This window comes from Lethenteron reissneri, unplaced genomic scaffold (assembly GCF_015708825.2).
Source record: "Lethenteron reissneri isolate LAM-NWPU_2019-01 unplaced genomic scaffold, ASM1570882v1 scaffold_1278, whole genome shotgun sequence".
NCBI classification, from domain to species: domain Eukaryota; kingdom Metazoa; phylum Chordata; class Hyperoartia; order Petromyzontiformes; family Petromyzontidae; genus Lethenteron; species Lethenteron reissneri.
Genome location: NW_026890979.1, coordinates 1 through 71,616, shown reverse-complemented (window position 1 = coordinate 71,616; position 71,616 = coordinate 1). Strand labels below are relative to the sequence as shown.

At 51.2% G+C, this 71,616-nt stretch overlaps 3 protein-coding genes and 1 long non-coding RNA gene across 4 annotated transcripts; 2 read left to right on the top strand and 2 right to left on the bottom strand.

Annotated features, from left to right (window-relative positions):
* Positions 1-24,801: 24,801 nt before the first annotated feature.
* Positions 24,802-28,815, top strand: LOC133361889 (bromodomain-containing protein DDB_G0280777-like). The gene is made up of 2 exons (XM_061580870.1): positions 24,802-25,966; positions 27,517-28,815. The coding sequence occupies exons 1-2, from the start codon at positions 24,995-24,997 to the stop codon at positions 27,556-27,558; spliced, it is 1,014 nt and encodes a 337-aa protein (XP_061436854.1). The 5' UTR covers positions 24,802-24,994; the 3' UTR covers positions 27,559-28,815.
* An 11,514-nt stretch (positions 28,816-40,329) lies between these two features.
* LOC133361891 (uncharacterized) lies at positions 40,330-50,017 on the bottom strand. The gene is made up of 3 exons (XR_009757434.1): positions 49,909-50,017; positions 42,821-42,996; positions 40,330-40,499 (listed from the first exon to the last, which is right to left on the bottom strand). It is a non-coding gene; the product is annotated as an uncharacterized LOC133361891 (long non-coding RNA).
* Positions 50,018-53,501: 3,484 nt separating this feature from the next.
* On the bottom strand, positions 53,502-55,575 carry LOC133361897 (TOX high mobility group box family member 3-like). Its single transcript, XM_061580875.1, has 3 exons — positions 55,537-55,575; positions 55,040-55,267; positions 53,502-53,663 (listed from the first exon to the last, which is right to left on the bottom strand). The coding sequence occupies exons 1-3, from the start codon at positions 55,573-55,575 to the stop codon at positions 53,502-53,504; spliced, it is 429 nt and encodes a 142-aa protein (XP_061436859.1).
* A 5,244-nt stretch (positions 55,576-60,819) lies between these two features.
* On the top strand, positions 60,820-71,238 carry LOC133361890 (uncharacterized). Its single transcript, XM_061580871.1, has 3 exons — positions 60,820-61,624; positions 66,077-66,146; positions 70,950-71,238. Exons 1-3 carry the CDS (start codon positions 60,840-60,842, stop codon positions 71,025-71,027), a joined length of 933 nt encoding a protein of 310 aa, XP_061436855.1. The 5' UTR covers positions 60,820-60,839; the 3' UTR covers positions 71,028-71,238.
* The last annotated feature ends 378 nt before the right edge of the window (positions 71,239-71,616 follow it).

Genomic DNA, 71,616 nt, shown 5'->3' with positions numbered 1-71,616 from the left:
GGTTCTTTCGGTAAAGTCACGTAGAAGGGAAGTAATAAAATAATAAAAATAAAACATAATAAAACAATTCTCACGACGTTTCGGCCACAACGCAAGCAGCCGTCCTCAGGTGAAAACCAGGTCCGTCGAGGCGACAGAGTCTGAATGAAACAGCACACGAGCTTGGAGCATATATATAAGCTGGGCGCATTGACAAAGGAATTTGCATATCAAAAGGAATTTAGCATATTTATGGGAAATGCAGGAATGTGATTAGTACTGCATATGCATGTGCATTATGCAGGATTAACAGCATCAAAGGGAGCTGCAGTTACTGCTGCTGCAGCAGTTGCTGCTGCTGCTGCAGTTTCTGCTGCTGCTGCTGCAGTTGCTGCTGCTACTGCAGTTGCTGCTGCTGCTGCTGCACTTGCTGCTGCTGCTGCACTTGCTGCTGCTGCTGCACTTGCTGCTGCTGCTGCAGTAGCTGCCTTATCCATTTTAATATAACACTATGTATTATTCTACCCACCCTAATGTGTATCATACTGCTATATGTTTACTGTACAATTACGACACCATACATTACTCTGCACACTGCACCATGCCAGTGAGTGGAACACGGTCTGAAAGTCACCGTAAACGTGAACACAATCAGTTAAGATCCGAAATGGTTTATTACGTCCTTCCAATGATTGCTAAGACAGAATCCATCTTCTCGGTTGAAATTGTCTCTGTGTTTGTATATGTGGATCGCCTCATGAACGAATCTCTCATGATAGCCAGATGGCTTGCAGAGAACCTCTGTCTTGGAGAAGTCAATGTCATGTGAGCCCACTGAATTGTAACAGTGATCTGCCACGGCTGAGGTGTTTGTCCTACCGTGTTTCAGGTCTGCCTTATGTTCACGGATGCGGTCCGAGACATGTCGTTTGGTTTCTCCAATGTAACTGCTACCACAGAGGCAACTTAGTTTGTAGACGCCAGGGTACTGTATGTCTGGAACCACATCTTTTACAGACGGGACCAGATCACGGATTTTATGTACTGTGTTGAATCGGACCTGGATCTTGTGTTTAATCAGGATTTTGGAGATCGTTTTTGTGACCCCAGCAATGTAGGGTAAGGTGATGGTCTTGAAAGGCTCCTCAACAGGATCCTTCTTGATGGTTGGAGTGATGGCTTTGCGGATTGTGTAGTCGGAGTAACCATTAGCCTTAAGAGCTTGGCGTACGTGTTTGAGTTCACTGGAAATGTGTTCATGGTCGGAGATGCATTGGGCTCTATGATATAGAGTCTTGATGAGGGAATTCTTCTGGGATGGATGGTGGTGGGAATCCGGTTTTAGATAAGCATCCGTGTGGGTGGCTTTCGTGTAGACAGAGTGGCTCATTGAACCATCAGGTCTCCTTTTGATTAGGACATCCAAAAAGGGTAGCTTGCCATCATTTTCGACTTCCATGGTGAATCTGATGGCTGGGTGTATGGAATTGATGTGGTCGAGAAATTGGTCTAGAGCAGGCCGGCCATGTGGCCAGATGACAAAAGTGTCGTCTACGTACCTCTTCCATAAGGTCGGGCGTAGAGTGGCAGTCTGGATGGCGTCCGTCTCAAATTTCTCCATGAAGATGTTGGCTACAACCGGAGATAGGGGGGAGCCCATTGGGGTGCCCTCAATTTGCTTGTAGAAGGTTCCATTCCAGGTGAAGTATGTATTGGTTAAGCAGTGTCTCACCAGGGGGGGTACCCCAGCATTCAGTCTTGGAGAGAGATTGGGTCTCAGATCGGTCGGTACAGCTATATGCTGCGATGCGAGTCTTGGAGAGGGATTGGGTCTCAGCTCGGTCATTACAGCTATATGCTGCGATGCGAGTCTTGGAGAGAGGTTGGGTCTCAGATTGGTCGGTACAGCTATATGCTGCGATGCGAGTCTTGGAGAGAGATTGGGTCTCAGATCGGTCGGTACAGCTATATGCTGCGATGCGAGTCTTGGAGAGAGACTGGGTTTAAGCCCCCCGATATGGCCGACGTGCGCGGTTTTAGGATGGAGACGCCACGTTGGAAAGGCGGGGGTGCTAACGGTTGACATGTAATGTCGGTTGTGGTCCTCATTGAGGGCTGCTGGGACGCAAGCACGGGATGCCTTTTGGAGATGCGGTTCGTGCGTGCGGCCACCATTTATGGACAGGAGCAGGCAGATTTATTTTGGTTGTGTCATGTAAATTGTATATATATGTTTAAAAATGTAGATACTGGAGCAGCCCTGAAGTGCGACTTCTTTGCCCAGTACATGGGTCGGCCCTGAAGTACGACTTCTCGACCCGGGACGTAGACAGACGTCCGGATAAGTGTGTGTAGAGGGATGCTCGACATGTTGGTCTTCGCCTTCTCTCCACCTGACGGATGGGAGGTTGGCAGGGTGGTGTGGAACCCTGCCATCCATGCGGTGGTTGTGCATCCAACGCGTCGGAATCTGTATATTTGTTGTTGTTAATTCCCCGTTTTTTATGCGGATCCCGAGGAGGGCTAGGTGTGCCGCGGGTCGTTTGTTCACGTGTCATTGCTTCACCTTTTTGTTGATTGATGCTTGTATATAGTGTAGAGTTGTACAGGTGATTGCCAATTTACTCGCCATTGCATTTTGTCTGCGTTTCAGTTGCAAATGCATCCGTCGGAGTCTGGAGGAGAACAATAGCTGCCCAAAGTGCAGTTCCGCCATTAAGAATTCAAAGCAGATATATCCAAACTTCCTCTGTGAGTTGTTTTTTACTTATTTTCCATCCACCTGCATTTTTCGCAAATTTTGTTTCACGGCAATGCAACACAGGCCTTCAACGATTGATGCTCTGCAAACCTCCTGGCTACCATCAAAGGTTTGTTCAAGTTCAAGTTTCATGTATTAGGTGTAGCCCTGTGAGCCATTCGGCTCTTGAATCGGGTGCAACTGCAACAAACAAAAAACAAAAACATGAACAAGAAAACATCTTAAAGTGAATATGTGACTGAGTACAAACAGAAAATCCAAGAAAAGACAGCAAAATATTGCAGAAAAAACACCGTACACCAACGCTGTGTGCAAAAATCCCAGTGGGATGCAAGTCAAACAACAACAACAACAACCACAAGACAGCTTAGATTAAGGCCATCAGTCTAACTCTGTACTACAACAACACAAACATGGCTAAACCAATACACTTTTCGAAATCACCAAAATAAAGCCATGAAAGCAATGAAAAAGCAATCATAGGAACTGTGACGGAATTTTACACGAAGCCATCCATATATACAAACACAGACGTAACTTCAACTAATAAAAGTAAAATAAAAATAAAATAAAAATCTTTTATTTTTATTTAACTTTTATTAATTTTATTTTTTTACCTACGTGACTTTACCGAAAAAAACCTAAGAATATGAATCCTTGCAGTCACGAAAGCTTCAAATCTAGAATAACTTCAACTGTGATGATGGGTACAAACTGAGTAATAATGGGAAAGATGTTATTAACCATGCAAAAAAGATTTAACGACACATATTTGGACCATCTTATTTAACAGGTACTATTCTACTTTACCGAGCGTTGACATCCCCAGCGTTTAACAGTACTCTCCTTTTTAAATCCTTTATATTAAGTTCGCTTGCTTGCTTGCTTGCGCGCTTACGACCGTGCAAATCTTTCGGTCGTTTTTTATTTAAATCCTTTATATTAAGTTTGCTTGCTTGCGCGCTTACGACCGTGCAAATCTTTCGGTCGTTTTTTAACCCACTTCCCGTGATCGAATCGAGCTGACATTTTGCACACAGACTCGTTGTGCGTGACAATTTTTTTTAGTGAAAATTTTTTTCCATAACTTTACACTTTTTAGGAAAAAATTAATTATATTTAATTACCAATTGCTTAATGGTGGCAGGCAATCATCTGACCCATAGGTGGCAGCCATCTCAAGCCAGAGGACGAGAGGACTCTAGCCGCCACGCATATAAAGGATTTATAGTGAAAAACTTTGTTTTTACGGGTTAATTTTTTACCTACCTGACTTTACCTAAATAACCTAAGAGTATGATGCTCGCGTTGTTTAATATTTAACAGCTTTTTCCCCCACACGCGTCTTTTCGCAGTGAACGAGCTGGTCCTGAAGCAGCGTCAGCGGCTAGAGAATCGAATCGAGATGGAACAACCGGTGATTGGAGATGTGCAGGGAAAAACATCACTGGCACATTTTATAGTAATAGGTTTTTACCCTTTCAACTGGTACAAAAACTGTCACCTTTGTACCAGTTGAAAGGGTAAAAACCTATTACTAGATTTTGCCACTGGTAAAGGAGATGTCTCATAGTGTAAATGCTTACCCCGAGCTCTCAATACTCTGATAGTGCATTGTCTTTGAGTTGTACGCCTTTTGGCGTCATCTGGTCCAACACCAATGGAGACTGGGCTCTAAGAAAAGCTGTCTCGGGTGTGGACCAATCAACTTCAAGGACAGTGCATATCATCATCAGAGTTGTGTCTTTCTGTTTGCATTTTGACTGCTTGTGTTGTGGTTATTGCACACATGATGCCTTGTATAAAGGTGTCAGTTTTTGTACCAGTTGAAAGGGTAAAAACCTATCACTATATTTTGCCACTGCTAAAGGAGATGTGGCCAGATCGCTACTGAGAAAGAGGTATGTAGCTCAGTGGACCTTAGCTGGCCAAACTAAAATGTAACATTTTTGTTAAATAGTCCTCTACATGGCCCACGGTTGGAGGTTACTGGCCGAAGACGCGCCGTGCGCTACGGTCTGTCGGTGTCACGTGGACAACGCAATGAACTTTGCTGAAAGTTCAAGTTCATTGATTAGGTGTAGCCCTGTGAGCCATTCGGCTCTTGAATCGGGTGCAACCGCAACAAACAACAAAAACATGAACAAGAAAACATCTTAAAGTGACTTTGTGACTAAGTGCAAACAGAAAATCCAAGAAAAGACGGCAAAATATTGTAGAAAAAACACCGTACACCGATCCCAGTGGGATGCAAGTCAAACAACAACAATAACCACCACCAGACAACTTAGATTAAGGCCATCAGTCTTTCTCTGTACTACAACAACACAAACATGGCCAAACCAGTAAACTTTTCGAAATCACCAAAATAAAGCAATGAAACAGTGATCACATAGGAACTGTGATGGAATTTTCACAATAAACGACAAACAACATGTACCACCAGAACCCTGCTGAGACGACTCCCGGCAAGTGCTTTTCGCACTTCACGGAGGTGACCGGCCACGTCTCTTGATCACCGTGTCACGTGACCCTTCCACCCTGCCGCCCCCCCCCCCTCTTCCTCACAGAGCGTCCATCACCGGCAGACTATCCAGGAGTTGCTGGCGCTGGACCGAGATGGCTTGGAGCTGGCCGACGTGAACCGCATTCTGGAGCTGCTCGCTCAGAAGAAGATGCAGCTGGAAGCGGTGAGTTGGCGTTGTTTGTGACGGCGGCTTCAGGAGCAGTGCGGTGACGCAGAGCTCGCTTGTCGAGAGGGCTTTCCCCCTTTTCTCTGGCAACAAAACTGATGAACACCATATGAGACTGGGCTCTAAAGAAAGCTGTCTCTGGTGTGTACCAATCAGTTTCAAGGACAACACATAAATGATCAGAGTATTGTTTTTTTTGCATTTGACTGCAAGTATTGTGGTTAATGTAAACATGATTCAATCTTAATTTTGGAGCTTTCGTGACTGCAGGAATTATTCTTTGGTTCTTTCGGTTAAGTCACGTCTAAAGATAAAATAGCCAATTAAATAATAGCATATTACGACGTTTCGATTGCAACACAAGCAATCGTCATCAGGCATAAAAGAAATAGCAACAAAAATCTAACTAGAAAACTATAGACAGACACACAAGCAGACAGACATCTCTCTCTGTGTGTCTTTGTGGTATTTCTTGTGATCTCTCATTTACTTGATACAGCTGTTGTGGCTGTGACGGTTCCACCTGAAGACGGAGGCTTGTGTTGCTTCCGAAACGTCGTGATTTTTATTTTATTTTGCTTTATTTTACTTTTATTAATTTAAATTTTTTACCTACGTGACTTTACCGAAAAAACCTAAAAATATAGTATTCATCCAAGCTACCAAGATCTGGACCAGTTTTTACCTCCCGGGTCTTAGTCATCAGTCAGGCTCGTTCAATGAACCCCGCTGGGCTAAGCGCTGACGTTAGGTGTTTGCGATCAGCACGGCACTCCCGCAAGCCTGCAGGCCTAACTGGGGGATCTCTGTTTGTGTGTCCGTGCGATCTGCAAGACTCCACCTTTGCTCGCACCGGTGACAGTGGCCAAGTCGCCTTCCAAGGGCGGCATCCCCAAGCCCCTTGCCACGGGGGAGGTCGTGAAGAAAAAGCGAAAAGTTTTGCATCTGTCGGACTCCGAGGGCTCGGACAGCATGGATTTCATGGTGAGTAATGCGACTGCTTTGATTGAAATTCTTTGGACGATGCAATGGGACTCGATCCACTCTCGTAGGGACAAAGTGGCTCGCTTGAGCGCTAGGGATGATTGGGTCATGTGTGGATGTTCACGCTGGATAGAAGCATTCTCCTAATGTGCGGTGCGCTGTCAAACTCAGAGCTCGACCAACTGGAGGGAGAGTTTTTCCCAGATAATTAAATAATTGCTGTAATCTAACAAACTATGTCATTGTAATCTAAGCAATTCATTTGACAATAACATTAAACAAAAAATTTACAATTTAAAAACTAAAATCACTTCTGCAGTTCAATGCGAGTCTCCATCACCATCAATCAGATTCAAAGGGTCACTGGATGTGGGAAGGTAGAATAAACGTCTTGACGAGCTTGGAGCATTTGTTCAATGAACGTAGGATGGATGTGCCAGAGACGGAGAGTGCTCACAAAGCATGCCCGTGACCAAGGGACGGGTTTCTGAATTCCCAAAATAAAAAAAATGCAAATGTCGATTTGCTCGTACAATGCACTCGTATTCCGGCAAGGCCGAATAAATGTTTTAAATTGCAGGATCTTTGCGTGATTTTGTGTTCATTGATATTCACGTTTATACGCTAGGTCGACGAAGAGCTGCTCGCAAGTGTGTCGGGCGTGATGCCGTCCAAGCGAACTGAGCAGGCCAGGGCAGCAGGCAAGATGAGATCTGCCGTCGTTGTCACGCGTGTCAAGACGGTGAGTGCACCAGACTCGCAGTGCCGTTTGATCTCCCGGCGCGGCAGGTTAAACAATGCTGATGATGATGATGATCTTCTTGGTTCTTTCGGTAAAGTCACGTAGAAGGGAAGTAATAAAATAATAAAAATAAAACATAATAAAATAAAATAATTCTCACGACGTTTCGGCTACAACGCAAGCAGCCGTCTTCAGGTGAAGAATGAGACACTGCCAAGCTAGGAGCTTATATATAAGCTGCGTTGGAGGTGGAAGAAGAGCGCCTTAACAAAAGAATGTGCATATGAAGAGGAATTTAGCATATTCATGGAAAATACGTAGGAGGTGGGCGGGGGGGTTTCAAAGTCATATTATGCCCATGCATTATGCAGGATCAACAGCACCAAGGGGGGGGTGCAGGGATTAGCAGTAACAAAGGAAAGGAATGTTAATGATATGTAGCTGCAGTTACTCAACTAGAAGAAGTTACAGCAGCAGATGTTAGTGTAAAAGCGTTTGGTATTACCTTAGAGTCGCGGCATCTCTTCAGAAAGGTGAGAGACTCAATTAGCTGAGCCTTCTTATCACGGAGCTTGTTGAAGGATCTCAAAGTTATGTGGAAACCCTCCCCGTAGAGGCGGTTAAATTTCGATTTAAAGCTTTCGTGACTGCAGATGATGATGATGTCACGCACTTTTTTCTCTTACTCCAAAATATCATTGTTGCTCTTCAACAATCTTTCACGTGGTGAGCCGCTTCGTAGAGCTGCTCGCGCTTGTGGCCGGGACGCTTCTGTAAGAGAAGCTGATGGTTTAGTGGGCCTTGCCTGGTAAGATGAACATCAACTTCAAGGACGGTGCATACATTATCAGAGTTGTGTTTTTTGTTTGCATTATGACTGCAGGTATTGTGGTCAATGCAAACATGGCTCCTCGTAAAAAAGGTGTCAGTTTTGTTGCCAGATAAAAGGGTAAAAAAAAACAGTTTTTACCTCCTGGGTCTTAGTCATCAGTCAGGCTCGTTCAATAAACCCCGCTGGGCTAAGCGCTGACGTTAGGTGTTTGCAATCAGCACGGCACTCCCGCAAGCCTGCAGGCCTAACTGGGGGATCTCTGTTTGTGTGTCCGTGCGATCTGCAAGACTCCACCTTTGCTCGCACCGGTGACAGTGGCCAAGTCGCCTTACAAGGGCGGCATCCCCAAGCCCCTTGCCACGGGGGAGGTCGTGAAGAAAAAGCTAAAAGTTTTGCATCTGTCGGACTCCAAGGGCTCGGACAGCATGGATTTCTTGGTGAGTAATGCGACTGCTTTGATTGAAATTCTTTGGACGATGCAATGGGACTCGATCCACTCTCGTAGGGACAAAGCGGCTCGCTTGAGCGCTAGGGATGATTGGGTCATGTGTGGATGTTCACGCTGGATAGAAGCATTCTCCTAATGTGTGGTGCGCTGTGAAACTCAGAGCTCGACCAACTGGCGGGAGAGTTTTTCCCAGATAATTAAATAATTGCTGTAATCTAATAAACTATGTCATTGTAATCTAAGCCATTCATTTGACAATAACATTAAACAAAAAATTTACAATTTAAAAACTAAAATCACTTCTGCAGTTTAATGCGAGTCTCCATCACCATCAATCAGATTCAAAGGGTCACTGGATGTGGGAAGGTAGAATAAACATCTTGACGAGCTTGGAGCATTTGTTCAATGAACGTAGGATGAATGTGCCAGAGACGGAGAGTGCTCACAAAGCATGCCCGTGACCAAGGGACGGGTTTCTGAATTCCCAAAATAAAAAAAAATGCTAATTTCGATTTGCTCGTACAATGCACTCGTATTCCGGCAAGGCCGAATAAATGTTTTAAATTGCAGGATCTTTGCGTGATTTTGTTCCATTGATATTCACGTTTATACGTTAGGTCGACGAAGAGCTGCTAGCAAGTGTGTCGGGCGTGATGCCGTCCAAGCGAACTGAGCAGGCCAGGGCAGCAGGCAAGATGAGATCTGCCGTCGTTGTCACGCGTGTCAAGACGGTGAGTGCACCAGACTCGCAGTGCCGTTTGATCTCCCGGCGCGGCAGGTTAAACAATGCTGATGATGATGATGATGTCACGCACTTTTTTCTCTTACTCCAAAATATCATTGTTGCTCTTCAACAATCTTTCACGTGGTGAGCCGCTTCGTAGAGCTGCTCGCGCTTGTGGCCGGGACGCTTCTGTAAGAGAAGCTGATGGTTTAGTGGGCCTTGCCTGGTAAGATAAACATCTACTTCAAGGACAGTGCATACATTATCAGAGTTGTGTTTTTTGTTTGCATTATGACTGCAGGTATTGTGGTCAATGCAAACATGACTCCTTATAAATGAGGTTCCAATGGTGTAAATGCTTTACCCCGAGCTCTCATACTCTGATGGTGCATTGTCTTTGAGTTGTGCGCCTTTTGGCGTCATCTGGTCCAACACCATGTGAGACTAGGCTCTAAGGAAAGCTGTCTCAGGTGTGGACCAATCAACTTCAAGGACAGTGCATGCATTATCAGAGTTGTGTTTTTTGTTTGCATTCCGACTGCAGGTATTGTGGTCTATGCAAACATGGCTCCTCGTCAAAAAGGTGTCACTTTTGTTGCCAGATAGAAGGGTAAAAAAAACAATTAAGAAAAAAATGGTTTAGGTTTTTTTTTATTTAAAAAAAAAACGTTTTACCTTCCCTACACTTTGCGCTCCTATTGTGTTTTTGTATTGTTTGTTGTTGTGAAATGTGAACGACCTCACCTGGCATACAGGAGGTTTCCCCGTGGTCGCGTGGATTTTTCTCCAGGTTCTCCGATTTTCCCGTCCACGTTTGGCTGCTATACATGTCCTCGTGATAGGCCACTTAGTTGAGCTGTCATTTGTGGCCAGTACACTTCTGAACAAGAGCTATACAGCTCAGTGGGCCTCACCTGGTCATATAAAAATACAAAGTTAATAGTACTGGACATCTGTGAAAAACAGCTTCATATCTCATCGCATTCCTCCAGTATCAATACATCTTCTCATTCTCTATAAATGGGCGCACCGTTTCATTGCTCGCCTGCTTGTGTGTGCTGGGGTCAAGTTGCGGGTGTATTCCCACCATCCTCCAAGACGCCGTGTACAGCGGTCACCCTCTGTAGAACTCCCACCAGAGCTCCTTCTGCCTGCAGTGACGTGACTTCTTCTCTTTCCCACGTGTCTCGCTGCATTTCTTCTGGCGGTTGCTCTCATTCCCAGTCCACGTGTAGCGGCATCAATGCCAATCACCTGATTGGTCACCCCACCCGTTCAAGCCAACTGTTTTGACCAATCTGCAATGAGCCCACTGATGAGCGTAGATCTCAGACACGACGCAGGGTTGAGTTGGTGAGAGACTGCCGGGGACTGCCAGGCTTGGCCTACGAGGTGGTCAGGAGATGGCAGTGTAGCCATGGATTCTTGACTCTATCAGTGTGGAGCTTTTGAGTGCTCCCCCCCCCCCCCCTCTTATGTAAATGCTGTTTAATGTTTACAATAATATTGTGTTCGTGTCAGATGTTTTGAGCCCTCGTTTTCACGTTCACATTCTTGTTTTTGTGGCATTGAGACTTCATCGGCCACAATCATTCCACTTCCGGACGAAGACCTCCCCGCGCAATCGCCATCTCTCACGATCCACCGCAGGAGCCGTGCACCTCGTCACGAGAGACGAACACCAAGCCATGCTCACTTGAGCAGGAGGACCACTTTAGACTCTTGACGATGCCCAATTGTCTTCGATGTGTTCATTTGTTACAGGCGATTGAGTTCTCAAGAAAAACCACGTTGACAGCAAAGATCAAACAAGGGAAGATGGCCTCTGCATCACCTTCCATCAAGCTTCCTGCAAAACGGCGACACTCACCCTTTGACTGGTTTGAGGGTCCAGATGTCGACACCACTTCTGAATCGGAGGATTAAAAGAGAATCGGAGTTTGTTTTGAGCGACGTTGTTCTACGTTCCATTGTTCTTGGCGAAATGGTAGCCAGGGTGGAGACTTTTAGCCAAAACAGTTAAAATGTTTTGGGTGTTCAGTTTTAAGTCGCTGCTTTTCATAAATTTTCAGAGAGGAGGTGGGGGGGTGGACACTTTCGCCGTTAACACTGGTTGGTCAACAACAACAACACAACATGTTTTTCTGGCCTGGACTTTTGCAGCTGTTCTAGACTAATTTCAGGGTGCCGATTCCAAATCTGATCTCAGATTTGCTCAATCACATCTCATTTTTAAATCCTTTATATTAAGTTCGCTTGCTTGCTTAGGACCGTGCAAATCTTTCGGTCGTTTTTTAACCCACTTCCCGTGATCCAATCGAGCTGACATTTTGCACACAGACTCGTTGTGCGTGACAATGCATTTTCCTGAAAAAAAAATTCCTAAATTTTACACTGTTTAGGGAAATTTTTAAATATTTAATTACCAATTGTTTAATGGTGGCAGACAATCATCTGACCCATAGGTGGCAGCCATCTCAAGCCAGAGGACGAGAGGACTCTAGCCGCCCCGATGCCACGCATATAAAGGATTTATAGTGAAAAACTTTGTTTTTACGGGTTAATTTTTTATGCTATCGGCATACCCCATTTTCATTGATTTTACCCGAAATTAACTCTGTCACTTATGATTGCAAGTTGTTGAGAGTCAGTGACTGCTTTAGTGTTAAACTATGGTGCTGTATTTTTAGGATAGTGTGTTTATAATATCATTTTATGTAGATATCCACATTTATTTAATATTTTTCTTCTGCAGTTTTTATTGAAAATGCAATATTTGATATCTCAAAAACATTTTGATTGCATTTTGATTGTAAAGTGAACGTTCATTGTTTCTGTTCGTTGCGTGTACACTCAAAATTAAAGCGCTTAAAATCGCAAGCAACTCCGTGCTTTTTTTGTATTCAACGTAAGGAAATACACTCGGAAAGGTTGTGAGTTTGCGAAATCCGTCGCGGGTACCAACTCAGCCCCTTCACCCATTGTGAACATCATCGCCACTGTCGGAGGTCAATCGTGGTTCCGTCCTAATAGCTTCAATAAGTATAACCCGTAAAAACAAAGTTTTTCACTATAAATCCTTTATATGCGTGGCGGCTAGAGTCCTCTCGTCCTCTGGCTTGAGATGGCTGCCACCTATGGGTCAGATGATTGTCTGCCAGTATTAAACAATTGGTAATTAAATATTTAATTTGTTTTCCCTAAACAGTGTAAAATTTAGGAAAATTTTTTTCACGAACATAAATTGTCACGCACAACGAATCTGTGTGCAAAATGTCAGCTCGATTGGATCACGGGAAGTGGGTTAAAAAACGACCGAAAGGTTTGCACGGTCGTAAGCGCGCAAGCAAGCGAACTTAATATAAAGGATTTAAAAAGCCGAAGAGTCTTCGCCAACATTGTCAACGCGCGTCCGGAATCTTCTACAGGTACAGGTCTCCAGAGGCCGGAGGCAGCACGTTCTCCTGTGCTGTTGTTGCAAAGTCTCAGAAGTGTTCACTTGTTTTTGAAGCACTCCCCCCCCCCCCCCCCCCCCTGTATTCACAACAGCATAAGAGAGACGGGGGAGGATGACTGTGCGTGTACATGCACGCTATTGAGTGGCAAACTTTCACGCGACTGGCAAAAAACCAGGACTTGCCAAGTCACGTTTCTGCGAAGACTTGGAGATATCCCACGGGAGCTGACCTCCATAAGAGGATGATCTTGGGGGCAAACTCGCGTCGTAAAGAATTACAAATGATAACCGTGGCAATCTAGTGATATCAATTTAATGAAATGAAATGCATCAATGCAGGGATATTACATCAAAGCAAGGACAGGTGGCAACCTCGCGTCTTAAAACAAACATACTGTAAAAATCACACTCGTTTTGAAAATATAGTGGCGTCACTTAAATGAAATTCGATATGACGTCAGCGCGGGGGAGTCGTGACATCGGTTCACGGTGACCTTGGCGTCTTTGTTCACTTTGCTCACTAGACGGGATTCGAAGCCGTGTCCTTCACGTGTCAAGGGTGACCCACCCTTCCTGTCCTGTCCCCTCGGCAATGCCGCCTCCACAGGGACAACCAACCTCTACTCTATCCCTAATGAACATCTGTTGCATCACCCAATTCCTTGACCCCCCACCCCTGCCCCCAGCTTGTGCCCGATGTAGTACAGGGACTACCTCTACTTACAAACATTCGACTTGGGAACTTTCAGAGATACGTGCAAACCTGTCCGTATGTCCCGTTACCGCAGTTCAACGATGCGATTGCCCATCACAAGTTGATTTGTGCAGAGATGAAGAGAACAACTGTGCAGACATCTCTTAGTAGGTATTTCAAGAGAATAGAGAGGAAACACGTGCCAAAGGGAATTAGCATCTACATCTGCAGAACGTGAAGAACCAGTGGCATCTACATCTGCAGAACGTGAAGAACCAGTGACATTGCATAGCGTGAAGAATCAGTGGCATCTACATCTGTCGAACGTGAAGAAACAGTGGCTTCTACATCTGCAGAACATGAAGAAATAGTGGCTTCTACATCTGCAGAACGTGAAGAATCGGTGGCATCTACATCTGCAGAGCGTGAACAATCAGTGGCATCTGCAGAACGTGAAGAACCAGTGGCATCTACATCTGCAGAACGTGAAGAACCAGTGGCATTTACATCTGCAGAACGTGAAGAATCAGTGGCATCTACATCTGCAGAACGTGAAGAATCAGTGGCATCTACATCTGCAGAACGTGAAGAATCAGTGGCATCTACATCTACAAAACGTGAAAAACCAGTGGCATCTACATCTGTAGAACGTGAAGAACCAGTGTCATCTACATCTGCAGAACGTGAAGAACCAGTGGCATCTACATCTGCAGAGCGTGAAGAACCAGTGGCATCTACATCTACAGAACGTGAAGAACCAGTGGCTTCTACATCTACAGAACGTGAAGTATCAGTGGCACCTGCAGAATGTGAAGAACCAGTGGCATATACATCTGTAGAACATGAAGAATCAGAGGCAAATACATCTGCAGAACGTGAAGAACCAGTGGCATCTACAGAACGTGAAGAACCAGTGGCATCTACATCTGTAGAACGTGAAGAATCAGAGGCATCTACATCTGTAGAACGTAAAGAAACAGTAGCATCTACATCTGCAGAACGTGAAGAACCAGTGGCTTCTACATCTGCAGAACATGAAGAACCAGTGGCATCTGCAGATCATGAAAAACCAGTGGCATCTACATCTGCAGAACGTGAAGTATCAGTGGCATCCACAGAACGTGAAGAACCAGTGGCATCTACATATGCAGAACGTGAAGAACCAGAGGCTTCTACATCTGCAGAACATGAAGAACCAGTGGCATATGCAGAACGTGAAGAACCAGTGGCATCTACATCTGTACAACGTGAAGAACCAGTGGCATCTACAGAACGTGAAGAACCATTGGCATCTACATCTGTAGAACGTGAAGAATCAGAGGCATCTACATCTGTAGAACGTGAAGAACCAGTGGCATCTACAGAACGTGAAGAACCATTGGCATCTACATCTGTAGAACGTGAAGAATCAGAGACATATACATCTGCAGAACGTGAAGAACCAGTGGCATCTACAGCAGCAGAACGTGAAGAACAAGTGGCATCTACATCTGCAGAACGTGAAGAACCAGTGGCATCTACATCTGTAGAACGTGAAGAACCAGAGGCATATACATCTGCGGAGCGTGAAGAATCAGTGGCATCTACATCTGCAGAACGTGAAGAACCAGTGGCATCTACACCTGTAGAACGTGAAGAACCAGTGGCATCTGCAGAACGTGAAAAACCAGTGGCATCTACATCTGCAAAACGTGAAGTATCAGTGGCATCTACAGAACGTGAAGAACCAGTGGCATCTACATATGCAGAACGTGAAGAATCAGAGACACATACATCTGCAGAACGTGAAGAACCAGTGGCATCTACATCTGCAGAACGTGAAGAACCAGTGGCATCTACATCTGCAGAACGTGAAGAACCAGTGGCATCTACATCTGTAGAACGTGAAGAACCAGTGGCATCTACAGAACGTGAAGAACCAGTGGCATCTACATCTGCAGAACGTGAAGAACCAGTGGCATCTACACCTGTAGAACGTGAAGAACCAATGGCGTCCACATCTGTAGAACGTGAAGAACCAGTGGCATCTACATCTGCAGAACGTGAAGAACCAGTGGGATCTACATCTGTAGAACGTGAAGAACCAGTGGCATCTACATCTGTAGAACGTGAAGAACCAGTGGCATCTACATCTTTAGAATGTGAAGAACCAGTGGCATCTACAGAATGTGAAGAACCAGTGGCATCTACATCTGCAGAACGTGAAGAACCAGTGGCATCTACATCTGTAGAACGTGAAGAACCAATGGCGTCTACATCTGTAGAACGTGAAGAACCAGTGGCATCTACATCTGTAGAACGTGAAGAACCAGTGTCATCTACATCTGCAGAACGTGAAGAACCAGTGGCATCTACATCTGCAGAACGTGAAGAACCAGTGGCATCTACATCTGCAGAACGTGAAGAACCATTGGCATCTACATCTGTAGAACGTGAAGAACCAGTGGCATCTACAGAACGTGAAGAACCAGTGGCATCTACATCTGCAGAACGTGAAGAACCAGTGGCATCTACACCTGTAGAACGTGAAGAACCAATGGCGTCTACATCTGTAGAACGTGAAGAACCAGTGGCATCTACATCTGTAGAACGTGAAGAACCAGTGTCATCTACATCTGCAGAACGTGAAGAACCAGTGGCATCTACATCTGTAGAACGTGAAGAACCAGTGGCATCTACATCTGGAGAACGTGAAGAAGCAGTGGCATCTACATCTGCAGAACGTGAAGAACCAGTGGCATCTACATCTGTAGAACGTGAAGAACCAGTGGCATCTACATATGCAGAACGTGAAGAATCAGAGACACATACATCTGCAGAACGTGAAGAACCAGTGGCATCTACATCTGCAGAACGTGAAGAACCAGTGGCATCTACATCTGCAGAATGTGAAGAACCAGTGGCATCTACATCTGTAGAACGTGAAGAACCAGTGGCATCTACAGAACGTGAAGAACCAGTGGCATCTACATCTGCAGAACGTGAAGAACCAGTGGCATCTACACCTGTAGAACGTGAAGAACCAATGGCGTCTACATCTGTAGAACGTGAAGAACCAGTGGCATCTACATCTGCAGAACGTGAAGAACCAGTGGGATCTACATCTGTAGAACGTGAAGAACCAGTGGCATCTACATCTGTAGAACGTGAAGAACCAGTGGCATCTACATCTGTAGAATGTGAAGAACCAGTGGCATCTACAGAATGTGAAGAACCAGTGGCATCTACATCTGCAGAACGTGAAGAACCAGTGGCATCTACATCTGTAGAACGTGAAGAACCAATGGCGTCTACATCTGTAGAACGTGAAGAACCAGTGGCATCTACATCTGTAGAACGTGAAGAACCAGTGTCATCTACATCTGCAGAACGTGAAGAACCAGTGGCATCTACATCTGCAGAACGTGAAGAACCAGTGGCATCTACATCTGCAGAACGTGAAGAACCATTGGCATCTACATCTGTAGAACGTGAAGAACCAGTGGCATCTGCAGAACGTGAAGAACCAGTGGCATCTACATCTGCAGAACGTGAAGAACCAGTGGCATCTACATCTGCAGAATGTGAAGAACCAGTGGCATCTACATCTGTAGAACGTGAAGAACCAGTGGCATCTACAGAACGTGAAGAACCAATGGCGTCTACATCTGTAGAACGTGAAGAACCAGTGGCATCTACATCTGTAGAACGTGAAGAACCAGTGTCATCTACATCTGCAGAACGTGAAGAACCAGTGGCATCTACATCTGTAGAACGTCAAGAACCAGTGGCATCTACATCTGGAGAACGTGAAGAAGCAGTGGCATCTACATCTGCAGAACGTGAAGAACCAGTGGCATCTACATCTGTAGAACGTGAAGAACCAGTGTCATCTACATCTGCAGAACGTGAAGAACTAGTGGCATCTACATCTGCAGAACGTGAAGAACCAGTGGCATCTACAGCTCTCTCCCTCCCTGCCCTTTTGTCTCTCCCCCTTTCTGCCCCCCCGTCTCTCTCCCTCCCTGCCCCCCTCTCCCTCCCTGCCCCCCTCTCTCTCCCCCTCTCTGCCCCCCTCTCTGCCCCCCCGTCTCTCCCCCTCTCTGCCCCCCCGTCTCTCTCCCTCCCTGCCCCCCTCTCCCTCTCTGCCCCCCCATCTCTCCCCCTCTCTGCCCCCCCGTCTCTCTCCCTCCCTGTCCCCCTCTCTCTCCCCCTCTCTGCCCCCCCGTCTCTCTCCCTCCCTGCCCCCCTCTCCCTCTCTGCCCCCCCATCTCTCCCCCTCTCTGTCCCCCCATCTCTCTCTCTCTCTGCCCCCCCATCTCCCTCCCTCCCTGGGCCCCCGTCTCTCTCCCTCCCTGCCTCCCCGTCTCTCTCCCTCCTTCCCAACTGAATCGCCCTAACCTCTCGCTTATAAGTCGACGAAGGTTCGGCGCCCTCTGATGTCTCTCTCTCTCTTCCTGTCGTCCCCTTGCCTCCCCTTCTCTTTGCCGATCTCTCGCGATGTCTCTGCCCCTCCCCTCTTCTCGCCCCGTCTCTCTCGCTCCGTCCGAACCGGACCCCCCTAGCCTCTGCCTCAAGAACCGTTGAATGAAATTCCTCTGATGGCTGTCTCTCTCTCTCTCTTGCCGCGCTCCCCACGCCGCCTCGTCTCTGCGTCTCTCGCTCGCCGCGTCTCTGGCCCTCGACTCTTGCTGCGCCGTCTCTCTCTCCCCTCTTCCCCTCCCGCTCCCCGACTCCGCCCCGGTTCCGTGCCCCTCAGGCCGAGCTCCTGCCCCTCGCTGACCTTCATCTGCCCCCCCCCCCCCTTCGCTGCCCTCCCTCACGAGACCTCCCACGCACAATTCCTTGGTCCCATCCCTCTCTCGCCTCGCTCCCGCACTTCTTCATGGAAGCTCTTCGTGGGACGCGTCTCCTCCGGGCGCCGTTCGGCCTCCTGCACGCACCTCCTGCACGCACCTCCTGCACGCACCTCCTGCACGCACCTCCTGCACGCACCTCCTGCACGCACCTCCTGCACGCACCTTGTGCACCGCCACTGCCAAAGACAAAGATCCCCTGTATAGCCTCTAACAGACTGTCGGGGGCAGGTGCTGTTAGCGAGTAGCAGCACTTATCAAGGCCGGCACTGTGGCACACGGGGGGGTGGGTCACCACGATGCTTGTGCACACACCACACACACAGTCACACACAGTCACACACAGTCACACACACAGTCACACCACACACACCCCACACACAGTCACACACCACACACAGTCACACAAACACAGTCACACACCACACACAGTCACACACCACACACAGTCACACACCACACACAGTCACACACCACACACAGTCACACACAACAGTCACACACACACACACCACACACAGTCACACAAACACAGTCACACACACCACACACAGTCACACACCACACACACCCCACAAACAGTAACACACCACACACAGTCACACACAGTCACACACACCACACACAGTCACACACCCCACACACACACCACACAGTCACACACACCACACACAGTCACACACCACACACACCACATACAGTCACACACCACACACACCACAGACACACCACACACAGTCACACACCACACACACCACATACAGTCACACACCACACACACCACAGACACACCACACACAGTCACACACCACACACACCACATACAGTCACACACCACACACACCACACCTTGGAATGAATTGTGCACGTGTACTGCAGCTGCTGATGATGCTGCTACTGCAGCTGCTGCTGGAGAGACGTCGCTGCACCTTCGAAAGAGGCTGCTGCAACTTGCTGAATCCGCTCCCTGTTGAGCTGCACTACTGCAAGTTCAAGTTCATGTATTAGGTACAGAGCCCTGTGAGACATTCGGCTCTTGAATCGGGTGCAACCGCAACAAACAAAAAACAAAAACATGAACAAGAAAACATCTTAAAGTGAATATGTGACTAAGTGCGAACAGAAAATGTGGCAAATGGCGGTTGTTGTTGTTGTGTGTGTCTGTGTGTGTGACTGTGTGTGTGTCTGTGGTGTGTGACTGTGTGTGTGGTGTGTGTCTGTGTGTGTGTGACTGTGTGTGTGTGTGACTGTGTGTGTGGTGTGTGACTGTGTGTGTGACTGTGTGTGTCTGTGTGTGTGGTGTGTGTCTGTGTGTGTGACTGTGTGTGTGTGTGACTGTGTGTGTGGTGTGTGACTGTGTGTGTGACTGTGTGTGTGTCTGTGTGTGTGGTGTGTGTCTGTGTGTGTGTGTGTGTGGTGTGTATCTGTGTGTGTGGTGTGTGTCTGTGTGTGACTGTGTGTGTGTGACTGTGTGTGACTGTGTGTGTGGTGTGTGCACAAGCGTCGTGGTGACGTCACCGCTACTTCAAGTTCAAGTATTAGGTATAGCCCTGTGAGCCATTCGGCTCTTGAATCGGGTACAACCGCAACAAACAAAAACATCTTAAAGTGAATATGTGACTGAGTGCAAACAGAAAATCCAAGAAAAGACAGCAAAATATTGCAGGAAAAAAATCACAGTTACACCAACTCTGTGTGCAAAAATCCCAGCAGACAACAAATCGATTAACGAATGAAATCGGCTAACCCTCGATATATTATTGGTTCTTTCTGTTATAAAGTCACGTAAATAGAAAAAAAATATAATAAAATATTGAAAAAATGGCGGGTTTTGCTTTTATTATTTTCCATTTTTTTTCTTATTTTTTATTTTCCATCGACGCGATTTTACCAAAAGAACCAAGAATATGAATTCCTGCAGTCACGAAAGTTTTAAGTCAAAATTGATCCGCTAACCCGTCAAGGCAAGTGACCTCTTAATCAATTGCTGTTATAACCGTACCGGCTTCAAGTAGCAGCAGCAGCAGCACAGAGACACGTGGCACCACTGCAGCTCCCACGTGACAGCGTCTGGCCACGCCCAGCGCGGGTCACGTGTCAGGAAGGGGCGGGGCTTAAGCACCACGTGGGCAGAGCCCCCAGGTGTCATTGGCTGTCTGCGTGGTGTCGTCTGTGGGTCTCTGTGTGGTGAGTCAAGTTCAAGTTCATGTATTAGGTAGAGCCCTGTGAGCCATTCGGTTCTTGAATCGGGTGCAAACTGAAAAAACAAAAAAACATGAACAAAAAAACATCTTAAAGTGACTACGTGCAAAATGAAAAAACAAACAAAAAACTAAAACATGAACAAAAAACATCTTAAAGTGACTACGTGCAAAATGAAAAAACAAACAAAAAACTAAAACATGAACAAAAAACATCTTAAAGTGACTATGTGACTGAGTGCAAACAGAAAATCCAAGAAAACACAGCAAAATATTGCAGACAAAAGTTACCGTGTACACCAACACTGTGTGCAAACATCCCAGTGGGATGCAAGTCAAACAACCAACAACAACAACCACAAGACAACTTAGATAGTCGATGGGTCTCTATCAGTAATTCTACATTTGAAGCTTTCGTGACTGCCAGGAGTAGGTTTTTTCGGTAAAGTCACGTAGGTAAAAATACAAATAATATAAAAACTAGCAGTCGCCGCCCGCTTCGCGGGCGGTGTGTATATGCTTGGTTGGTGGGGAGTTGAAAGTGGCTGGACACAATAGACATGTTTTGGTGATTGTTTTATGTTTATTTTTGTGAGGTTATATGCATTTTTATGAGACGCTCAATCGACAATATTAAAGAATGCAACTTATTCAAATATAGAATGCAACTTATTCAAATATCTGCCGATACACGATATTCTTCGTGTACACTCCGTCTTCCTCCTCGTCGTGAGGTCCCTCAATAAGCACCTTGATGTTGGATCTTGCCGTGACTCGCGATAGTGTCACGTACAGTTGGCCGTGCGAGAAGCATGGCGTTGGTAGATATAATCCCAGGTTGTGAACAGTTTGCCCTTGCGCCTTGTTGATGGTCATCGCGAATGCTGGGACAATGGGGAACTGCATGCGCCGAAGTCGAAATGGGAAGTCCTTCGTGTCCAATTCTCGGCGGATATGGTTGTTCTCAAGCAGCGAGTCCAAGACCAAGTGTGGGTACTCGGAAAGCTGGGGGAGGTCGTCAAAGTCCGACAGAGCCATCCCACCTGCCGTGAGTAACTCGTGGAGGCTGTTAATGGTCTTGAACTTTACCATTTCTTTATTTTCTTTGATGCTGCTAATCCTGCATAATGTACGGGTATAAGTAGTACTAATCACATACCTGCATTTCCCATATCCCCTCCCTTTGATGCTGCTAATCGTGCATAATGCACGGGCATAAGTAGTACTAATCACATACCTGCATTTCCCATATCCCCTCCCATTGATGCTGCTAATCGTGCATAATGCACGGGCATAAGTAGTACTAATCACATACCTGCATTTCCCATATCCCCTCCCATTGATGCTGCTAATCCTACATAATGCACTTACACAAGTAGTACTAATCACATACCTGCATTTCCCATATCCCCTCCCTTTGATGCTGCTAATCCTGCATAATGCACGGGCATAAGTAGTACTAATCACATACCTGCATTTCCCATATCCCCTCCCTTTGATGCTGTTAATCCTGCATAATGCACGGGCATAAGTAGTACTAATCACATACCTGCATTTCCCATAAATATGCTAAATTCCTCTTGATATGTAAATTATTTTGTCAAGGCGCCCTTTCCCCCCCTTCGAACCCAGCTTATATATATGCTCCAAGCACGTGTGCTGTTTCATTCAGACGCTGTCGCCTCGACAGACCTGGTTTTCACCTGAGGACGGCTGCTTGCGTTGTGGCCAAAACGTCGTGAGAATGATTTTATTATATTTTATTTTTATTATTTTATTATTTCCCTTCTACGTGACTTTACCGAAAGAACCAAGAAGATTTACCATTTCTTCTTTGTTGGTCAGCTGGCGGTACTGGTACTCGTAATCGCGAGCCAATTCGTCGTAGAATTTATCCCAGAGAGCCTTGGTATCTGCTGGCATGGAATACAGCAGAATGGTAGCGAAGAGTAGACGAAGCTGGTACGGCATCTGAAAGAGCGAGGATTCTTCCAGACACGCAACCCATTCGCGATCGCTCTCAAGGTAGCCTGCTCGCATGGCTGCTTCCAGCGGTTTGTTTTGTTTTATTTTATTCGTAACGCACCATCCATATGCGCTCCACCATCCACCATGCCCTTGCATCGCAAAGACACAGCTCCGGTGTGCGTCAGCGTGTGCGCCATCCACAATGACATTGGTCAGCAATTGCACCGTTCCGATCGCACACAGGTTGGCCCCTGCATCCTCCGTCTGTATGTACACACACAGACAGATGCGCTATGGGGCCACCTATTTTTTTCTTATATTAAAATGTATTTTGTTGGTGTTTTTACGTTTACGTATTCCCATTGTGTGTGTTTTACGCATGCATCAGATTTTTGGGTTCCTCACATATGGTATCAGAGGTGTGGGTCACTCCATTTCTCAATCGAACAATAACGGGGATCGTTTCAGTTATGACAGCTTGCAGATAGAAACCTTGCATGATCGTATACTAATAATGACAGAATTTGTACCCCAGTGGAGGGCATCCCCCACCCGGCGCTTCTTACCGGTACTGTGAGACTTAGAAAACCAGACCTCTCCTCCTCCTGAACCGTTCACAATACCCTGTGGTAGTACCATAATCATCTCAATCAAGCGATCACTTTCCAATGCCCATTTTCATCCCGGGAGTTACCCGGGTGGTGTCACACTGTACTCATTGTTTTAGCATGTCGCAAATTCCGATATGGCTTGTGCAACGGCCAGAGAGTAACAGCGGCGGGGGCCGGGCTGCAACCTTTTTAGACAGCTTATTACATTTCAAAGTGCATAGGATTGGCACTCCAAAACATCATAAATGTACAGTAACGCCAACTGCATCCGTGGCAAACATGATACGCGGACACATGCTGCATATTATGCAACACATGCCCTTACCAGCAGCAGCATGCACAACATCTGAATTACACAACCGAAGTAGACAGCAAGCCGTCCATGGAGACGTGATCAACGTCAATACATAATAATGGTAATAAGCCGGATAAACCGAAAAGTACCCATTGTACCCATCAAACAGTCAGCTGGGTTGCCCCATGGGGGTATTGACCCATGGGCGAAACTGTAGGGGGCGCTACGCAACTGGCCGTGGTCCCGGCAGGTGAAGCTGCCAGCTCAGTCCGCTAAGACTCACTGTATAGCGACCCCTGCCTACTCGTAAGGTAAAGTTGTTTGGGGACTCCACTAATCGCAGCACGCAGCACCCATTTTTCCAGAAAAATACGTATATACATAAATATACGTATATAACCGTAACAACCATTCGCACACTTGCATACACACCACACTCACACAGCGCAGGATGTGCGCCCACAGTGCACTGCACCACTGCGGCGCAGACCTTGGCATACCTATGCTATCACACAGCACTTACCTTCTGTGTGATTCTGCTTGTTTGGAAATGGACGACTGACTGACTGACGCGTGCTGCTGCCACAAAGCACGCAGGCCACTTTGAGGCAATTAAATGTAAGGGATAATTAATTAGTCCAATGAGATTGAAGGCAACACCGACAGAATTTCTCGAGCGCTGGTTTGATATGTAGGGCGGGGAACTGTGCAGGGCCACTTTGCACACACTTGTTTCGGCCCAATGAAAGATTAAGCACAGTGGTTTCAAGGGAATGGGCGCAATATTGATGGAGCTGCGTACGAAAGAGTGGTCAGTTTTGTCCACTGGGCCGTCGAACCGAACCCCACCAATAATGAACAGATTTTATTGAAAGTTCTGGAATTGAAAATGTATGTGGCTATCTGATTAGTGGAGGGTTCTTGGTTGCAGCCGCGGACGTTCTTCGTTGGGGAGATATCGCCACCAGAACGCAGTGTTCGGCGGGTGCAACAGCAACACTGTACCTACAGTAGATTTTGCGTTGCGACCATCACTGTGAAAATGGTGTTGCGTGAAAGTAGGTGCAATTGTTGACCGAAGAGACGCTGTTGTGTGGCAGGTTTATTTATTCATATTTGTCGAATGAAAGTGAGCTGTGGCTTTTTGCCGGCTGTTTTATTATTTTTTATCGACGAATCAGAGCTAGCTGTTTGGGCGGGTCCGTGAATAAATTAACGTCCAGATACGCACGCAGACGACCAAACCAGCGTAGTTGTTTAAGAAGATAATAAAAAAAATCACGTTTCGCAGGCAACACAAACTTCCTTCATCAGGTGTAAAAAGGCACAGAAAAAAAAACTGTACGTCGTGATTTATTATTTATTTCTATTATTATTTACATTATTTTTTATTATTTATCTCTTCTGTAGTCTATGGGTCTCTGTGACCCCCCCCTCTCGTGCGGATCGTGAATCGAGGTCAGAATCGACCGTCGGCTTGCAATCTAAGTCGATTCTAACGTAATCGCATGGAGGAATCGATCCACGGATCGATCCGACGACATCACCGTTAACCAAATCGCAATGGAGGTAGAAGCCAACAGCTTCCATCGAGTCGCGAAGTTGCCACCTCCTCTACCTCCTCCTCTACCTCCTCCTCTACCTCCTCTACCCCCTCTACCTCCTCTACCTCCTCAATTGCCTCGCGACATCAACGACCCTCCCACAGCAACAGCGGCAGCGGAATCAGCAACAACGAAGTCAACACCCGCCACTGAGGCCTACACCGCCATGCAGCCTGCGGTCTCTGCCCAGGCCGCGTCGCATTCTGCGGGGGAGATTCAGGCGAGGGGCGGTGGCTGCGAGGAGGAGGAGGAGGATGAAGCGATGCAGTTGCTGACCATCGTAACCGGCGATCTCATCTCCGGCTACGTGGCTCACCTGACGCAGCAGACGGAGCAGCAGCAGCAGCAGCAGCAGCCTGTGCAGCAGCAGGGGCTGCAGCAGCAGCTTCAGCAGTTGCAGGAGCAGCTCCCGGCGGTGCAGCAACATCTCCTGCTGTCACAGCAGCAGCAGTGGATGGAGAAGCTCTGGCAGCAGCAATTCCAGCACATGCAGCAGGTGCAGGAGCAGCTCCGGCAGGTGCAGCGGCAACAGGAGCTTGTGCAGCAGCAGCAGGAGCAGCAGCAGCTCCTGGATGTGCACGAGCAGCAGCAGCTGCAGGAGCTGCAGAAGCAGTATCAGCTCCAGGAGGTGCAGCTGATGCGTCGGTTCAAGCAGCTGCACCAAATGCAGCAGGAGCATTTCCAGCAGTTGCAGCAGTTCAAGGAGTGGCAGGAGCTGCAGCGGCAGGCGCGGCAAATACAGCGGCAGCTCCGGAAGGTGCGCTCGCTGCTCCAGACCTCCCGGCGGCTGGTGCGGATGCGTGTGGAGCTTCTGCAGGAGGCGCTCGACACCCGAGGAGACGCGTTGCTGGCGGAGTTCGAAGCCTCCATCCCAGACTTTGTGAGGCGCGCGGAGGAGCTGGCGAAGCAAGTGGACCCGCGCCGGCTGGTCATGACCCTGGCCTGGCAGGTTCTGACTGCGGGGCCCATGAGCTGGGGCTGCGTGCTGTCCATGGTGGTGTTTTGCGCGCTGCTCGTCAAGAACCTGAGGGCCTCCGGTCGTCTGGGCGACTCGGAGGAGACTTGGCCCTTGACGGACGCGGTGGCCGCTGTGCTGTTGACCACACGCAAGACCTGGCTCATGGAACAGGGAGGCTGGGTGAGGGGTTACACACCGCTACCATCAACACCACTGCGCCGGAACAGCGTGTTGGTAATTGAAAGCCCATGGGCTGCACAAAATCGAGCAGCCTCCTACCGTTGTTATTGAGTTGATCTGACCCATGTCCTCCAATCACTCCAGACCAGGTGCTAGCATCATGACCAACTCGGGCGTTGAAGTCACCCAACAAGATGACTCTATCCCGAGGGGCCACTTTCGCCAGCACCTGTGACATGAGGTCATAGAAGGCATCTGACTCATCGGCCTTGCCTGCATCCCTCCACGGATGTTCGTCTTCGGTGGGGGCATAAGTAACCACGACCACCGCTCCTCGCCTCCGGTTGATGGGAAGGCGAGCCCAAAGTAGACTGGGGCTTACAGATTCCCACACCTCACCGCCACACTCCCTCGCCCCCTTCATTCTTTTATTCAGAAGAGCCACTCCTTGTTGTTTGGCAGTCTCCTGCCCCAAGTAGAGGACTGTCCACCCCTCATGATGTCAGGAGCCAGAGCCGGTCCACCGGACCTCCTAAACACCACAGAGATCCAGTCGGTACCTGTCCAGCTCCCGACAGAGGAGTGGCAGCCTCTCCTCAGCAGTGAGAGTTCGAACATTCCACGCATTCAGTGTCTCACTACACAGTGTCTCACCACCCAGTGTCTCACAAGCATTGTCTCACTACCCAGTGTCTCTATACCAGTGTGTCACTACCCAGTGTCTCTCTACCCAGTGTCTCTGTACCAGTGTCTCACTACCCAGTGTCTCACTACCCAGTGTCTCTCTACCCATTGTCTCACTACCCAGTGTCTCTCTACCCATTGTCTCACTGCCCAGTGTCTCTGTACCAGTGTCTCACTACCCAGTGTCTCACTACCCAGTGTCCCACTAGCAGTGTCTCACTACCCAGTGTCTCACTACCCAGTGTCTCTGTACCAGTGACTCACCACCAGTGTCTCACTACCCGGTGTCTCACTACCCAGTGTCTCACTACCCAGTGTCTCTGTACCAGTGACTCACCACCAGTGTCTCACTACCCGGTGTCTCACTACCCAGTGTCTCACTACCCAGTGTCTCTCTACCCAGTGTCTCACTACCCAGTGTCTCACTACCCAGTGACTCACCACCCAGTGTCTCACCACCAGTGTCTCACCACCAGTGTCTCACTAGCAGTGTCTCACTACCCAGTGTCTCACTAGCAGTGTCTCACTACCCAGTGTCTCACCACCAGTGTCTCACTAGCAGTGGCTCACTAGCAGTGTCTCATTACCCAGTGTTTCACTGCCCAGTGTCTCTCTACCCAGTGTCTCTGTACCAGTGACTCACCACCAGTGTCTCACTACCCAGTGTCTCTCTACCCAGTGACTCACCACCAGTATCAGATCAGAGAACAATGCCAAAAGGCGACCAGCACAAGAACAATGCCACGCGTATCAGCAGAGCATTTACAGCTCGGGGCTCTGAGCAGCAGCAGCAGCAGAAGCTGTGTGATGATGATGATGGTGGTGGTGGGGCTCTCTTTCCGTTCTGTTTCTCTGCTGCCACACAGGAGGGCTTCCTGCGAGCGTTCGGGCCGGGGACGCCCACCTAGGAGAGGAGCCGTAGACGCCGAGCTCCGACGGGCAGCGACAGTGAAGACGAGAAGAGAGACAGAGAGAGACAGAGACTTTGGACTTGTACACAACTTTTATTGCCTCCAGCAGCAACAGCACTGGAGGCGATTCCGATATGAAATACACAAAGTCACCAGCAAACAAACGAATGAACGCTGTAAATCCGCACGCTGTGGCGCTAAATGCAGCGCAACACGAAATAAAAGTCACGTGGTGGTGGTGGTTGTGGTGGTGGTGGTCATCTCGCACGCCACGGTGACGAGAGAGCGCCTCAGAAGAGAGAACGGCCATCACCAAGCCATGTCAATTTTTTTACTTTTCTCTTTACAAAAATGAGGCTTCCATTAACGTGTGGTCCGACCTCTGTCAGGCGTTGAACAGTAAAATAGTACACGTCTTTAGAAAGTGCATCGTAATATCTGCATCGTTAATATTTTTAAACTTGAGGGAATGAATTTTTTGGCAGTGGCAATGAGAGATGCAAACATTGAAATGGCTCGGGGTTTGAATCAGATGAAAATTCAGAGGCGTTAAAAGGTGCTAACTACCAACCTAAATGTTCAAACAATTGTCGTGGGATACGTGTTGATTGTGTGCGTTTACACAATTTGACTTGAAGTATTGAAAACTGGTTACACAGAAACAAAACTTACAGCCAAGAAATTGTGGTGACGTGTTGTTTTAAATTGCCTGAATTTCTGTAAAACACTTTTTGAGTGGCAATGTCAGACAGTTGTTGTCTTTGATCGTTCATAATGAATTTTGTGTGTTCAGCGTTACCGACGTAAGTCGTGATTTTTAAACGGAATCTTAACTTTTAATGGAACATAAATCTTAAGTAGTAGAGCTGTGTGAAAATATATAGCTGGAAAATGTTGCGGTACAACACTCACGACAAACATCGTTTAGTTCCTGTCCGGCCTAAGCACAGCTTACGAGTATCCTGCTAGAAGTGTAACAGTTGCTCACAGGTTCATGACGTATTTATGTCGCGTACAAAGTCCTCTTCAAAGATGTCTGGCCAACGTGAAAGAGTCAAAATTACCCCCCCCTCCCCCCGCCTCAAGTGGTGCCCCATCTGCCAGCGGTGGCACGAGCAGGAATTGCAGGGCTGCGCCTCTGCCTTTGACACAATGTCTGCCAATAATGGGGGGATCAATAAAAACACGGTGAATGTTGACTGAGATGAAATTATTGATGTGAAACTATCTGCAATAAATGACATGTTGCGTCTCTTTAAACATTTGTGCCTTTTCTCTCACCGCGCTTAAAGAAGAATTTTCCTGGAGGCTTGTTGCATTTGTTTAATTCCATGTTTTATATGACACCCGTAGTGAATCCAACTGAGTCGGAAGACGTCTTGGGAGCAACGCTGTTTCACCGACTCAACGTAACACAATACGAGCTACACTTGGTGTTGAGTTGTGCGCCTTTTGGCGTCATCTGGTCCAACACCAATGGAGACTAGGCTCTAAGAAAAGTTGTCTCGGGTGTGGACCAATCAACTTCAAGGACAGTGCATATCATTATCATCATCATCAGAGTTGTTTCTTTTTGTTTGCATTTTGGCTGCTTGTGTTGTGGTTATTGCAAACATGACCCCTTGTATAAAGGTGTCAGTTTTGTACCAGTTTAAAGGGTAAAAACCTACTACTATGTTGAGTGCCCATCTATCCCACGCTACGGCACAACTAGACACGGCTCGCTATCCCGGCCCGGACCATGAGCTGCTGGCTCCCGGAGCGCGTGGCTCGAGGCTTCTTCTCCCCGACGTGAATCTTCTTCACCGGCCACACGAAGAACCCACGACCGCCTCACGGGCCCCCCCGTTATATCGGCCTGGGCTGGGCTGGCTCCGGCCCTCGCCCCGCCCACCTCTTTCCCGAAGGATCCCGAGGGCTTCTCTATACCACGTGACCGCCCAGCGGCCCCCGTCCACCGGTGGCCCCCCTGCAATATCATCCGGTGACGTGTCGGCAGGTCAATCAGCGTATCGTGCCCCAACGCAACCCTGGCTGGCTGACGCTCCCTCACCGGGAGCCCGCACCGCACACTGCACGCGGTGCCTCCGCACTGACCAGCGCTCACCGAAGCCCCGCTAGGGCTGGTACTACGCCCAGTGAGCGGGCTGCACGTAATGCCAACACATCATCCGCCGTAGCTTCGTAAGCCCGGCAGCACACGGTGACATTCACAGTCACTACATCACCCCCCTCTCTGTAGCTTCCAGCCGTCCCGGCTGCCAACTCCCCCGCAAGTAAGCAACCGACGTACAATTATACAGAACAACAAGCAGGTGCGCTCCAACAATAACAAGACAGCACGATAAATTACCCAAACCCAACTGTACAATATGTACACCGAGAGAGAGGAAAAATAAACCACTGCAGCGAGAGAAATGAACAACACAACAATCGCGTCGTACAAAATCCCCACAATAAACATCTCCCACCCACAACGTGTAAACAACGCCCGTCAGCTCGATGGCGGAAAGGATCAGCCAAACGCTTGCCACGACTCACGCGAGCGCGACAAGCCACGGCGGTGTGGGAGCGTGCAACGCGCGGGGATCGTGAGAGTCGAGTCTTCGAACGAGTCCGTGACGCCGGCCCTCCAGGCGGGTCGGGCTCATCTGCCCTGGAAGCAGAGGTCGCAAACGGGTTTTGATTCCTTACCCGTACCCGGCCGGGTACGGGTTCCCGTACGCCACCCGTACCCTGCCCGAAATGAGTGACAAACGGTGACTCACCAGTGACTCACGGCCTACCCGTACCCTACCCGAAATGAGTGACAAACGGTGACTCACCAGTGACTCACGGCCTACCCGTACCCGTACCCTACCCGAAATGAGTGACAAACGGTGACTCACCGGTGACTCACGGCCTACCCGTACCCTACGGGAATTGAGTGACAAACGGTTACTCACCAGTGACTCACGGCCTACCCGTACCCTACCCGAAATGAGTGACAAACGGTTACTCACCAGTGACTCACGGCCTACCTGTACCCTACCCGAAATGAGTGACAAACGGTTACTCACCGGTGACTCACGGCCTACCCGTACCCTACCCGAAATGAGTGACAAACGGTTACTCACCAGTGACTCACGGCCTACCCGTACCCGTACCCTACCCGAAATGAGTGACAAACGGTGACTCACCGGTGACTCATGGCCTACCCGTACCCTACGCGAAATGAGTGACAAACGGTTACTCACCAGTGACTCACGGCCTACCCGTACCCGTACCCTACCCGAAATGAGTGACAAACGGTGACTCACGGCCTACCCGTACCCTACCCGAAATGAGTGACAAACGGTTACTCACCAGTGACTCACGGCCTACCCGTACCCTACCCGAAATGAGTGACAAACGGTTACTCACCGGTGACTCACGGCCTACCCGTACCCTACCCGAAATGAGTGATAAACGGTTACTCACCGGTGACTCACGGCCTACCCGTACCCGTACCCTACCCGAAATGAGTGACAAACGGTTACTCACCAGTGACTCACGGCCTACCCGTACCCTACCCGAAATGAGTGATAAACGGTTACTCACCGGTGACTCACGGCCTACCCGTACCCGTACCCTACCCGAAATGAGTGACAAACGGTTACTCACCAGTGACTCACGGCCTACCCGTACCTGGCCGCACCAGGGTCGCAAACGGGTACCCGTACCAGTACCCGGCCGGGTACGGGTAGCCGGCTATCGGGTAGGGTACGGGTATCGGGTACCTGATTGTGACCTCTGGGATGAAGCCATGTTGCAGGCGCGGGTGGGTTGATTCTATGAACTTGAATTGTGAGAAGAGACAAGACGTTGGGAAATGAGTGACAAATGGTGACTCACCAGTGACTCACGGCCTACCAGTACCCGGCCGCACCAGGGTCGCAAACGGCTACCCGTACCCGGCTGGGTACGTGTAGCCGGCTATCGGGTAGGGTACGGGTATCGGGTACCCGGTTGCGACCTCTGCCTGGAAGCTGACTCCCCACGAAGAGCAGTCGACCGGGTCGTCGTGTCCTTCACGTCCAGAGCACGCGAGGCCGACACGAGCGGACGCACGGCCCGGCTCGCCAGGCACAGCCCACACTCGGCCCCTGCGATACGGAGAGGAGACAAACTCACACGGCGAGAGGGGTGTACAAACCAGCTCCGCTTACCAAACCGAATCCACGGTTGCGGCAGCAATGTGGGAGGTGTGCCCACCGGCACCTGCGGACAATGCAACCAGGTCCTGTCCCCCCCGGCGACCAGTCGCACAGGGAAACACGGGCAACTGGTTTCAGGTAATTTTTTACGAAACGTTTGAAAATTCCCGCCAATTCGGTGGGGGTCAGGAAGCCTTGGGGTGACTCCGCGCGTGAAAGTATAAGTAAATGTTGTGAAAGTAACCCTTGTTAATCGTTGCCACGTCGTTTATCCCGATAAAGTTGAGGTAAATGTCCCTCACGACAACCTAACGCGCCTAATTTTAACAAAAAAAAATATGTAAAAATATGTCAGCTTATACTTTACTAGCTCAGTTTGCCCATCCTAGGACGGAAGCTGTAATATTTACGAAAATATATTTTAGGTATAGTATCTATTTACAATGTAAAAAAATATATCTTTTTATATATAAATGTTACATTTGATTTATTTTAAATTTTGTTCACAAATATTATACATTAAATACAAATATTTATTTATTCTCAATAGATGCCATGGGTTGACTGCTGTGCCAGGCTAGGTGCATGAGGTCATGGGACAGACCCAGCAGGTGCCATGGGTTGACTGCTGTGCCAGGCTAGGTGCAGGAAGAGGTCACGGGACAGACCCTGCAGGTGCCATGGGTTGACTGCTGTGCCAGGCTAGGTGCAGGAGGAGGAGGTCACGGGACAGACCCAGCAGGTGCCATAGGTTGACTGCGGTGCCAGGCTAGGTGCAGGAGGTCACGGGACAGACCCAGCAGGTGCCATGGGTTGACTGCTGTGCCAGGCTAGGTGCAGGAGGAGGTCACGGGACAGACCCAGCAGGTGCCATGGGTTGACTGCTGTGCCAGGCTAGGTGCAGGAGGACGTCACGGGACAGACCCAGCAGGTGCCATGGGTTGACTGCTGTGCCAGGCTAGGTGCAGGAGGAGGAGGTCACGGGACAGACCCTGCAGGTGCCATGGGTTGACTGCTGTGCCAGGCTAGGTACAGGAAGAGGTCACGGGACAGACCCTGCAGGTGTCATGGGTTGACTGCTGTGCCAGGCTAGGTGCATGAGGAAGTCACGGGACAGACCCAGCAGGTGACATGGGTTGACTCCTGTGCCAGGCTGATGATGATTATACTCAGTGACACTCACTGCACACAAAGATCCCCCGTGTAGCCTTAACAGACTGTAGGGGCAAGTGCTGTTAGCGAGCACCTATGAAGGCCGGCACGGCACACGAGGGGGTGGGTGGCCAACATCACGCCCGGCCGCCTTTGTCTCCCTAGTGACGCTGTTTACACATCACACCAGGTACTCATTTGAGGCTGAGTCGACCTAGGGGAGGCCCGGGACCGGTTCAGATAATCCTCACTGGCGGTGTTGGCCGTGAGTGGGAATCGAACCCGGTACACAACAACAACAACAACAACCGCCATTCGCCACTAAGTGGCGGTGACGTCACCACGATGCTTGTGCCAGGCCAAGTGCACCTTGAGGCCACGTGAAGTGTCGAAAGCCCGCTGGCAGGAGGTCACGGGGCAGACCCAGGTGCCACTGGTCGACTGACCGAGATGACCGAGATGACCGAGATGACTGGCTGATGCACCACCTGTGCCCCCTACTGTGCCAACTTGCTGTGCTTTAGCCACCCGGCGCTCCGCTCGTTGTTTTGAGCGTCGCTCCTCCGCCCTCCGTTGTTGTTGGAGGGCGACTGCCTCCAACTGCCCAGTAGCGTCCTTCACGAGCCTCCTCCACTGAGGCCGATCTTGACACCGCTGGTACCAGTCATCGGCAAGTCCACTCAGCTCCACGTCCTCCTGTACCACATCACTCCATCTCTTCTCCAGCCCGTGCCGCGCCCGTCTAGCCCCCTCGATCCGGCCGAACAAAAGCTGTTTAGGCATGCGGTGGCTGGGCATGCGGGCTACATGACCCAGCCAACGCAGCCTTGCCTGCCGGAGCTCACTGATGGGACTTTGCCCAGATCTTTCAAGGATTTGTGAGCTCCTCACACAATCCAGCCTGGTTAAACCCAGGATGGATCGTAGGCAGGCCAGCCTAAATGTTTCTAACCAGGCTAGGGGGTCCACGTTTCGCAAGCGTAGAGAAGGGAGGGAATGACCGTGGCCGAGAAGACTTGAAGCTTCACGCACACACACACCATCACACACTCTCACCCACACACCATCACACACACACAAATGCAGGCGGAGAGCGAACGCCACTCAACACAGTCGGGAATCTAACCCAGAGAGGTTTCCGTGTAGGGCGTGAGCTTTACTTCTTACTTTATATTGTACCACAGCGTGTGTGAGACACCGCTGAGCTGCTGTGCAGTAGTAGTAGCACACAGAGACACACACAGACACACAAAGACACACAGAGACCCACAGAGACACACAGAGACACACACAGAGACACAGAAACACACAGACACACAGAGACCCACAGAGACACACACATACACACAGAAACACACAGACACACAGACACACAGAGACACACATAGAGACACACAGACACACAGAGACACACAGAGACACACAGAGACCCACAGAGAGACACAGAGACACACAGAGACACACAGAGACACACAAAGACCCACAGAGACACACAGAGACTCAGAGACACACATAGACACACAGAGAGACACAGAGACACACAGAGACCCACAGAGACACACAGAGACCCAGAGAGACCCACAGAGACACACAGAGACCCACAGAGACACACAGAGACACAGAGACACGCAGAGACACACAGAGCCCCACAGAGACACACAGAGACCCACAGAGACCTAAAGAGACACACAGAGACACACAGAAACACACAGACACACAGAGACACACATAGAGACACACAGACACACAGAGACACACATAGAGACACACTCTACTGTGTGAGTAGTCTATGGGTCTCTACTGTGTGAGTAGTCTGTGGGTCTCTACTGTGTGAGTAGTCTATGGGTCTCTACTGTGTGAGTAGTCTATGGGTCTCTACTGTGTGAGTAGTCTGTGGGTCTCTACTGTGTGAGTAGTCTGTGGGTCTCTACTGTGTGAGTAGTCTGTGGGTCTCTACTGTGTGAGTAGTCTGTGGGTCTCTACTGTGTGAGTAGTCTGTGGGTCTCTACTGTGTGAGTAGTCTATGGGTCTCTACTGTGTGAGTAGTCTGTGGGTCTCTACTGTGTGAGTAGTCTGTGGGTCTCTACTGTGTGAGTAGTATGTGGGTCTCTACTGTGTGAGTAGTCTGTGGGTCTCTACTGTGTGAGTAGTCTGTGGGTCTCTACTGTGTGAGTAGTATGTGGGTCTCTACTGTGTGAGTAGTCTGTGGGTCTCTACTGTGTGAGTAGTCTGTGGGTCTCTACTGTGTGAGTAGTCTGTGGGTCTCTATTGTGTGAGTAGTCCTGTGGGTCTCTACTGTGTGAGTAGTCTGTGGGTCTCTACTGTGTGAGTAGTCTGTGGGTCTCTACTGTGTGAGTAGTCTGTGGGTCTCTACTGTGTGAGTAGTCTGTGGGTCTCTACTGTGTGAGTAGTCTGTGGGTCTCTACTGTGTGAGTAGTCTGTGGGTCTCTACTGTGTGAGTAGTCTGTGGGTCTCTACTGTGTGAGTAGTCTTGGGTCTCTACGTGTGAGTAGTCTGTGGGTCTCTACTGTGTGAGTAGTCTGTGGGTCTCTACTGTGTGAGTAGTCTTGGGTCTCTACTGTGTGAGTAGTCTGTGGGTCTCTACTGTGTGAGTAGTCTGTGGGTCTCTACTGTGTGAGTAGTCTGTGGGTCTCTACTGTGTGAGTAGTCTGTGGGTCTCTACTGTGTGAGTAGTCTGTGGGTCTCTACTGTGTGCGTAGTCTGGGTCTCTACTGTGTGAGTAGTCTGTGGGTCTCTACTGTGTGCGTAGTCTGTGGGTCTCTACTGTGTGAGTAGTCTATGGGTCTCTACTGTGTGAGTAGTCTATGGGTCTCTACTGTGTGAGTAGTCTATGGGTCTCTACTGTGTGAGTAGTCTGTGGGTCTCTACTGTGTGAGTAGTCTATGGGTCTCTACTGTGTGAGTAGTCTATGGGTCTCTACTGTGTGAGTAGTCTATGGGTCTCTACTGTGTGAGTAGTCTATGGGTTCATCTTCTTGGTTCTTTCGGTAAAGTCACGTAGAAGGGAAGTAATAAAATAATAAAAATAAAACATAATAAAACAATTCTCACGACGTTTCGGCCACAACGCAAGCAGCCGTCCTCAGGTGAAAACCAGGTCCGTCGAGGCGACAGAGTCTGAATGAAACAGCACACGAGCTTGGAGCATATATATAAGCTGGGCGCATTGACAAAGGAATTTGCATATCAAAAGGAATTTAGCATATTTATGGGAAATGCAGGAATGTGATTAGTCCTGCATATGCATGTGCATTATGCAGGATTAACAGCATCAAAGGGAGCTGCAGTTACTGCTGCTGCTGCAATTGCTGCTGCTGCAGTTGCTGCTGCTGCTATGCTCCAAGCTCGTGTGCTGTTTCATTCAGACTCTGTCGCCTCGACGGACCTGGTTTTCACCTGAGGACGGCTGCTTGGGTTGTGGCCGAAACGTCGTGAGAATTGTTTTATTATGTTTTATTTTTATTATTTTATTACTTCCCTTCTACGTGACTTTACCGAAAGAACCAAGAAGATGAATCCCTGCAGTCACGAAAGCTTTAAATCGAAATTTAGTCTATGGGTCTCTACTGTGTGAGTAGTCTGTGGGTCTCTACTGTGTGAGTAGTCTGTGGGTCTCTACTGTGTGAGTAGTCTGTGGGTCTCTATTGTGTGAGTAGTCTGTGGGTCTCTACTGTGTGAGTAGTCTGTGGGTCTCTACTGTGTGAGTAGTCTGTGGGTCTCTACTGTGTGAGTAGTCTGTGGGTCTCTACTGTGTGAGTAGTCTGTGGGTCTCTACTGTGTGAGTAGTCTGTGGGTCTCTACTGTGTGAGTAGTCTGTGGGTCTCTACTGTGTGAGTAGTCTGTGGGTCTCTACTGTGTGAGTAGTCTGTGGGTCTCTACTGTGTGAGTAGTCTATGGGTCTCTACTGTGTGAGTAGTCTATGGGTCTCTACTGTGTGAGTAGTCTGTGGGTCTCTACTGTGTGAGTAGTCTGTGGGTCTCTACTGTGTGAGTAGTCTGTGGGTCTCTACTGTGTGAGTAGTCTATGGGTCTCTACTGTGTGAGTAGTCTGTGGGTCTCTACTGTGTGAGTAGTCTGTGGGTCTCTACTGTGTGAGTAGTCTGTGGGTCTCTACTGTGTGAGTAGTCTATGGGTCTCTACTGTGTGAGTAGTCTGTGGGTCTCTACTGTGTGAGTAGTCTGTGGGTCTCTACTGTGTGAGTAGTCTGTGGGTCTCTACTGTGTGAGTAGTCTGTGGGTCTCTACTGTGTGAGTAGTCTATGGGTCTCTACTGTGTGAGTAGTCTGTGGGTCTCTACTGTGTGAGTAGTCTGTGGGTCTCTACTGTGTGAGTAGTCTGTGGGTCTCTTACTGTGTGAGTAGTCTATGGGTCTCTACTGTGTGAGTAGTCTGTGGGTCTCTACTGTGTGCGTAGTCTGTGGGTCTCTACTGTGTGAGTAGTCTATGGGTCTCTACTGTGTGAGTAGTCTATGGGTCTCTACTGTGTGAGTAGTCTATGGGTCTCTACTGTGTGAGTAGTCTGTGGGTCTCTACTGTGTGAGTAGTCTATGGGTCTCTACTGTGTGAGTAGTCTATGGGTCTCTACTGTGTGAGTAGTCTATGGGTCTCTACTGTGTGAGTAGTCTATGGGTCTCTACTGTGTGAGTAGTCTATGGGTCTCTACTGTGTGAGTAGTCTATGGGTTCATCTTCTTGGTTCTTTCGGTAAAGTCACGTAGAAGGGAAGTAATAAAATAATAAAAATAAAACATAATAAAACAATTCTCACGACGTTTCGGCCACAACGCAAGCAGCCGTCCTCAGGTGAAAACCAGGTCCGTCGAGGCGACAGAGTCTGAATGAAACAGCACACGAGCTTGGAGCATATATATAAGCTGGGCGCATTGACAAAGGAATTTGCATATCAAAAGGAATTTAGCATATTTATGGGAAATGCAGGAATGTGATTAGTCCTGCATATGCATGTGCATTATGCAGGATTAACAGCATCAAAGGGAGCTGCAGTTGCTGCTGCTGCTGCAGTTGCTGCTGCTGCTATGCTCCAAGCTCGTGTGCTGTTTCATTCAGACTCTGTCGCCTCGACGGACCTGGTTTTCACCTGAGGACGGCTGCTTGGGTTGTGGCCGAAACGTCGTGAGAATTGTTTTATTATGTTTTATTTTTATTATTTTATTACTTCCCTTCTACGTGACTTTACCGAAAGAACCAAGAAGATGAATCCCTGCAGTCACGAAAGCTTTAAATCGAAATTTAGTCTATGGGTCTCTACTGTGTGAGTAGTCTGTGGGTCTCTACTGTGTGAGTAGTCTGTGGGTCTCTACTGTGTGAGTAGTCTGTGGGTCTCTACTGTGTGAGTAGTATGTGGGTCTCTACTGTGTGAGTAGTCTGTGGGTCTCTACTGTGTGAGTAGTCTATGGGTCTCTACTGTGTGAGTAGTCTGTGGGTCTCTACTTTGTGAGTAGTCTGTGGGTCTCTACTGTGTGAGTAGTCTGTGGGTCTCTACTGTGTGAGTAGTCTGTGGGTCTCTACTGTGTGAGTAGTCTATGGGTCTCTACTGTGTGAGTAGTCTGTGGGTCTCTACTGTGTGAGTAGTCTATGGGTCTCTACTGTGTGAGTAGTCTGTGGGTCTCTACTGTGTGCGTAGTCTGTGGGTCTCTACTGTGTGAGTAGTCTGTGGGTCTCTACTGTGTGAGTAGTCTGTGGGTCTCTACTGTGTGAGTAGTCTGTGGGTCTCTACTGTGTGAGTAGTCTGTGGGTCTCTACTGTGTGAGTAGTCTGTGGGTCTCTACTGTGTGAGTAGTCTGTGGGTCTCTACTGTGTGAGTAGTCTATGGGTCTCTACTGTGTGAGTAGTCTGTGGGTCTCTACTGTGTGAGTAGTCTGTGGGTCTCTACTGTGTGAGTAGTCTGTGGGTCTCTACTGTGTGAGTAGTCTATGGGTCTCTACTGTGTGAGTAGTCTGTGGGTCTCTACTGTCTGAGTAGTCTGTGGGTCTCTACTGTGTGAGTAGTCTGTGGGTCTCTACTGTGTGAGTAGTCTATGGGTCTCTACTGTGTGAGTAGTCTGTGGGTCTCTACTGTGTGAGTAGTCTGTGGGTCTCTACTGTGTGAGTAGTCTATGGGTCTCTACTGTGTGAGTAGTCTGTGGGTCTCTACTGTGTGAGTAGTCTGTGGGTCTCTACTGTGTGAGTAGTCTATGGGTCTCTATTAGTAGTCTATGGGTCTCTGTGTGAGTAGTCTATGGGTCTCTGTGTGAGTAGTCTATGGGTCTCTACTGTGTGAGTAGTCTATGGGTCTCTGTGTGAGTAGTCTATGGGTCTCTGTGTGAGTAGTCTATGGGTCTCTATGAGTGGTCTATGGGTCTCTACTGTGTGAGTAGTCTATGGGTCTCTATGAGTGGTCTATGGGTCTCTATGAGTAGTCTGTGGGTCTCTATGAGTGGTCTATGGGTCTCTATGAGTGGTCTATGGGTCTCTATGAGTGGTCTATGGGTCTCTGTGTGAGTAGTCTATGGGTCTCTATGAGTGGTCTATGGGTCTCTACTGTGTGAGTAGTCTATGGGTCTCTATGAGTGGTCTATGGGTCTCTATGAGTAGTATGTGGGTCTCTATGAGTGGTCTATGGGTCTCTATGAGTGGTCTATGGGTCTCTATGAGTAGTCTATGGGTCTCTATGAGTAGTCTATGGGTCTCTATGAGTGGTCTATGGGTCTCTATGAGTGGTCTATGGGTCTCTGTGTGAGGAGTCTATGGGTCTCTATGAGTGGTCTATGGGTCTCTGTGTGAGGAGTCGATGGGTCTGTATGAGTGGTCTATGGGTCTCTGTGTGAGGAATCAATGGGTCTCTATGAGTGGTCTATGGGTCTCTGTGTGAGGAGTCTATGGGTCTCTATGAGTGGTCTATGGGTCTCTGTGTGAGGAGTCGATGGGTCTCTATGAGTGGTCTATGGGTCTCTGTGTGAGGAGTCGATGGGTCTCTATGAGTGGTCTATGGGTCTCTGTGTGAGGAGTCGATGGGTCTCTATGAGTGGTCTATGGGTCTCTGTGTGAGGAATCAATGGATCTCTATGAGTGGTCTATGGGTCTCTGTGTGAGGAGTCGATGGGTCTCTATGAGTGGTCTATGGGTCTCTGTGTGAGGAGTCGATGGGTCTCTATGAGTGGTCTATGGGTCTCTGTGTGAGGAGTCGATGGGTCTCTATGAGTGGTCTATGGGTCTCTGTGTGAGGAGTCGATGGGTCTCTATGAGTGGTCTATGGGTCTCTGTGTGAGGAGTCGATGGGTCTCTATGAGTGGTCTATGGGTCTCTGTGTGAGGAATCAATGGATCTCTATGAGTGGTCTATGGGTCTCTGTGTGAGGAGTCGATGGGTCTCTATGAGTGGTCTATGGGTCTCTGTGTGAGGAGTCGATGGGTCTCTATGAGTGGTCTATGGGTCTCTGTGTGAGGAGTCGATGGGTCTCTATGAGTGGTCTATGGGTCTCTGTGTGAGGAGTCGATGGGTCTCTATGAGTGGTCTATGGGTCTCTGTGTGAAGAGTCGATGGGATCACGGTGCGCCACGTTGGAGTCGGTCCGACAGCCACGAGAGGAACACCGTCCTGCGGACAGAGCACATCGCCATGGCGACACAAACACACACACACACAGATACACACACAGACACACACACAGACACACACACAGAGACACACACACACACAGACACACACACAGACACACACACAGACACACACACACAGACACACACACAGACACACACACAGACACACACACAGACACACAACAACAACAACAACAACCGCCATTCGCGACTAAGTGGCGGTGACGTCACCACGACGCTTGTGCCAGGCCATGTGCACCTTGAGGCCACGTGAAGTGTCGAACGCCCGCTGGCAGGAGGTCACAGGGCAGACGCACCCGGCGCTCCGCTCGTTGTTGTGAGCGTCGCTCCTCCGCCCTCCGTTGTTGTTGGAGGGCGACTGCCTCCAACTGCCCAGTAACGTCCTTCACGAGCCTCCTCCACTGAGCCCGTTCTTGACACGGCTGGTACCAGTCATCGGCAAGTCCACTCACCTCCACGTCCTCCTGTACCACATCACTCCATCTCTTCTCTAGCCCGTGCCGCGCCCGTTTAGCCCCCTCGATCCGACCGAACAAAAGCTGTTTAAGGATGCGGTAGCTGGGCATGCGGGCTACATGACCCAGCCAATGCAGCCTTGCCTGCCGGAGGAGCTCACCGATGGGACTTTTCCCAGATCTTTCAAGGATTTGTGAGCTCCTCACACAATCCAGCCTGGTTAAACCCAGGATGGATCGTAGGCAGGCCAGCCTAAATGTTTCCAACCGGTGAAGATGCTCCACTAGGGGGGTCCACGTTTCGCAAGCGTAGAGAAGGGAGGGAATGAACGTGGCCGAGAAGACCTGAAGCTTCGTGCGGAGCGACAGACCAGGTAGCTTCCACACAGCGTTACGCAACCGATGAAAAGATATTGCCGCTCGACTGATTCGGAGTGAGACCTCTGCCCAGGTATGGGAAACTCTCCACTCTCTCCACAACTTCCCCATCACCGACTGGGAGTTGTGGGGGTGGACTGCCCGATGGTACAAACTACCCAGGCAGGTGCTTAGTTTTGGTGGGGCTGATGGTAAGGCCCCACCTCTTAGTGGCACGCTCCAGTCTCAGCAGCAGCGTCTCCAACTCCTCTTCTGAATGAGCAGCTATTACCAAATCATCGGCATACATAACGTGGTTGACCAATAGGGAGCCATCCCTTGATCGCACCCGGGCGTCGATCAGCCTCCCATTATATCTGTACCAAATGAAAATTCCCCCGGTACAACTGTAGTGACATAGAACGGTCACTACTGTGTCGGCACGTACGAGGGCTGGGGGCCCCAAGGGGGTGCCTGGGGGGTCACGTGGTGGAGGGATCCGGACCTTCCCAGAGGTGGGGGAAGGGAGGCGTGGCCTGGACGGAGCCGGCCACGCCAAAGCAGATATAAGCGTGGTGTGAACGCTGAGCGAGGCTGTTGTACTGTATTCCAAAGTGAAGACATCATCGGTCGTCAAGTCCCGAGTCGTCGTCCTGGACCAGGCAGGCCGTTGCCTGCCTGGTCCAGTCTGTGTCGCGTTCCAGAGTGTTAGTGAGTTGAGGAAGGTGGTCACCACCTCATGTACAGTGTTATATTACTTACCGTTTAATAAATAGTGTTGCCTCCAAGCTGCATGTGTGTGCACCTAATTCGAACCCACTACACAGCTATTGAAGGCTTCACGAACTACGCGGTCAAAATAGATGTTAAATAATGTGGGAGCCAGAGGACATCCCTGTCGCACCCCAAGGTATACAGGGAAAGGCTCCGACTCCCGGCCACGTAGTTTTACCCGGGCCCGCTCACCATCATGAAGGTCCTTAATGATCGTGAGCAGAGGGTCAGGGACTCCGAAAGCACGAAGAACAACCCAGAGTCCAGGCCTATTGATGGTATCATAGGCCTTGACCAGGTCAATACACACACACACACAGACACACAGACACACACACACAGACACACACACACAGACACACACACACAGACACACACAGACACACACAGACACACACAGACACACACACATACACACACACACAGACACACACACACAGACACACACACACAGACACACACACACAGACACACACACACAGACACACACACAGACACACACACACAGACACACACACACAGACACACACACACAGACACACACACACACAGACACACACACACAGACACACACACACAGACACACACACAGACACACACACAGACACACACACACACGGACACACACACACACAGACACACACACAGACACACACACACACAGACACACAGACACACACACACAGACACACAGACACACACGTACACACACCTGCAGTGCTGTACCACACACTCACTGCTGCAATACTCCAGATCCCAGTCGCTGTTCTCCACAGGCAAGTTCCGGCATCCGGATCGGGAGCACAGAGCCAGAGTCAGCCCGGCTCCTGCAGTCCGATCCGCGGGATCCGCACCGGGTCTTACTCCTCTTCTTCCTCTCCTACAAGACTGGAGGAACAACATAGAGACCCACAGACTACTCACACAGAGACCCACAGACTACTCACACAGAGACCCATAGACTACTCACACAGACCCATAGACTACTCACACAGACCCATAGACTACTCACACAGAGACCCACAGACTACTCACACAGAGACCCATAGACTACTCACACAGAGACCCATAGACTACTCACACAGACCCATAGACTACTCACACAGAGACCCACAGACTACTCACACAGATACCCACAGACTACTCACACAGAGACCCACAGACTACTCACACAGAGACCCACAGACTACTCACACAGAGACCCATAGACTACTCACACAGAGACCCATAGACTACTCACACAGACCCATAGACTACTCACACAGAGACCCACAGACTACTCACACAGACCCATAGACTACTCACACAGAGACCCACAGACTACTCACACAGAGACCCATAGACTACTCACACAGAGACCCATAGACTACTCACACAGACCCATAGACTACTCACACAGAGACCCACAGACTACTCACACAGACCCATAGACTACTCACATAGAGACCCACAGACTACTCACACAGAGACCCACAGACTACTCACACAGAGACCCATAGACTACTCACACAGAGACCCATAGACTACTCACACAGACCCATAGACTACTCACACAGAGACCCACAGACTACTCACACAGACCCATAGACTACTCACATAGAGACCCACAGACTGCTCACACAGAGACCCACAGACTACTCACACAGACCCACAGACTACTCACACAGAGACCCACAGACTACTCACACAGACCCATAGACTACTCACACAGAGACCCACAGACTACTCACACAGAGACCCACAGACTACTCACACAGAGACCCACAGACTACTCACACAGAGACCCACAGACTACTCACACAGAGACCCACAGACTACTCACACAGAGACCCACAGACTACTCACACAGTAGAGACCCATAGACTACTCACACAGAGACCCACAGACTACTCACACAGAGACGCACAGACTACTCACACAGAGACCCACAGACTACTCACACAGAGACCCAGAGACTACTCACACCAGAGACCCACAGACTACTCACACAGACCCATAGACTACTCACACAGAGACCCACAGACTACTCACACAGAGACGCACAGACTACTCACACAGACCCATAGACTACTCACACAGAGACCCACAGACTACTCACACAGACCCATAGACTACTCACATAGAGACCCACAGACTACTCACACAGAGACCCACAGACTACTCACACAGACCCATAGACTACTCACACAGAGACCCACAGACTACTCACACAGAGACGCACAGACTACTCACACAGAAGACCCACAGACTACTCACACAGAGACGCACAGACTACTCACACAGAGACCCACAGACTACTCACACAGAGACCCACAGACTACTCACACAGAGACCCATAGACTACTCACACAGAGACCCCATAAACTACTCACACAGAGACCCATAGACTACTCACACAGAGACCCACAGACTACTCACACAGAGACCCATAGACTACTCACACAGAGACCCATAGACTACTCACACAGAGACTCATAGACTACTCACACAGAGACCCACAGACTACTCACACAGAGACTCATACACTACTCACACAGAGACCCACAGACTACTCACACAGAGACCCATAGACTACTCACACAAGACCCACAGACTACTCACACAGAGACCCATAGACTACTCACACAGAGACCCACAGACTACTCACACAGAGACTCATAGACTACTCACACAGAGACCCACAGACTACTCACACATAGAGACCCATAGACTACTCACACAGAGACCCACAGACTACTCACACAGAGACCCATAGACTACTCACACAGAGACCCACAGACTACTCACACAGAGACCCATAGACTCACCACACAGAGACCCACAGACTCACCACACAGAGACCCACAGACTCACCACACAGAGACCCACAGACTCACCACACAGAGACACACAGACTCATCACACAGAGACCCATAGACTACTCATACAGAGACCCACAGACTACTCACACAGAGACCCATAGACTACTCACACAGAGACCCATAGACTACTCACACAGAGACCCATAGACTACTCACACAGAGACCCACAGACTACTCACACAGAGACCCATAGACTACTCACACAGAAACCCATAGACTACTCACACAGAGACCCACAGACTACTCACACAGAGACCCATAGACTACTCACACAGAGACCCATAGACTCACACAGAGACCCATATACTACTCACATAGAGACCCATAGACTACTCACACAGAGACCCATAGACTACTCACACGAGACCCATAGACTACTCACACAGAGACCCATAGACTACTCATAGAGACTCATAGACTACTCACACAGAGACCCACAGACTACTCACACAGAGACCCACAGACTACTCACACAGAGACCCATAGACTACTCATAGAGACTCATAGACTACTCACATAGAGACCCACAGACTCACCGCACAGAGACCCATAGACTACTCACACAGAGACCCACAGACTACTCACACAGAGACCCATAGACTACTCACACAGAGACCCATAGACTACTCACACAGAGACCCATAGACTACTCACACAGAGACCCACAGACTACTCACACAGAGACCCATAGACTACTCACACAGAGACCCATAGACTACTCATAGAGACTCATAGACTACTCACACAGAGACCCACAGACTACTCACACAGTAGAGACCCACAGACTACTCACACAGTAGAGACCCACAGACTACTCACACAGTAGAGACCCACAGACTACTCACACACAGAGACCCACAGACTACTCACACAGTAGAGACCCACAGACTACTCACACAGTAGAGACCCACAGACTACTCACACAGTAGAGAACCACAGACTACTCACACAGTAGAGACCCACAGACTACTCACACAGTAGAGACCCACAGACTACTCACACAGCAGAGACCCACAGACTACTCACACATAGAGACCCACAGACTACTCACACAGTAGAGACCCACAGACTACTCACACAGTAGAGACCCACAGACTACTCACACAGTAGAGACCCACAGACTACTCACACAGTAGAGACCCACATACTACTCACACAGTAGAGACCCACAGACTACTCACACAGTAGAGACCCACAGACTACTCACACAGTAGAGACCCACAGACTACTCACACAGCAGGAGACCCACAGACTACTCACACAGTAGAGACCCCACAGACTACTCACACAGTAGAGACCCACAGACTACTCACACAGTAGAGACCCACATACTACTCACACAGTAGATACCCACAGACTACTCACACAGTAGAGACCCACAGACTACTCACACAGTAGAGACCCACAGACTACTCACACAGTAGAGACCCACAGACTACTCACACAGCAGAGACCCACAGACTACTCACACAGTAGAGACCCACAGACTACTCACACAGTAGAGACCCACAGACTACTCACACAGTAGAGACCCACAGACTACTCACACAGTAGAGACCCACAGACTACTCACACAGTAGAGACCCACAGACTACTCCACACAGTAGAGACCCACAGACTACTCACACAGTAGAGACCCACAGACTACTCACACAGTAGAGACCCACAGACTACTCACACAGTAGAGACCCACAGACTACTCACACAGTAGAGACCCACAGACTACTCACACAGTAGAGACCCACAGACTACTCACACAGTAGAGACCCACAGACTACTCACACAGTAGAGACCCACAGACTACTCACACAGTAGAGACCCACAGACTACTCACACAGCAGAGACCCACAGACTACTCACACAGTAGAGACCCACAGACTACTCACACAGTAGAGACCCACATACTACTCACACAGTAGAGACCCACCGACTACACACAGCTCACAGTAGGACCCCCAGACTACTCACACAGTAGAGACCACAGACTACTCCACACAGTAGAGACCCACCAGACTACTCACACAGTAGAGACCCACAGACTACTCACACAGTAGAGACCCACAGACTTACTCACACATTAGAGACCCACAGACTACTCACACAGTAGAGACCCACAGACTACTCACACAGTAGAGACCCACAGACTACTCACACAGAGAGACCCACAGACTACTACACAGTAGAGACCCACAGACTACTCACACAGTAGAGACCCACAGACCTACTCACACCAGTAGAGACCCACAGACTACTCACACAGTAGAGACCAACAGACTACTCACACAGCAGAGACCCACAGACTACTCACACAGTAGAGACCCACGACTACTCACACAGTAGCGACCCACATACTACTACTCACACAGCAGAGACCCACAGACTACACCACACAGAAGACCCACAGACTACTCACACATAGAGACCCATAGACTACTCACCACAGTAGAGCCCCCAGACTACTCACACAGTAGAGACCACAGACTACTCACACAGTAGAGACCCACAGACTACTCACACAGTAGAGACCCACAGACTACTCACACAGTAGAGACCCACAGACTACTCACAGTAGAGACCCACAGACTACTCACACAGTAGAGACCCACAGACTACTCACACAGTAGAGACCCACAGACTACTCACACAGTAGAGACCCACAGACTACTCACACAGTAGAGACCCACAGACTACTCACACAGTAGAGACCCACAGACTACACACAGTAGAGACCCACAGACTACTCACACAGTAGAGACCCACAGACTACTCACACAGTAGAGACCCACAGACTACTCACACAGTAGAGACCCACATACTACTCACACAGTAGAGACCCACAGACTACTCACACAGTAGAGACCACAGACTACTCACACAGTAGAGACCCACAGACTACTCACACAGAGACCCACAGACTACTCACACAGTAGAGACCCACAGACTACTCACACAGTAGAGACCCACAGACTACTCACACAGTAGAGACCCACAGACTACTCACACAGTAGAGACCCACAGACTACTCACACAGTAGAGACCCACAGACTACTCACAGTAGAGACCCACAGACTACTCACACAGTAGAGACCCACAGACTACTCACACAGTAGAGACCCACAGACTACTCACACAGTAGAGACCCACAGACTACTCACACAGTAGAGACCCACAGACTACTCACACAGTAGAGACCCACAGACTACTCACACAGTAGAGACCCACAGACTACTCACACAGTAGAGACCCACAGACTACTCACACAGTAGAGACCCACAGACTACTCACACAGTAGAGACCCACAGACTACTCACACAGTAGAGACCCACAGACTACTCACACAGTAGAGACCCACAGACTACTCACACAGTAGAGACCCACAGACTACTCACACAGTAGAGACCCAGACTACTCACACAGTAGAGACCCACAGACTACACACACACAGTAGAGACCCACAGACTACACACAGTAGAGACCCATAGACTACTCACACAGTAGAGACCCACAGACTACTCACACAGTAGAGACCCACAGACTACTCACACAGTAGAGACCCACAGACTACTCACACACAGTAGAGACCCACAGACTACTCACACAGTAGAGACCCACAGACTACTCACACAGTAGAGACCCACAGACTACACACACAGTAGAGACCCACAGACTACTCACACAGTAGAGACCCACAGAGTACTCACACAGTAGAGACCCACAGACTACACACACAGTAGAGACCCACAGACTACTCACACAGTAGAGACCCACAGACTACACACACAGTAGAGACCCACAGACTACTCACACAGTAGAGACCCACATACTACTCACACAGTAGAGACCCACAGACTACTCACACAGTAGAGACCCACATACTACTCACACAGTAGAGACCCACAGACTACTCACACAGTAGAGACCCACAGACTACTCACACAGTAGAGACCCACAGACTACTCACACAGTAGAGACCCACATACTACTCACACAGTAGAGACCCACAGACTACTCACACAGTAGAGACCCACAGACTACTCACACAGTAGAGACCCACAGACTACTCACACAGTAGAGACCCACAGGACTACTCACACAGTAGAGACCCACAGACTGACAAATTGAGTGAGTGAGTTTGTGAGCGATTGCTTGACAAGCCAAGGGCGGTGGTGGTTGTGGTTGGTGGTTGTGATTAGTGCTAGTGGTTGGTGGTTGTGATTAGTGCTAGTGGTTGGTGGTTGTGATTAGTGGTTGTGGTTGGTGGTTGTGGTTGGTGGTTGTGATTAGTGCTAGTGGTTGGTGGTTGTGGTTGGTGGTTGTGATTAGTGCTTGTGGTTGGTGGTTGTGGTTGGTGGTTGTGATTAGTGGTTGTGGTTGGTGGTTGTGATTAGTGCTAGTGGTTGGTGGTTGTGGTTGGTGGTTGTGGTTGGTGGTTGTGATTGGTGGTTGTGGTTGGTGGTTGTGATTAGTGCTAGTGGTTGGTGGTTGTGGTTGGTGGTTGTGGTTGGTGGTTGTGGTTGTGGTTGGTGGTTGTGGTTGGTGGTTGTGGTTGGTGGTTGTGATTAGTGCTAGTGGTTGGTGGTTGTGGTTGGTGGTTGTGGTTGGTGGTTGTGGTTGGTGGTTGTGATTAGTGCTTGTGGTTGGTGGTTGTGATTAGTGGTTGTGGTTGGTGGTTGTGGTTGGTGGTTGTGGTTGGTGGTTGTGGTTGGTGGTTGTGGTTGGTGGTTGTGATTAGTGCTAGTGGTTGGTGGATGTGGTTGGTGGTTGTGGTTGGTGGTTGTGGTTGGTGGTTGTGGTTGGTGGTTGTGATTAGTGGTTGTGGTTGGTGGTTGTGGTTGGTGGTTGTGGTTGGTGGTTGTGGTTGGTGGTTGTGGTTGGTGGTTGTGATTAGTGCTTGTGGTTGGTGGTTGTGATTAGTGCTTGTGGTTGGTGGTTGTGGTACCTGGCGGCTGCCGACGGCTGAGGTGGTGCTTGTGGTGGCGAAGACGTGAGAGGAGGATGTGGTGGTGGTGGTTGTTGTTTTTGCCGACAGGAATCGTGTCAAGATGACGTCAGAGGAGGTGGAGGAGGAGGAGGTGGTGGAGGAGCAGGAGGTGGAGGAGGTGGAGGAGGTGGAGGAGGTGGAGGAGGTGGAGGAGCAGGAGGAGGAGGAGGTGGTGGAGGAGCAGGAGGAGGAGGAGGTGGAGGAGGTGGTGATGGTGGTGGCGGTAGACAGGAGGAGAACCCCCGTCCCGCCCGGCGTTCCGTAGAACGGGACAAGCCGCGGCGTTCCTGAGTGCGGCAAGCGTGCGGCCGGTGGTGGTGGCGGTGGCGTCACCGTGGCAGCAGTAGCAGCACGGTCCTGGGGGAGCGGCCGGGATGACGTCACACCCCAGTCTCCACTCTGAGACCCTGAGACTCTGAGACCTTGAGACCCTGAGCCCCTGAGACCCGGTCTCTACTCTAGACCCTGAGACCCTGAGACCATGAGACGCTGAGACCCTGAGACCCTGAGACCCTGAGACCCGGTCTCCACTCTAGACCCTGAGACCCTGAGACCCGGTCCCCACTCTAGACCCTGAGACCCTGAGACCCTGAGACCCGGTCTCCACTCTAGACCCTGAGACCCTGAGACCCGGTCCCCACTCTAGACCCTGAGACTCTGAGACCCTGAGACCCTGAGACCCTGAGACTCGGTCCCCACTCTAGACCTTGAGACCCTGAGACCCTGAGACCCGGTCCCCCACTTTAGACCCTGAGACCCTGAGACCCTGAGACCCTGAGACCCGGTCCCCACTCTAGACCCTGAGACCCTGAGACCCGGTCCCCACTCTAGACCCTGAGACCCTGAGACCCTGAGACCCGGTCCCCACTCTAGACCCTGAGACCCTGAGACCCTGAGACCCGGTCTCCACTCTAGACCCTGAGACCCTGAGACCCTGAGACCCGGTCCCCACTCTAGACCCTGAGACTCTGAGACCCTGAGACCCTGAGACCCTGAGACTCGGTCCCCACTCTAGACCTTGAGACCCTGAGACCCTGAGACCCGGTCCCCACTCTAGACCCTAAGACCCTGAGACCCCTGAGACCCTGAGACCCTGAGACCCGGTCCCCACTCTAGACCCTGAGACCCTGAGACCCGGTCCCCACTCTAGACCCTGAGACCCTGAGACCCTGAGACCCGGTCTCCACTCTAGACCCTGAGACCCTGAGACCCTGAGACCCGGTCTAGACCCTGAGACCCTGAGACCCTGAGACCCGGTCCCCACTCTAGACCCTGAGACCCTGAGACCCTGAGACCCGGTCCCCACTCTAGACCCTGAGACCCTGAGACCCTGAGACCCGGTCTCTACTCTAGACCCTGAGACCCTGAGACCCTGAGACCCTGAGACTCTGAGACCCTGAGACGCGGGTCCCCATTCTAGACCCTGAGACCCTGAGACCCTGAGACCTGGTCTCCACTCTAGACACTGAGACTCTGAGACCCTGAGACCCGGTCTCCACTCTAGACCCTGAGACCCTGAGACCCTGAGACTCTGAGACCCTGAGACCCTGAGACCCGGTCTCTACTCTAGACGCTGAGACCCTGAGACCCGGTCTCTACTCTAGACCCTGAGACCCTGAGACCCTGAGACTCTGAGACCCGGTCTCTACTCTAGACGCTGAGACCCTGAGACCCGGTCTCTACTCTAGACCCTGAGACCCTGAGACTCTGAGACCCTGAGACCCGGTCTCTACTCTAGACCCTGAGACTCTGAGACCCTGAGACCCGGTCTCTACTCTAGACTCTGACCCTGAGACCCGGTCTCTACTCTAGACCCTGAGACCCTGAGACCCTCAGACCCGGTCCCCACTCTAGACCCTGAGACCCTGAGACCCGGTCCCCACTCTAGACCCTGAGACCCTGAGACCCTGAGACCCGGTCTCTACTCTAGACCCTGAGACCCTGAGACCCTGAGACCCTGAAACCCGGTCCCCACTCTAGACCCTGAGACCCTGAGACCCGGTCCCCACTCTAGACCCTGAGACCCTGAGACCCGGTCTCTACTCTAGACCCTGAGACCCTGAGACCCTGAGACCCTGAGACTCTGAGACCCTGAGACGCGGTCCCCATTCTAGACCCTGAGACCCTGAGACCTGGTCTCCACTCTAGACCCTGAGACCCTGAAACCCTGAGACCCTGAGACCCGGTCTCTACTCTAGACACTGAGACTCTGAGACCCTGAGACCCGGTCTCTACTCTAGACCCTGAGACCCTGAGACCCTGAGACCCTGAGACTCTGAGACCCTGAGACGCGGTCCCCATTCTAGACCCTGAGACCCTGAGACCCTGAGACCTGGTCTCCACTCTAGACACTGAGACTCTGAGACCCTGAGACCCGGTCTCCACTCTAGACCCTGAGACCCTGAGACCCTGAGACTCTGAGACCCTGAGACCCTGAGACCCGGTCTCTACTCTAGACGCTGAGACCCTGAGACCCGGTCTCTACTCTAGACCCTGAGACCCTGAGACCCTGAGACTCTGAGACCCTGAGACCCGGTCTCTACTCTAGACCCTGAGACTCTGAGACCCTGAGACCCGGTCTCTACTCTAGACTCTGACCCTGAGACCCGGTCCCCACTCTAGACCCTGAGACCCTGAGACCCGGTCCCCACTCTAGACCCTGAGACCCTGAGACCCTGAGACCCGGTCTCTACTCTAGACCCTGAGACCCTGAGACCCTGAGACCCTGAGACCCGGTCCCCACTCTAGACCCTGAGACCCTGAGACCCGGTCTCTACTCTAGACCCTGAGACCCTGAGACCCTGAGACCCTGAGACTCTGAGACCCTGAGACGCGGTCCCCATTCTAGACCCTGAGACCTGGTCTCCACTCTAGACCCTGAGACCCTGAAACCCTGAGACCCTGAGACCCGGTCTCTACTCTAGACACTGAGACTCTGAGACCCTGAGACCCGGTCTCTACTCTAGACACTGAGACCCTGAGACCCGGTCTCTACTCTAGACGCTGAGACCCTGAGACCCGGTCTCTACTCTAGACCCTGAGACCCGGTCTCTACTCTAGACCCTGAGACCCGGTCTCTACTCTAGACCCTGAGACCCGGTCTCTACTCTAGACCCTGAGACCCGGTCTCTACTCTAGACCCTGAGACCCGGTCTCTACTCTAGACCCTGAGACCCGTCTCTACTCTAGACGCTGAGACCCTGAGACCCGGTCCTCTACTCTAGACCCTGAGACCCGGTCTCTACTCTAGACCCTGAGACCCGGTCTCTACTCTAGACCCTGAGACCCGGTCTCTACTCTAGACGCTGAGACCCTGAGACCCGGTCTCTACTCTAGACCCTGAGACCCGGTCTCTACTCTAGACCCTGACCCCCGGTCTCTACTCTAGACCCTGACCCCCAGTCTCTACTCTAGACCCTGACCCCCGGTCTCTACTCTAGACGCTGAGACCCTGAGACCCGGTCTCTACTCTAGACCCTGAGACCCGGTCTCTACTCTAGACCCTGAGACCCGGTCTCTACTCTAGACCCTGAGACCCTGAGACCCGGTCTCTACTCTAGACCCTGGGGGTGAGACTCCGTACGAACGAACCGACGACGCTTCTGCTGCTGCTCGTGCTTCCGACTCCTCACCTTGGCGGCTAACTTGGCCTTGTAGGCCACCGACGCCTTCAGATATTCCTTCTTGGCATCGTCAGCCTTCTTCTTGTAAACCTGCGAGACGCAAAACAAAACGGAAAGCGAACCAGGTCAGTCGAGACTGGGTCTCAGGGTCTCAGGGTCTAGAGTAGAGACCGGGTCTCAGGGTCTCTGTGTCTAGAGTAGAGACCGGGTCTCAGGGTCTAGAGTAGAGACCGGGTCTCAGGGTCTCAGGGTCTCGGCGTCTAGAGTGGAGACCGGGTCTCAGGGTCTCAGGGTCTCAGGGTCTCAGGGTCTCGGCGTCTAGAGTGGAGACCGGGTCTCAGGGTCTCAGGGTCTCAGGGTCTCAGGGTCTAGAGTAGAGACCGGGTCTCAGGGTCTCAGGGTCTCGGCGTCTAGAGTGGAGACCGGGTCTCAGGGTCTCAGGGTCTCAGGGTCTCAGGGTCTAGAGTAGAGACCGGGTCTCAGGGTCTCAGGGTCTCGGCGTCTAGAGTGGAGACCGGGTCTCAGGGTCTCAGGGTCTCAGGGTCTCGGCGTCTAGAGTAGAGACCGGGTCTCAGGGTCTCAGGGTCTAAGGGTCTCAGGGTCTAGAGTAGAGACCGGGTCTCAGGGTCTCAGCGTCTAGTATAGAGATCGGGTCTCAGGGTCTCAGGGTCTCAGCGTCTAGTATAGAGATCGGGTCTCAGGGTTACTGTCTCTGTGTAAGTTCGTCTGCTTGTGAAACCAAATACACCGACACCACTCGGAGGATCATCATCGTCACCACCTCCACCATTTCCACATCCACCACCACCACCACCACGTCCACCACCACCACGTCGACAACCACCACCATCACCACGTCCACCACCACCACCACATCCACCACCACCACCACCACCCCCACCACCCCCACGTCCACCACCACCACCCCCACCACCCCCACCACCCCCACCACCCCCACCACCACCACCACCACCCCCACCACCACCACATCCACCACCACCACCACCACCCCCACCACCACCCCCACCACCACCACCACCACCACCCCCACCACCACCACCACCCCCACCACCACCCCCACCACCCCCACCACCACCACCACCCCCACCACCACCCCACCACCCCCACCACCACCACCACCACCACATCCACCACCACCACCACCACCCCCACCACCACCACATCCACCACCACCACCACCCCCACCACCACCACATCCACCACCACCACCACCCCCACCACCACCACCACCACCACCACATCCACCACCACCACCACCCCCACCACCACCCCCACCACCACCACCACCCCCACGTCCACCACCACCACCCCCACCACCCCCACCACCCCACCACCACCACCACCACCCCCACCACCACCACATCCACCACCACCACCACCCCCACCACCACCCCCACCACCACCACCACCACCACCCCCACCACCACCACCACCACGAGGAGCACCTGCTTGTGCTGGTGGGCGAGGCTGCCCCACGTGTTGGCGGCGATGCGCGAGGCCTCCCCGAAGGAGACGTCAGGGTGCTGGCCCCTGACGGCCGCCAGAGTGTCGTGGAAGAAGAGCGCGTAGGCCGAGTGGGGCCGCACCGGGGTCACCGGGGTCGTGGGGGTCACCGGGGTCGCGGGGGTCACCGGGGTCGCGGAGGTCGCCGGGGTCACCGTCAGTATGTACTGCTGTAATCATAGCAGGTACCACCACAGTCAGTATGCACCGCTGTTAGATTGTTAAGAGTAGTTTTAAGACCCGGGCAACGCCGGGTACTTCCCGCTAGTAACCCTATAAGGGTTCAAATAACCCTATAAGGGTCCTAAAAGCCCAGATAAACGTTACAATAACCCCTATAAAGGTCCTAATAACCCCTATAAGGGTCCTAATACATCAGTAGAACCAAGGTGTTGTGAGTTTTTGTTGTAATATATATAACGGCCGACCCGCGACTCACCCCGTCTCGCAGTAGCCACACGGGCAACGCCAAGTACATTGGAGTCACTTCCAGAGTTATAGCAGTCGCAGCAGCAGCAAGCAGTAGTCGTAGAAGTAGTCGTAGTAGTAGCAGCAGTAGCAGCAGCAGCAGTAGTCGTAGAAGTAGTCGTAGTAGTAGCAGCAGTACTAGCAGCAGCAGTAGTAGTAGCATCAGTCGCAGCAGCAGCAGTAGTAGTATCAGTAGACGTAGCAGCAGCGATTGTATCAGCGGTAGTATTAGTAGTATTAGTAGTAGTATCAGCGGTAGTATTAGTAGTATTAGTAGTAGTATCAGCGGTAGTATTAGTAGTATCAGCGGTAGTATTAGTAGTATTAGTAGTAGTATCAGCGGTAGTATTGCCACCACTGGCACCACTGCAGTTGTAACTGCTCATTATTGTAGGTAGTAGTAGTGGTAGTTAGTGGTAGTTAGTTAGTGGTAGTTAGTAGTAGTTAGTAGATACCTAGTAGAAAGTTGTAGTTAATAGTAGTTAGCTAGTTAGGTAGCTGGTTAGTTGTAGGTAGTAGTTGTGAGTTGTTAGTAGTAGTTAGTTAGTTGGTAGTAAGTAGTGGTAGTTGTTTGTTAGTAGCTAGTAAGTAGTAGTAGTTAGTAGTAGTTAGTAGTGGTAGTTAAGTAGTGATAGTAGCTAGTAAGTAGTGGTAGTTGTTTTTGTTAGTAGTAGTTAGTAATTAGTTAGTAAGTAGTTAGTAAGTGGTAAGTAGTAGCTATTAGTAATTAGTGAGTAGTAGTTAGTAGTTTGTAGTGTTTGTTGTTTGTAGCGAGAAGCGACGTCTCTTCAACCCACTTCCTGTATCGGACCACGCACTTTTATATGGGACGCGGCCTGGAATCGATTCATCGATTACCTGCGCTGGCGATCCGCCTGCCGATTAACTCGATCCCACGCGATGTGGGTGAGTGAGTGGATGGTGAGTGGGTGGGTGAGTGAGTGGGTGGGTGAGTGAGTGGGTGGGTGAGTGGGTGAGTGAGTGGGTGGTGGGTGGGTGGGTGAGTGGGTGGGTGGGTGGGTGAGTGGGTGGGTGGGTGAGTGGGTGGGTAAGTGAGTGAGTGGGTGGGTGGGTGGGTGAGTGGGTGAGTGAGTGGGTGGGTGGGTGGGTGAGTGGGTGGGTGAGTGGGTGGGTAAGTGAGTGAGTGGGTGAGTGGGTGGGTGGGTGAGTGGGTGGGTGGGTGAGTAGGTGGGTGAGTGGGTGGGTGGGTGAGTGAGTGAGTGGGTGGGTGAGTGGGTGGGTGGTGAGTGGGTGAGTGAGTGAGTGGGTGAGTGGGTGAGTGAGTGAGTGGGTGAGGGAGTGGGTGGTGAGTAGGTGGGTGAGTGGGTGAGTGGGTGGGTGGGTGAGTGGGTGGGTGAGTGGGTGAGTGAATGAGTGGGTGGGTGAGTGAGTGGGTGGTGAGTGGGTGGTGAGTGGGTGGGTGGGTGAGTGAGTGAGTGAATGGGTGAGTGGTTGAGTGAGTGGGTGGGTGGGTGAGTGGGTGGGTGAGTGGGTGGATGGGTGAGTAGGTGGGTGGGTTGGTGGGTGAGTGAGTGGGGTGGGTGAGTGGGTGGGTGGGTAGGTGAGTGAGTGAGTGGGTGGGTGGGTGAGTGGGTGGGTGGGTGGGTGAGTGAGTGGGTGGTGAGTGGGTGGGTGAGTGGGTGGGTGGGTGAGTGGGTGAGTGAGTGAGTGGGTGAGAGGGGTGAGTGAGTGGGTGGTGAGTGGGTGGGTGAGTGAGTGGGTGGGTGGGTTGGTGGGTGAGTGAGTGGGTGGGTGAGTGGGTGGGTGGGTAGGTGAGTGAGTGAGTGGGTGGGTGGGTGAGTGGGTGGGTGGGTGGGTGAGTGAGTGGGTGGTGAGTGGGTGGGTGAGTGGGTGGGTGGGTGAGTGGGTGAGTGAGTGAGTGGGTGAGAGGGTGAGTGAGTGGGTGGTGAGTGAGTGAGTGGGTGGTGAGTGGGTGGGTGAGTGGGTGGGTGGTGAGTGGGTGGGTGAGTGGGTGGGTGAGTAGGTGGGTGGGTGAGTGAGTGAGTGGGTGAGTGAGTGGGTGTTGAGTCTATGGTGCAGTGTTGAGTCTATGGTGCAGTGTTGAGTCTATGGTGCAGTGCTGAGTCTATGGTGCAGTGTTGAGTCTATGGGCAGTGTTGAGTCTATGGTGCAGTGTTGAGTCTATGGTGCAGTGTTGAGTCTATGGTGCAGTGTTGAGTCTATGGTGCAGTGCTGAGTCTATGGTGCAGTGTTGAGTCTATGGTGCAGTGTTGAGTCTATGGTGCAGTGTTGAGTCTATGGGCAGTGTTGAGTCTATGGTGCAGTGTTGAGTCTATGGTGCAGTGTTGAGTCTATGGGCAGTGCCTATCAGGTCTACGAAATCTAAATACGGAACGCATCACGTGGTCGCCTATCTGCTCTACGTTTTTCTAAAAGCGCGTTGCTAAGGCCCCACGTGATCACAGAGGCCTGCGCGAGGTAGCGGCACGGAACGTCTGACCTCAACCCCACAACGAGGACATTGTGAGTCTGTGGGTTTCTGTGTGAGTCTGTGGGTCTCTGTGTGGTGAGTCTGTGGGTCTCTGTGTGGTGAGTCTGTGGGTCTCTGTGTGGTGAGTCTGTGGGTCTCTGTGTGGTGAGTCTGTGGGTCTCTGTGTGGTGAGTCTGTGGGTCTCTGTGTGGTGAGTCTGTGGGTCTCTGTGTGGTGAGTCTGTGGGTCTCTGTGTGATGAGTCTGTGGGTCTCTGTGTGGTGAGTCTGTGGGTCTCTGTGTGGTGAGTCTGTGGTCTCTGTGTGATGAGTCTGTGGGTCTCTGTGTGGTGAGTCTGTGGGTCTCTGTGTGATGAGTCTGTGGGTCTCTGTGTGGTGAGTCTGTGGGTCTCTGTGTGGTGAGTCTATGGGTCTCTGTGTGGTGAGTCTGTGGGTCTCTGTGTGGTGAGTCTGTGGGTCTCTGTGTGATGAGTCTGTGGGTCTCTGTGTGGTGAGTCTGTGGGTCTCTGTGTGATGAGTCTGTGGGTCTCTGTGTGGTGAGTCTGTGGGTCTCTGTGTGAGTAGTCTATGGGTCTCTGTGTGGTGAGTCTGTGGGTCTCTGCGTGGTGAGTCTGTGAGTCTCTGCGTGGTGAGTCTGTGGGTCTCTGTGTGATGAGTCTGTGGGTCTCTGTGTGATGAGTCTGTGGGTCTCTGTGTGGTGAGTCTGTGAGTCTCTGTGTGGTGAGTCTGTGGGTCTCTGTGTGGTGAGTCTGTGGGTCTCTGTGTGTGATGAGTCTGTGGGTCTCTGTGTGGTGAGTCTGTGGGTCTCTGTGTGGTGAGTCTGTGGGTCTCTGTGTGGTGAGTCTGTGGGTCTCTGTGTGGTGAGTCTGTGGGTCTCTGTGTGATGAGTCTGTGGGTCTCTGTGTGGTGAGTCTGTGGGTCTCTGTGTGGTGAGTCTGTGGGTCTCTGTGTGATGAGTCTGTGGGTCTCTGTGTGGTGAGTCTGTGGGTCTCTGTGTGATGAGTCTGTGGGTCTCTGTGTGGTGAGTCTGTGGGTCTCTGTGTGGTGAGTCTATGGGTCTCTGTGTGGTGAGTCTGTGGGTCTCTGTGTGGTGAGTCTGTGGGTCTCTGTGTGATGAGTCTGTGGGTCTCTGTGTGGTGAGTCTGTGGGTCTCTGTGTGATGAGTCTGTGGGTCTCTGTGTGTGAGTCTGTGGGTCTCTGTGTGATGAGTTTGTGGGTCTCTGTGTGGTGAGTCTGTGGGTCTCTGTGTGGTGAGTCTATGGGTCTCTGTGTGGTGAGTCTGTGGGGTCTCTGTGTGGGTGAGTCTGTGGGTCTCTGTGTGATGAGTCTGTGGGTCTCTGTGTGGTGAGTCTGTGGGTCTCTGTGTGATGAGTCTGTGGGTCTCTGGTGTGGTGAGTCTGTGGGTCTCTGTGTTGAGTAGTCTATGGGTCTCTGTGTGGTGAGTCTGTGGGTCTCTGCGTGGTGAGTCTGTGAGTCTCTGCGTGGTGAGTCTGCTGGGTCTCCTGTGTGATGAGTCTGTGGTCTCTGTGTGATGAGTCTGTGGGTCTCTGTGTGGTGAGTCTGTGAGTCTCTGTGTGGGTGATTGTGGTCTGTAGTCTGTGTCCTCTGTGTGTAGTCTGTGGGTCTCTGTGTGATGAGTTCTGTGGGTCTCTGTGTGATGAGTCTGTGGGTCTCTGTGTGAGTGTGGTCTCTGTGTGTGAGTGGGTCTCTGTGTGATGAGTCTGTGGGTCTCTGTGTGGTGAGTCTGTGGTCTCTGTGTGATGAGTCTGTGGGTCTCTGTGTGGTGAGTCTGTGGGTCTCTGTGTGGTGAGTCTATGGGTCTCTGTGTGGTGAGTCTGTGGGTCTCTGTGTGGTGAGTCTGTGGGTCTCTGTGTGATGAGTCTGTGGGTCTCTGTGTGGTGAGTCTGTGGGTCTCTGTGTGATGAGTCTGTGGGTCTCTGTGTGGTGAGTCTGTGGGTCTCTGTGTGATGAGTCTGTGGGTCTCTGTGTGGTGAGTCTGTGGGTCTCTGTGTGGTGAGTCTATGGGTCTCTGTGTGGTGAGTCTGTGGGTCTCTGTGTGGTGAGTCTGTGGGTCTCTGTGTGATGAGTCTGTGGGTCTCTGTGTGGTGAGTCTGTGGGTCTCTGTGTGATGAGTCTGTGGGTCTCTGTGTGGTGAGTCTGTGGGTCTCTGTGTGAGTAGTCTATGGGTCTCTGTGTGGTGAGTCTATGGGTCTCTTGCGTGGTGAGTCTGTGAGTCTCTGCGTGGTGAGTCTGTGGGTCTCTGTGTGATGAGTCTGTGGGTCTCTGTGTGATGAGTCTGTGGGTCTCTGTGTGGTGAGTCTGTGAGTCTCTGTGTGGTGAGTCTATGGGTCTCTGTGTGGTGAGTCTGTGGGTCTCTGTGTGAGTCTGTGGGTCTCTGTGTGAGTCTGTGGGTCTCTCTGTGTAGTGAGTCTATGGGTCTCTGTGTGAGTCTGTGTGGGTCTCTGTGTAGTGAGTCTGTGGGTCTCTGTGTGGTGAGTCCGTGGGTCTCTGTGTGAGTCTATGGGTCTCTGTGTGGATCTCTGTGTGAGTCTGTAGGTCTCTGTGTGAGTCTGTGTGGGTCTCTGTGTAGTGAGTCTGTGGGTCTCTGTGTGAGTCTGTGTGGGTCTCTGTGTAGTGAGTCTGTGGGTCTCTGTGTGGTGAGTCTGTGTGAGTCTCTGTGTGTAGTGAGTCTGTGGGTTTTCTGTGTGGTGAGTCTGTGTGAGTCTCTGTGTAGTGAGTCTGTGGGTCTCTGTGTATTGAGTCTGTGGGTCTCTGTGTAGTGAGTCTGTGTGTCTCTGTGTGAGTCGGTGTTGGCAGCTGCAGGATGTCTTCACACCAAGGAGGCCGTGCCGGGCTGCGCCGCGGTGACCCCACTACGTTGAGCGGCGCCGGTCGCGGTGGCGGCGGTGACCTCACCGGGAAGGTCAAGGGGTTGGAGGTGGTGGTGGAGGAGAAGGGCGATGAGGTGGAGGTGGTGATGATGGCGGAGAAGGGAAATGCCGTGGCCGCTGGTGGTGACAGCGCCGGGAAGGTCAAGGGGTTGGAGGTGGTGGTGGAGGAGAAGGGCGATGAGGTGGAGGTGGTGATGGTGGAGGAGAAGGGAGATGTTGTGGCCGCTGGCGGTGACCTCATCGGGAAGGTCAAGGAGGTGGAGGTGGTGGTGGAGGAGAAGGTCAAGGAGGTGGAGGTGGTGATGGCGGAGAAGGGAGATGAGGTGGAGGTGGTAATGGAGGAGAAGGGAGATGAGGTGGAAGATAAGAGTGAGGTGGAGGATGGGAAGGGTGAGGAGGAGGTGGAGGATGGGAAGGGTGACGAGTTGGATAAGAAGGGTGAGGAGGGTGAGGAGGTGGATGGGAAGGGTGGGGAGGGTGAGGAGGGTGAGGAGGAGGTGGATGATGAGGACGAGGAGGTGGGTGACAGTGAGGAGGAGGTGGAGGGTGCGGAGGAGGTGGAGGGTGAGGTGGATGAGGATGAGAAGGGTGAGGAGGTGGAGGACGAGGAGGGTGACAGTGAGGAGGTGTTGATGGCCTCCTCCTCCTCCCACGTCGTCCTCAAGCGCCAGCGGAGCCTCACGGGGCGAGGCAGCCCCACGGAGCAGGAGAGAAAGAGGTACACACACACTTATACATATATATACATACACATATATATACATACACAACACATACATACACACACATATATATACATACATATACATACATACACACATACATACACACACATACATACACATACATATATATACATACACACACATACACACACATACATACACACATACACACATACACACACATACATACACATACATATATATACAACAACAACACACAACCGCCATTCGCCACTAAGTGGCGGTGACGTCACCACGACGCTTGTGCCAGGCCATGTGCACCGTGAGGCTACCACGTGAAGTGTCGAACACCCGCTGGCAGGAGGTCACGGGGCAGACCCAGCAGGTGCCACGGGTCGACTGACTGTGATGACCGAGACGACTGGCTGATGCACCACCTGTGCCCCCTACTGTGCCAACTTGCTGTGCTTTAGCCACCCAGCACTCCGCTCGTTGTTGTGAGCGTCGCTCACAGAGGCTGATCTTGACACTGCTGGTACCAGTCATCGGCAAGTCCACTCAGCTCCACGTCCTCCTGTACCACATCACTCCATCTCTTCTATAACCCGTGCCGCGCCAGTTTCGCCCCCTTGTTCCGGCCGAACAAAAGCTGTTTAGGCATGCGGTGGCTGGCCATGCGGGCTACATGACCCAGCCAACGCAGCCTTGCCTGCTGGAGGTGCTCACCGATGGGACTTTGCCCAGATCTTTCAAGGATTTGTGATCCTTGAAAGATCTGGGTAACCGGCGAAGATGTTCCATTAGGGGAGTGCACGTTTCGCAAGCGTAGAGAAGGGAGGGAATGACCGTGGCCGAGAAGACCTGAAGCTTCCACATAGCGTTACGCAACCGATTAAAAGATACATGCCATTCGACTGATTCGGAGTGAGACCTCTGCTGTTAAACCAGAGACGGTCATAAGCACACTGCCCAGGTATGGGAAACTCTCCACTCTCTTCACAACTTCCCCATCACCGATTAGGAGTTGTGGGGGTGGAGTGTCCGATGGTACAAAATACCAAGGCAAGTGCTTAGTTTGGTGGGGCTGATGGTAAGGCCCCACCTCTTAGTGGCACACTCCAGTTTCAGCAGCAGCGTCTCCAACTCCTCCTCTGAATGAGCAGCAATTACCAAATCATCGGGATACATAACGTGGTTGACCAATAGGGAGCCATCCCTTGACCGCACCCGGGCATCGATCAGCCTCTCATTATATCTGTACCAAATGGAAATTCCCCTGGTACAGCTATTGAAGGCTTCACGAACTACGTGGTCAAAATAGATGTTAAATAATGTGGGAGCCAGAGGACATCCCTGTCGCACCCCAAGGTGTACAGGAATGGCTCCGACTCCCGGCCACGTAGTTTTACCCGGGCCCACTCACCATCATGAAGGTTCTTAATGATCGTGAGCAGAGGGTCAGGGACTCCGAAAGCACGAAGAACAACCCAGAGCCCAGTCCTACTGATGGTATCATAGGCCTTGACCAGGTCAATAAAGCAGAGATGTAGGTCTTTTTGGAATTCCCTACACCTCTGCTGTAGCAGACGGACAGAAAATATGGCATCTGTGCAGGACTGCCCTTTCCTGAAACCCCTGTAGTTGTTACAGTCTGTGCGGTCCCCCTTCTTAAAGAGGGGGTCACCAGGGCATCCTTCCAGTCCTGCGGAACCCGTCCAGTGGTCCAGACTGTTGTTATGATGTCATGTAGGGCAGTCTGTGCACAAACGCCACCCTCCCTCAGCATTTCGCTTGGGAGATCATCTCTGCCCGGTGCCTTTCCTGGTCTCAGACTCTGGATCACCTTCAGTACTTCCTCAACAGATGGCACCTCAGCCAGCCACTCACAGGGGGTGACTTCTTCTTCCAATATTTGAGGCACCGCAGCCTCAACAGGGGCATCCCCACTTTGTGCCATGATGTTTTCCTGGCTGAGGGATTTCCCCTCCCCCAGGACCTCACAGAAATGCTCAAAAAATCTGCAAACCTGTTCCCTGGGGGTCGGAGATTGGATTACCGTTTTTTCCCCTAATGATGGTAATAGGTGTGGCGCTGCAGGTTACTTTTTTGATGGAGTTAAATAGGAAATTGTGATCCGCGACCACCACCCATCCTTGCAGCGCCTCACGCCTCTCCGAACCTCCGAGCGAAGCCTCATTCTCCGACGTGGGATGTTGTAGCTGATGAGAGTGGGCCTGTCGCTTTTTCTCAACTATCCTGAACACCTCCTCTGTCAGCCAGGGTCTCTGGGGAGGTCTGGACCGCATACCCAAAGCAGCCATTGCAGCTGCGTGAGTCACAGTCCTAAACCTCGCCCATTTACCCTCGACATCAGCTTCTCGACTGACTCAGCCCTTCATCTTCGACCCAAGATGCGCCCCTTCACGATGAGGCGTTACGTCATGCAGCTATAACCGCAGTAACCCCTCAGGTGTCACCCTGCCATTACACATACACAAGACAAAGATCCTCCGTATAGCCTTAACAGACTGTAGGGGCAAGTGCTGTTAGCGAGCACCTATGAAGGCCGGCACGGCACACGAGGGGGTGTGTGGCCAGCACCACGCCCGACCGCCTTTGTCTCCCCAGTGGCGATGTTTACACACCGCACCAGGTACTCATTTCAGGCTGAGTCGACCTACGGGAGGCCCAGGACCGGTTCAGATAATCGTCACTGGTGTTGGCCGTGAGCGGGAATCGAACCCGGGTCGCCGGGTTCATAGCGCAGCGTAGCGCTAACCGCTACACTACCGCTCCCCATTCACATACACACACATATACATACACACACATATGTAGTAAGTTCGAGGAGACGATGTCGAAGTTGAGGCACACTCTGTTTATTAACCCAGGGACAGGCACAATAGTTGAAGGGGTATCGACCCCTTCACCCGTACTATGGGAAACCCACCCTAGTACTAAGCCCCCTGTCCTGTTCCCCAGTCCTCCTCTACTGGGCTACGGGAGGCTGACTGATCTGGCCCTGGCAAGCACAGATCTCGGCACCAGCTAACCAGCCTTGCCCTGATAAGGGCAGCGGTCTGGAAGCTTTTGGGCCGCGCCGCTGGCTTACCCGGCTCGGCCCTTATAAGGACAGCGAGACCGGGGAGTCCCAGGGCCTAATCTCCGAGTCTTGGATCTTCACTGGTCAGCTTCGTGTCGAACTGCCTCGAGCTCTTTGGGTCTCCACCTTTTATAGGGATCACCTCCGAGGGCTGGGGGCGTGGGCAATAACGGATGCGGACGTCGGTGTGACCACCCGTGTATGTGAGTGCCAACACCCCTGTGTTTGTTGTCCGCCGTTTCTCCCGTAATAATCCCTACACATACACACACATACACACACATATACATACACACACATATACATACACATACACACATATACATGCACACACATACACACACATATACATACACACATAAACATACACGTGTAATATGAAGATGCATATTGTGTGTGTGTGTCTGGGGGGGGGGGATAACTGGGCGATGGTGATTGGCTCTGCCGGCCTCAGCCCGCAGCCAATGGGATGTCGAGCCAGAGGCGTGGCCCTGGGGCTGCACAGCAACATCTAGAAGGTTCCAGGGGTGAGGCTGCTGATTGGATGGGTGGCATCACGTGGGCCACGTGGTGTAAGGGGTAGAGAGACACAAGCTCGTGGTCAGTGTGGAGAGCAGAGGTCGCAAACGGGTTTTGATTCCTTACCCCCTGTACCCGATTACCCGTACCCGACACCCGTACCCGGCCGCACCAGGGTCGTAAACGGGTACCCGTACCCGGCCGTACCCGTACCCTACCCGTACCCAGCTGGGTACGGGTACCCGTTCCCTACCCGTACCCTACCCGAAACGAGTGACAAACGGTTACTCACCGGTGACTCACGGCCTACCTGTACCCGTACCCTACCTATACCCGATACCCGTACCCTACCTGTACCCGGCTGGGTACGGGTACCCGTTCCCTACCCGTACCCTACCCGAAATGAGTGACAAATGGTTACTCACCAGTGACTCACGGCCTACCCGTACCCGGCCGCACCAGGGTCGCAAACGGCTACCCGTACCCGGCCGGGTACGGGTAGCCGGGTATCGGATACCCGGTTGCAACCTCTGGTGGAGAGGTGTGAGGGAGCGAGCGAGCGAACGCCACACTGGAGTAACGGGGGAAAAGGAACCCCGGCGTGTGAGGGAGCTGTGTACATGGAGAACAAATACAGACCAGACAAAAGACACGATATCGTCCGGAGCGGATTATGACACATCTGTCTCTGTGTGGTGAGTCTATGGGTGTCTGTGTGGTGATGTCTATGGGTGTCTGTGTGGTGATGATGTCTATGGGTGTCTGTGTGGTGATGTCTATGGGTGTCTGTGTGGTGATGTCTATGGGTGTCTGCGTGGTGAGTGCCGCTGTGGGTGAGTGCTGTCAATGTGGTTACCCACAGCCCCGTCTTCAACCAAGGAGTGTGGTACGAGAAAAAAAGACGCAGTTCGCGGACACTGTCCAGCTCAAAGGTCGGTGTGTGCGTACGTGTGTGTGTGTACGTGTGTGTGTACGTGTGTGTGTGCGTACGTGTGTGTGTGTACGTGTGTGTACGTGTGTGTGTACGTGTGTGCGTACGTGTGTGTACGTGTGTGCGTACAAGTGTGTGTGTGTACGTGTGTGTGTACGTGTGTGTGTACGTGTGTGTGTACGTGTGTGTGTACGTGTGTGTGAACGTGTGTGCCGGACGGGCAACACTGTCGTGGGCAGTGCTGTGGGGGGAGGGCCAATGCCCATTGGCCTCTCCCCTCATGGCATCTGTGACCACCACAGTGGCTAAACGGGGGCTCTGGACGGCTGCGAGGGGCTGGTAACCCCTCCACCTTCTATAATTACCACGAAACCACGAATTAAACATAAACCTGTAACTAATAAGCTTGTGCCGGAGGCCCCGGGGGGTCAGGCTTTTATGACGTCTCCTGGCCAAACCCCATTTGGCGGAGCCAGGAGATTGAATCTTCACCCTCGGGGCTCCTCCAGAAACAACGAAAAACCATTGCGGTTGGCCACGTGGAATGTTCGAACGCTCACTGCGGAGGAGAGGCTGCCACTCCTTTGTCGGGAGCTGGACCGGTACCGCCTGGATCTCTGTGGCATTCAGGAGGTCCGGTGGACCGGTTCTGGCTCTTGAGGGGTGGGCAGTCCTCTACTCGGGGCAGGAGACTGCCAAACAACAGGGTGTGGCTCTTCTTCTGAACAAAAGAATGAAGGGGGCGTGGGAGGTGTGGGAAGCTGTAAGCCCCAGGATACTTTGGGCTCGCCGTCCCATCAACCGGAGGCGAGGAGTGGTGGTCGTGGTTACTTATGCCCCCACCGAAGACGAACAATCCGTGGAGGGATGCAGGCAAAGCCGATGAGTCAGACGCTTTCTATGACCTCCTGTCACAAGGTGCTGGCTAAAGTGGCCACTCGGGACTTCAATGCCCGAGTTGGTCATGATGCTGGCACCTGTCTGGAGTGATTGGAAGGCATGGGCCAGATCAGCTCAATAACAATGGTAGGAGGCTGCTAGATTTTTGTGCAGCCCATGGGCTTGTAATTACCAACACGCTCTTCCGGCATCGGCGCATCCACACAACATCATGGATGCATGCCGGGTCCAAGCAAGAACATCTGCTGGACTACATAGTGACGGACCAGCGGATGCGAGCCCATGTCCTTGACACCAGGACCTACCGTGGAGCTGATCTGCCCTCTGACCATCGACTAGTCATCTGTAAGATGCGCCTGCCATTTATCCACTCCGGTGGTGGGTGTACACCCAGGATCCCATTCCAACCAAAAGTGGCCTGGTCTCAGTTAGCTGATGAAGTTGCAAGAGAGAATTTCATCATCGCTTGCAGCTGGGGTTGGCATCGTCCCCCACTCCACCTGATGTCGAGGGTAAATGGGCGAGGTTTAAGACTGTGACTCATGCAGCTGCAATGGCGGTCCAGACCTCCCCAGAAACCCTGGCTGACAGAGGGAGGTGTTCAGGTTAATTGAGAAAAAGCGACAGGCCCACTCTCATCGCCTACAGCATCCCACGTCAGAGAATGAGGAGGTTTACCGCAGCCTTCGCTTGGAGGTTCGGAGAGCCGTAAGGCGCTGCAAGGAAGGGTGGTGGTCGCGGGTTGCTGAGGAGATGGAATCTGCCTCAGTGGCCTGCGATCACAAATCACTATTTAACTCCATCAAAAAAGTAACCTGCAGCGCCACACCTATTACCATCATTAGGGGAAAAAAACGGTGATCCAATCTCCGACCCCCAGGAACAGGTTTGCAGATTTGCTGAGCATTTCTCTGAGCTCCTGGGGGAGGGAAAATCTCTCAGACCAGAAAAACATCATGGCACAAAGTGGGGATAACCCTGCTGAGGCTTCGGTGCCTCAAATATTGGAAGAAGAAGTCACCCCCTGTGAGTGGCTGACTGAGGTGCCATCCGTTGAGGAAGTACTGAAGGCAATCCAGAGCCTGAGACCAGGAAAGGCAAACCGGGCAGAGATGATCTCCCAAGCGAAATGCTGTGGGAGGGTGGTGCTTGTGCACAGATTGCCCTATATGACATCATAACAACAGTCTGGGACCGCTGGACGGGCTCCGCAGGATTGGAAGGATGCCCTGGTGGTCCCCCTCTTTAAGAAGGGAGACCGCACAGACTGTAACAACTACAGGGGCATCTCACTCCTCAGTGTGCCGGGAAAGATCCTGGCAAGGATTATTCAACATCGGCCTTGCTAGGCACGCTGAGGAGAGGCTTGCGGAACCCAATGCGGTTTCAGGAAAGGGCGGTCCTGTATAGATGCCATATTTTCTGTCCGTCTGCTACAGCAGAGGTGTAGGGAATTCCAACAAGACCTACATCTCTATTTTATTAACTTGGTCAAGGCCTATGATACCAATCAGTAGCCTGGGCTCTGGGTTGGTCTTCATGCTTTCGGAGTCCCTGACCCTCTGCTCACGATCATTAAGGACCTTCATGATGGTGAGCGGGCCCGGGTAAAACTACGTGGCCGGGAGTCGGAGCCTTTCCTCGTACACCTTGGGGTGCGACAGGGATGTGCCTCTGGCTCCCACATTATTTAACATCTATTTCGGACTGCGTAGGTCGTGACGCCTTCAATAGCTGTACTGGGGGGAATTTCCATTTGGTCCAGATATAATGGGAGGTCGGATCGACCCCGTGTGCGATCAAGGGATGGCTACCCTATTGGTCAACCACGATTATGTATGCCGATGATTTGGTAATAGCTGCTTCATTCAGAAGAGGAGTTGGAGACGCTGCTGCTGAAGACATGGAGCGTCGCCACTACAGAGGTGGGGCCTACCATCCAGCCCCACCAAACCTAAGCACCTGCCTGGGTTTTTGTACCCTCGGGACACTCCACCCCAACAACTCCCAATTGGTGATGTGGGGCAGTTGTGGAGGAGAGTGGAGAGTTTCCCATACCTGGGCAGTGTGCTTATGACCGGCTCCAGTTTGTCAGCAGAGGTCTCACTCCGAATCAGTCGAGCGGCAATATCTTTTCATCGGTTGCGTAACGCTGTGTGGAAGCTACCTGGTCTGTCGCTCCGCACGAAGCTTCAGGTCTTCTGGGCCACGGTCATTCCCTCCCTTTCTACGCTTGCGAAACGTGGACCCCCCTAATGGAGCATCTTCGCCGGTTGAAAACATTTAGGCTGGCCTGCCTACGATCCATCTTGGGTTTAACCAGGCTGGATTGTGTGAGGAGCTCACAAATCCTTGAAAGATCTGGGCAAAGTCCCATCGGTGAGCTCCTCCGGCAGGCAAGGCTGCGTTGGCTGGGTCATGTAGCCCGCATGCCCAGCCACCGCATGCCTAAACAGCTTTTGTTCAGCCGGATCGAGGGGGCTAAACGGGCGCGGCACGGGCTAGAGAAGAGATGGAGTGATGTGGTGCAGGAGGACGTGGAGCTGAGTGGACTTGCCGATGACTGGTACCAGGTGTCAAGATCGGCCTTAGTGGAGGAGGCTCGTGAAGGACGCTACTGGGCAGTTGGAGGCAGTCGCCCTCCAACATCAAAGGAGGGCGGAGGAGCGACGCTCACAACAATGAGCGGAGCGCCGGGTGGCTAAAGCACAGCAAGTTGGTACAATAGGGGGCACAGGTGGTGCATCAGCCAGTCATCTCGGTCATCTTGGTCAGTCGACCCGTGGCACCCGTGACCTCCTGTCAGCGGGCGTTCGACACTTCACATGGCCTCAAGGTGCACTTGGCCTGGCACAAGCGTCGTGGTGACGTCACCGCCAATTAGTGGCGAATGGCGGTTGTTGTTGTTGTGTAAGTGTGTGTGAACGTGTGTGTGTGAACGTGTGTGTGTACGTGTGTGTGCGTACGTGTGTGTGCGAACGTGTGTGTGTGTACGTGTGTGTGTACGTGTGTGTGTGAACGTGTGTGTGTAAGTGTGTGTGAACGTGTGTGTGAACGTGTGTGTGTACGTGTGTGTGCGTACGTGTGTGTGCGTACGTGTGTGCGTACGTGTGTGTGCGTACGTGTGTGTGTGTACGTGTGTGTGTGAACGTGTGTGTGTGTACGTGTGTGTGTGAGCGTGTGTGTGTGTGTACGTGTGTGTGTGAACGTGTGCATGTGTACGTGTGCGTGTGTACGTGTGCGTGTGAACGTGTGTGTGTGTACGTGTGTGTGTGTACGTGTGTGGTGAACGTGTGTGTGTGTGAACGTGTGTGTGTACGTGTGTGTGTGAACGTGTGTGTGTGTACGTGTGTGTGTGTACGTGTGTGTGTGTACGTGTGTGTGTATGTGTGTGTGTGTACGTGTGTGTACGTGTGTGTGTGAACGTGTGTGTATGTACGTGTGTGTACGTGTGTGTGTACGTGTGTGTGTGTACGTGTGTGTGTACGTGTGTGTGTACGTGTGTGTACGTGTGTGTGTACGTGTGAACGTGTGCGTGTGTGCGTGTGTACGTGTGTGTGTGAACGTGTGTGTGTGTACGTGTGTGTGTGAACGTGTGTACGTGTGTGTGTGTACGTGTGTGTGTACGTGTGTGTGTACGTGTGTGTGAACGTGTGTGTGTGTACGTGTGTGTGTGTTAGTGTGCGTGTGTACGTGTGCGTGTGTACGTGTGTGTGTGTACGTGTGTGTGTACGTGTGTGTACGTGTGTGTGTACGTGTGTGTGAACGTGTGTGTGTGTACGTGTGTGTGGTTAGTGTGCGTGTGTACGTGTGCGTGTGTACGTGTGTGTACGTGTGTGTGTGAACGTGTGTGTGTGTACGTGTGTGTGTTTACGTGTGTGTGTGTGTACGTGTGTGTGTGCAGAGATTGTTTCTGGATCCGTACTCGTCCTCCGAAGACAGCGACAATGACGACAACTTCCCAAACACACAGACTCAGTGACACACACACAGACACACACACACAGACTCGGTGACACACACACAGACACACACACAGACACACACACAGACACACACACAGACACACACACAGACACACACAGACACACACACAGACACACACAGACTCAGTGACACACACACAGACACACACAGACTCAGTGACACACACACAGACACACACAGACACACACACAGACACACACAGACTCAGTGACACACACACAGACACACACACGTACACACACACAGACTCAGTGACACACACAGACTCAGTGACACACACACAGACACACACACAGACACACAGACACACACAGACTCAGTGACACACACACAGACTCAGTGACAACAAAGATCCCCCATATAGCCTTAACAGACTGTAGGGGCAAGTGCTGTTAGCGAGCACCTATGAAGGCCAGCACGGCACACGAGGGGGGGGTGGCCAGCACCACGCCCGACCGCCTTTGTCTCCCTAGTGGTGATGTTTACACACCGCACCAGGTACTCATTTGAGGCTGAGTCGACCTAGGGGAGGCCCAGGACCGGTTTCAGATATCGTCACTGGTGTTGGCCGTGAGCGGGAATCG

Bases quoted from the DNA above. Each gene is read 5' to 3' on its own strand.
- LOC133361889 (XM_061580870.1), top strand. From the start codon at position 24,995: ATGCAGCCTGCGGTCTCTGCCCAGGCCGCGTCGCATTCTGCGGGGGAG. The intron at 25,967-27,516 runs GTGAGGGGTTAC...GCTGCCACACAG, and splicing joins TCATGGAACAGGGAGGCTGG to GAGGGCTTCCTGCGAGCGTT.
- LOC133361897 (XM_061580875.1), bottom strand. From the start codon at position 55,575: ATGTACTTGGCGTTGCCCGTGTGGCTACTGCGAGACGGG. The intron at 55,268-55,536 runs GTGAGTCGCGGG...CTATGATTACAG, and splicing joins TGTGGCTACTGCGAGACGGG to CAGTACATACTGACGGTGAC. The intron at 53,664-55,039 runs GTGCTCCTCGTG...TGCGTCTCGCAG, and splicing joins TCGCCCACCAGCACAAGCAG to GTTTACAAGAAGAAGGCTGA.
- LOC133361890 (XM_061580871.1), top strand. From the start codon at position 60,840: ATGTCTTCACACCAAGGAGGCCGTGCCGGGCTGCGCCGCGGTGACCCC. The intron at 61,625-66,076 runs GTACACACACAC...GGTTACCCACAG, and splicing joins ACGGAGCAGGAGAGAAAGAG to CCCCGTCTTCAACCAAGGAG. The intron at 66,147-70,949 runs GTCGGTGTGTGC...GTGTGTGTGCAG, and splicing joins GGACACTGTCCAGCTCAAAG to AGATTGTTTCTGGATCCGTA.